Source organism: Nomascus leucogenys, chromosome 11 (genome assembly GCF_006542625.1).
Source record: "Nomascus leucogenys isolate Asia chromosome 11, Asia_NLE_v1, whole genome shotgun sequence".
Lineage (NCBI taxonomy): Eukaryota > Metazoa > Chordata > Mammalia > Primates > Hylobatidae > Nomascus > Nomascus leucogenys.
The window spans coordinates 116857016-116928948 of record NC_044391.1 but is presented as its reverse complement, the minus strand read 5'-3'; the positions used below and the strand labels follow the sequence as shown (position 1 = coordinate 116928948).

Below are 71933 nucleotides of genomic sequence, written 5' to 3'. Positions count from 1 at the left end.
TAGGGAGAAAGTCTTTCACTACTAAGTATGTTAGCTGTAGGTTTTTTTGTATGTGCCCTTTATTGGATTGAGGGACTTCCTTTTAGTTTGTTGAGCGTTTTTGTTGTTTTAATGTTAATTTTTGTATTAGAGGCAGTGTCTTGCTATATTGTCTAGGCTGGACTTGAACTCATAGGCTCAAGTGATCCTCCTGCCTCAGCCTTGAAAAGTGCTGGGATTATAGGTGTGAGCCACTGTCATTATGAATTCAATCTCTTTACTTGCTGTAGGTCTATAGGTCTATTTAGCTATTCTACTTCTTCTTCTGTCTGTTTCAGAAGTTTGTGTCTTTCAAGCAGTGTGTCCATTTTATTTTCTCTAAGTTATCTAATTTGTTGGCATATGGTTATTCATAGTATTCTTTTATAATCTATTTTTATTTATTTATTTTTTGAGACAGGGTCTCACTTTGTCACCCAGGCTGCAGTGCAGGGCACCATCAGGGTTCACTGCAGCCTCAACCTCCAGTGCTCAAGCCATCCTCTTGCCTCAGCTTCCCTGAGTAGCTGGGACTACAGGCCTGTGCCATCACACCTGCCTAATTTTTGTATCTTTTGTAGAGATGGGGTTCTGTCATGTTGTCCAGGCTGATCTCAGACTCCTGGGCTCAAGCAATCTGCCTGCCTCAGCCTCCCAAAGTGCTGGGACTACAGGCATGAGCTACTGTACCTGGCAACCTTTTTTTTTTTTTTCTGTAAGGTATATAGTGATGTCCTCTCTTTCATTCTTGATTTTCATATATTGAACTTTTTCTCTTTTTATGAGACAGCATCTTGCCCTGTCGCTAGGCTGGAGTGCAGTGGTGTGATCTCGGCTCACTGCAACCTCCACCTCCTGGGTTCAAGTGATTGTCCTGCCTCAGCCTCCCGAGTAGCTGGGACTACAGGCGCATGCCACCGTGCCAGGCTCATTTTTTGTATTTTTAGTACAAATGGGGTTTCGCTGTGTTAGCCAGGATGGTCTCAATCTCCTGACCTCGTGATCCGCCCACCTCAGCCTCCCAAAGTGCTGGGACTACAGGCGCCCGCCACCATGCCCAGCTTCCCCTTCAATACCCAGCACTTCCCTTCCATCCCCTTCAATGCCCAGCACTTCCCTTCCACCCCCTTCAATACCCAGCACTTCCCTTCCTCCCCTTCAATCCCCCCCCCCCCCCCCCCCCCCCCCCCCCCCCCCCCCCCCCCCCCCCCCAGCACTTCCCTTCCATCCCCTTCAATGCCCAGCACTTCCCTTCCATCCCCTTCAATGCCCAGCACTTCCCTTCCTCCCCTTCAATGCCCAGCACTTCCCTTCCTTCCCCTTCAATGCCCAGCACTTCCCTTCCTTCCCCTTCAATCCCAGCACTTCCCTTCCTCCCCTTCAATGCCCAGCACTTCCCTTCCTTCCCCTTCAATACCCAGCACTTCCCTTCCTCCCCTTCGATGCCCAGCACTTCCCTTCCTTCCCCTTCAATACCCAGCACTTCCCTTCCTCCCCTTTGATGCCCAGCACTTCCCTTCCATCCCCTTCAATACCCAGCACTTTCCTTCCTTCCCCTTCAATGCCCAGCACTTCCCTTCTTCCCCTTCAATACCCAGCACTTTCCTTCCTTCCCCTTCAATGCCCAGCACTTCCCTTCCTTCCCCTTCAATACCCAGCACTTCCCTTCCTTCCCCTTCGATGCCCAACACTTCCCTTCCTTCCCCTTGGATGTTAGGTCATGTTTGTAGCATGGTGAGATTCTTTATAACAGTCTGCATTCCATCCTGGGAACCCTCCCACTCCCGCTTTAACATTTGCATATATTAAGGTTGAAATTTGTGCTATAGAGAAATTTGTGCTCTGTGGGTTTTTTTGTTTGTTTTGTTTTGTTTTAGAGACAGGGTTTTGTTCTGTCACAGAGGCTGGAGTGCCGTGGGATGATCATAGCTCATGAACTCCCGGACTCAAGGGATCTTCCTGCTTCACCTTCCTGAGTAGCTGCGACTACAGGCACATGCCACTCAGCCAGCTAAAGTTTTTATTTTATTTTATTTATTATTTATTTATTTTTTTGAGATGGTGTCTCACTCTGTCGCCTAGGCTGGAGTGCAGTGGCGCCATCCTGGCTCACTGCAACTTCCGCCTCCTGGGTTCAAGTGATTCTCCTGCCTCAGCCTACTGAGTAGCTGGGATTATAGGCACCCACCACCACGCCCGGCTATTTTTTGTATTTTCAGTAGAGATGGGGTTTCACCATGTTGGCCAGGCTGGTCTCGAACTCCTGACCTCAAGTGATCCGCTCGCCTTGGCCTCGCGAAGTGCTGGGATTACAGGCGTGAGCCACAGCGCCCGGTCAGTTCTATGGGTTTTGACAAATGCACAGTCTCATGTACCATACAGAAGAGTTTCACTGCTCCAAAATATCATATATGGTTTACCTATTCAGCCTATACTTCATTCTCCAAGCCTCTGGCAACCACTGATGTATTTTAGGTCTCTATAATTTCACCTTTTCTAGACTGTCATAGAAATAGAATCATTATCGTATACAGTCTTTTAAGACTGGTTTCTGGCTGGGCACGATGGTTCACGCCTGTAACCCCAGCACTTTGGGAGACCAAGGTGGGAGGATCACTGGAGCCCAGGAGTTTGAGACCAGCCCTAGCAACAAAGAAAGATCCCATCTCTACAAAAAGTACAAAACAACTAGCCAGGGGTGGGGGCATGCTCTTATAGTTCCAGCTGCAAGCTGAGGTAGGAGGATGGCTGGAGCCTTGGATGTAGAGGCTGCAGTGAGCCATGGCCACTCCACTGCACTCCAGCCTGGGTGACAGAGTGAGACCCTATCTCAAAAAAAGAGAAAAGAACAAAAAGACCTATCAGGCAAAATGGCCCAGAATCTAAATTTATGGCCCTCTACTAATCCTGCTGTTTCTTGCTCTAATGGATTTATGGCCATGAGAAACTGTAGCAAAGTAAAGGTGTGCCTGGAAGGGACAGATGGACTCTGATTAATTTTATCAGTCTCCTGGCAATAGCTAACCTTATATACATAAGCATTAAAACCAAATCCAAGGACATCCTGTTTTACTAACATTAAAGTGCTGTTGTCACAGAAAGGAAGGAGTCCTTCCTCTCTAAATTTATAATCTCAATCATTCGAGAGTTTTCGCTGGCCCTATATATTTTGCACCTGTTCCCAATAATCCAGATGGTACTGTGGAGGCCAAGGTCTTTGGCTCCCTGAAGTTTCACTAAAAAATCAATTCACAGCCTGACGCGGTGGCTCATCTCTGTAATCCCAGCACTTTGGGAGGCCGAGGGGGGTGGATCACTCGAAGTCAGGAGTTTGAGACTAGCCTGACCAACATGGTGAAACCCCATCTCCACTAAAATTACAAAAATTAGCCAGGTGTGGTGGCGCATGCCTGTAATCCCAGCTGCTCGGGAGGCTGAGGCAGAAGAATCACTTTAACCCGGGAGGTGGAGGTTGCGGTGAGCCACGATCATGCACTTCATCCTGGGCAACAAGAGCGAAACTCCGTCTCAAAAGAAAAGGAAAAAGAAAACTCCTGTTCTTCTCGAGCCCAGGCCCAGTCTGCAGGAGAGGTTTCAGGGCAGGGTTTGTGTGGACAGGCTGTTGGGCTGGGTCTTCCCAGGGGTTCAGGGGAGGGTTCGTGTGCACTGGCTGTTGGGCTGGGTCTTCCCCGGGGTTCAGGGGAGGGTTCGTGTGGACTGGCTGTTGGGCTGGGTCTTCCCAGGGGTTCAGGGGAGGGTTCGTGTGCACTGGCTGTTGGGCTGGGTCTTCCCAGGGGTTCAGGGGTGTCCACCACAGCTGTAGACTGTTCTTCCGGCTCACGGTTTCAGAAACTGTTTGGTCAGTTCACCAGAGTCATCAGGTAATTCGCTACCCAAGAGCACAAAACCCCGATTCACGAGGCCTATTTGTTAATTCGTGTGGGGTAAGAGAACTGCTGTGCAGGCCAAGTCTTCCTGCTGAGGTCTGGTGTCTTCTCAGGAGGGAAAATGGTTTCAAGATTAGGATGAGTGGATTGTTTGGCAGTTGTGCAGTTGCAGCAAAGTAGCTGAATAGTCTTAAGGACTGTCACCGAAGCTGGGACAGCCCCAGGAATCGCCCTGGTCCACTGAAAAGCTTAGAATGCAAAAAATAGAATGCATTACAGCTACATAAAAATAGCTGCCAAGCAGAAACCACTTTCATGCCAGCTGGCCACACAGTGTGCCCTTTCTGTGGGGAGTGTTGTAGAAACAGCTAATAAAACTTCTCCTTCCTCTAAAGTCTACTCAAGGGTTGGTCTAAGACCAGCAGCAGCCTGGGCGTCAGTTAGGAGCTTGTTAGAAACACAGAGGCGTGGACCCCCACCAGACCTTCTGAATCAGAATCTGCATTTTAACACAGCCCCTCCATGTGACTTATCTGCACATTAAAGTTTCTTTAAAAAAATATTTTCAAAGGCTGGGCATGGTGGCTCACACCTGTAATCCCCGCACTTTGGGAGGTTGAGGCAGGTGGATCACTTGAGGTAAGGAGTTAGAGATCAGCCTGGCCAACGTGGTGAAACCCCTTCTTTACAAAAAACACAAAAATTAGCCAGGTGTGGTGGCACGTGCCTGTAATCCCAGCTACTCGGGAGGCTGAGGCAGGAGAATCGCTTGAACCTGGGAGGCAGAGGTTGCAGTGGGCTGAGATTGCACCACTGCACTCCAGCCTGGGCAACAAGCGTGAAGCTCTGTCTCTCTCTCTCAAAAATAAACAAATAAAAATAAATAATATATATGTATATGAATATATATATATATTTTTTTAAGAAACAAGGTCTCACTCTGTAGTCAAGGCTTGACTGCAGCGGCACAATCATAGCTCAGTGTAGTCTTAGACTCCTGGGCTCAAGCGATGCTCCTGCCTTGGCCTCCAAAGTGCTGGGATTATAGATGTGACACTGCATGGGGCACACATGAATGTTTAAGAAGCACTAGGCTACGCTGGGTGCGGTGGCTCATGCCTGTAATCCTAGCACTTTGGGAGGCTGAGGTGGGTGGATCACGAGGTCAGAAGTTCGAGACCAGCCTGACCAACATGGTGAAACCCTGTCTCTACTAAAAATGCAAACATTAACCGGGCGTGCGCCTGTAATCCCAGCTATTCGGGAGGCTGGGGCAGGAGAATTGTGTGAACCCAGGAGGCAGAGGTTGCAGTGAGTGGAGATCACGCCATTGCACTCCAGCCTGGGTGACATGGCAAGACTCCGTCTCAAAAAAAAAAAAAAAAAAAAAAAAAAAAAAGAAGCACTAGGCTAGAGTCTAGCCTCTATCTGGATCTCAAAACCAACCTAACGTTTATTTATCTTACTACCTGCAGGAAAACCTGCCTGTACCTTAATAAAGTCAAGGCTAGAGCCAGGCGTGGTGGCTCTCACCTGTAATCCCAGCACTTTGGGAGGCCGAGGAGGCTGGAAGATCCTTTGAGCTCAGGAGTTCAAGAATAGCCTGGACAATATAGTGAGACTTTGTCTCTACAAAAATTTTAAAAATTAGCCCAGAGCGGTGGCTCACGCTTGTAATCCCAGCACTTTGGGAGGCCGAGGTTGGAGGATCCCTTGATCTCAGGGGTTCAGAAATAGCCGGGGCAACACAGTGAGATTCCATCTCTACAAAAAAAAATTAAAATTTGACAGGTGTGACTGCGCATGCCTGTAGTTCCAGCTACTTGGGAGGCTGAGGCAGGAGGATCGCTTGAGGTTACAGTGAGCTATGGTCATGTCACTTCATTCTGGCCTGTACAGCAGAGCTTTCTCAAAAAATACATAAATAAAATAAAGTCAAGGCTGGATTTCAGACCTTGACACAGAAGTGGTCTGCCTGGAATAGGGGGTTGGAGGGGACCTGGCTAGCAGGATTGACTCACGTGCCCAGAACTGTCTCTCCCTTTGGAATTCTCTGCTGTTATTGCCTACTTGGGCTCGACCTTATCAGAGAAGTCTGCTCCCCTTCCTAGCATGTCTCTCAGGCTGGCCTCTGACTCCTGGGCTCAAATGATCCTCCTGCCTCAGCACCTCCAAGTAGCTGAGATTATAAACACGTGCCAGGATGCCCAGCTATGTTACTTCTGGGAAGCATTCTGGAAGATAATTGTACCAGGCACACTCTACCTTATAACCTTGTCTCTATATGGGGTCTTTTGTTCTGTGCTCCTGGCATCAAATTCAGCTATAAAGTGGACTCAAACCTTCCAAGGATGGGTATTGTCGTAAGGTCCTAGTCGGAGCCTGGCAGTACGTCAGTCTACCCCGAGTGCAGAGCTTCAACTACCCGCCTGCTACGACAGTATTTTCATATTTCCATACCTGAGATATAGTAAAAAGTGGTTTTAATACAGAAACCTGGCCAGGTGTGGTGGCTCACACCTGTAATCCCAGTACTTTGGGAGGCTAAGGAGGGAGGATTGCTTGAGCCCAGGAGTTTGAGACCAGCCTGGACAACACGGTGAGATCCCCATCGCTATATCTCTTAACATTTATTTAAAAAACAAAACAAAACAAAAAAGAAACAGAAATCGCAGAGATCTGAAGTTAGGGTCTTGCTATTTAAAAGCTGTGCCACTTTCAGCCAATCCTTTTGTATTCTTCACACTTACTTATTCATCTATAAAATAGGTATGATACCTATTTCACAGAATTGTTGGGGGCCAAAGTAAGATGATACAAATATAAGTTCCTAGCTCAGTACCTGGACACCATAGGCGCTCAGCGAATGTTAGCGCACTCTGACACCTGGGCACCCTAGCCCTGGGATATGGGTCTTCCTACCATTTAGGGGATTGTGTGCGATGAACCAAGGGAAGCCAGTCCAGCTCTCACAAATGTAACCACCGTACAGCTGCCTCCTTGACCACATTTCCACGTATAAGAAATACAAGTTTTGGCAGGAACATTTTCCAAACCAAAGGAAAATCTGTCTACTGTGTATATTAAGCTGAAGAAACCAAAAAGTTTCTGCCGATTTGGTATTTTTCCTGAATACTAGATTTGCTGACTTGGGATTTAGATGTAGACGTCTGTTTGCAAATGTTTTCTTCACACATTTGTTCATTTTTCCCATTTACATCATCAGTCACCCCCACTTCACAATGCTCTTTTCAAAGGCCTCTTTCTTAGTCATTTTTTTTAGGCAATGTTTGGCCATCTGGCACACAGTTTATCAGAGGTATTATTGCTTAAGGTCCCAGCCATAGACGAAGGGAAACTCAGACATAAGTGAGAGTTGCAAGCTCAGATGTCAAAAGAAGATACAAATAAGAGGCGGGGTACAGTGGCTGATGCCTGCAGTCCCAGCACTTTGGGAGGCCAAGGCGGGAGGACTGCCTGAGGCCAGGAGTTCAAGACCAGCCTGGTCAACATAGCAAGGCCCTGTCTCTATAAAAAAAGAAAGATAAAGATGCAAATAAGAAAAACCAAACTGACTAATGTATATTTTGTAAACGAAGTTTTTTTTTTTTTTTGAAGTATTTATTTATTTATTTTTGAGACAGACTCTCACTCCATTGCCCAGTGTAGTGTAGTGGCATGATTATGGTTCACTGCAGCCTCAAACTCTTGGGCTCAAGGGATCCTCCCGCCTCGGCCTCCCAAGTAGCTGGGACTTCAGGAGTGTACCACCATGCCTGGCTAATTTTTTTTTTTTTGTATTTTTTTTTGTAGAGACAGGGTTTTGCCATGTGGCCCAGAAACAACATTTAATATATATACATTCACATGATAATATTATCAATTCAATAACTCTCCTTATTAAAGGTAGTTACGCATTCTGGAAATTTAAGCAAATCAGCTAGCTTGCAGGGGCAATATGAATGCACTGCATTTCTGTCAAATGGTACCCAGATTTCTGGAGCATCATTTGTACTACAAACTCTTATTTTTAGAAATATCTGGGATTCTAGCCAGGCGCTGTGGCTCACGACTATAATCCCAGCACTTTGGGAGGCCGAGGCGGGTGGATCAGGTCAGGAGTTCAAGACCAGCCTGACCAACATGGCAAACCTCGTCTCTACTAAAAATACAAAAATTAGCTGGGTGTGGTCGCACGTGCCTGTAATCCCAGCTACTCGGGAGGCTGAGGCAGGAGAATTCCTTGAACTCAGGAGGTGGAGGTTGCAGTGATCTTAGATGGAGCCATTGCACTCCATCCAGGGCAAGAAGAGTGAAACTCCGTCTCAGAAAAAAAAAAACAACAACAAAAAAGAAATATCTGAGATTCCCCACATAGGAATATGAATCCAAATTTTGAAATTAACTTAAATCTGAAGTGAAAAAAAATAGATCCCTCAGATACTAGATCTTCTCAAATTGTTCCATCTAGATGGTCCCTGTACCTCTTGAATAGAAATTCTGCCCTGGGGAGGTGTCTGCAGAGCCGTGCGGGTGGTGCAGTCCGTCTGTGTCATGCGTGGGTTTGTAAGGAGGCAGGGTAGTGGAATTGTTTAGGGCCAGGTTAGAAGCAAGATGACCTAGGCTTGAATTCTGGTTGTCACCATTTATTAGCCATGTGACCTGGGGCAAGTTACTTTACTTCTGTATAAAGCTAGTTTCCACACCTGAAAATGGAATTGCCTTTTTATTTTTAAGAATTTTTAATTTTTTTAAGAATTTATTTTTAAGAATTGTTCTGAGGATTGCATGAGCTCATATGTTTAAAGGTGCTAGAATGGAGCACCTGGTAGATAAATCTTGGCTATTTTTATTCAGCTTCAAGGCAAGGATGTTCCTAGCCAAATAGATAAGACTCTTTTCCACCTCTAGCTGAATTAGACTGGTGATAAGCGGGGACAGATACTCTACATACGCCATAGTAGACTGTAACAGTACCTGGATATCACATTCTCCATGATAAAAGGAGAAGAGGGGGCACTAGTACACGGCAAAACCAGATTTGGGGCCCAGGTCTTTCTGCTCCAAAGATTGATCTATTCCCTTGAACCCTGCTGAAAACTCAACAGAAGTTAACAATAGACAGTGGCTATTAAGGTAGTGAATATGGTGGCAGACAGATGGCCACCAAAAGCTGTAGCATCTACAACAGGGGAATGATGTTCCTGCCCCCTCTGGATTGGCCAAACTATACTTCCAAAAGTGACCAGTGGGGCCTGGCACGGTGGCTCATGCCTGTAATCCTAGCACTTTGGGAGGCCAAGGCGGGCAGATCACCTGAGGTCAAGAGTTCAAGACCAGCAAACTTCCATCTGTACTAACAAAAAATTAGCCCGGCATGGTAGAAGGCGCCTGTAATCCCAGCTACTCAGGAGGCTGAGGCTGGAGAATTGCTTGAACCTGGGAGGCGGAGGTTGCAGTGAGCCGAGATCACGCCACTGCACTCCAGCCTGGGCGACAAAAGCGAAACTCCATCTCAAAACAAAAAAATAAAAAAACAAAACAAAAAACCACAAAGTGACCAGTGGGTGGGGAGACATGGAATCACGCCCTGTGGTACCATTAGAAGGGATTTGGATATTTAGCTGGAGAAGACAGCTGTGGACAGGAGAGCAGTCTTCAAACAATAATTTACAGGATGGGCATGTTGGCTCACACCTGTAATCCCAACACTTTGGGGGGCTGAGGTGGGAGGACTGCTTGATCCCAGGAGTTTGAGACCAGCCTGAGCAACATAGCAAGACTCCAAATCTATTAAAAAATATATATATATAATAATTAATGTATAGAAGACGGAGAGAGAATTTAGTTTAGTAGATCAAACTTTTGTTTTTCTTTTGAGACGGTCTCATGCTGTCGCCCAGGCTGGAGTGTAGTGGTGCGATCTCAGCTCACTGCAACATCCGCTTCCCGGGTTCAAGTAATTGTCCTGCCTCAGTCTCCTGAGTAGCTGGGATTACAGGCGTGTGCCACCATGCCCGACTAATGTTTGTAGTTTTAGTAAAGATGGGGTTTCACCCTGTTGGCCAGGCTGGTCTTGAACTCCTGACCTCAGGTGATCTGACCACCTTGGCCTCCCACAGTGCTGATATTTATAGACATGAGCCACCACACCTGGCCCAGATAAAAACTTTCTGACAGTTCGAACTGCCCAGGTCTTTCTGCTTTGGGAAATTATAGATTTGCTCCCATGGGAGAGGTAAAGGCGACACTAGATAACCACCTAATGGGGTGAAGTAGAGGAATTTTTGTTTAATTAATTCAACATACATTTTTTGAGCACCTATTATAGGTCAGAGACAGTACATTAGTTATAGTTCCTTCTAAACTTGAAACTCTATTATGCAGTGAGTTCTATTTTGCCTCCAAATGGGACTAAATAGAACTTTATATCCTACTCAAAACTTCAACTTAGACCACTGTACTGGTTGGCATAAATGTCCTTGTAATCAATTTAAAAATTAATTGTCTTTGGCTGGGCACGGTGGCTCACGCCTGTAATCCCAACACTTTGGAAGGCCAAGGTGGGTGGATCACTTGAGGTCAGGAGTTCGAGACCAGCCTGGCCAACATGGTGAAACCCCATCTCTACTAAAAATACAAAAATTAGCTGGGTATGGTGGTGAGCATCTGTAATCTCAGCTACTCAGGAAGCTGAGGCAGGAGAATCGCTTGAACCCGGAAGATGGAGATTGCAGTGAGCTGAGATTGTGCCACTGCACTCCAGCCTAGGTGACAGAGTGTGACCCCATCTCAAAAAAAAAAAAAAAAAACCAAAATTAATTATCTTCCACTATCCTAAGTAACCTTTGCCATTTGCTATACAGTGGGAGCAAACTCCTCCATATTAATCTGAATCTTGCCCCTATTCCATGTTCTCATGGGTGACCTTCCTTTTAGGAATGGAGAAACAAAAAGTAATTGAGTCAGCAGGAGAAGGACAGGAAACTGAGGGTGGAGAAAAAGAAATGCAAAATAAAATGGAAAATAGTGTCAACCTCAGATCTATGAGTTGACAGCCCACCAGCCTTTTTTCTAGGTTGCATCCTGTTCCAAAGTGGCAGAGCTCCACATTTTTATTTTATGACTCTGGTCCTAAAGTGATTGCCCGAGGCTTAGGATTCCAAGGAAAATAAAATGGATCTGGCATGTTAAATAGGAGCTGTGGTCAGAGCTGAAGGTAGGTTAGAGTGATTTCTGTAGAAGCTGCTGTGAAGACCAGCCGTGTGACAGGCAGAGTTCTGCCCTCACTGACCGGAGTGTGTGCAGCTGTTTGAAAGCATTTGAAAAGACTTCAGGCCGGGCATGGTGGCTCACGCCTGTAATCCTAGCACCTTGGGAGGCCGAGGCAGAAGGATCCCTTGGGCCCAGGAGTTTGAGACCAGCCTGGGCAACATAGGGAGACCCTCGTTCTAGGTATTTTATTTTAAGAAATTTTAAAAAGTAAAAATAGTGAAAACACTGGGCGTGGTGTCTCACGCCTGTAATCCCAGCACTTTGGGAGGCCGAGGTGGGTGGATCACTGGGGTCAGGAGTTTGAGACCAGCCAACATGGTGAAACCCCATCTCTAATATAAATGCAAAAATTATCCAGGCATGGTGGTGCGCCTGTAGTCCCAGCTACTCGGGAGGCTGAGGCAGGAGAATCACTTGAACCCAGGTGGCAGAGGTTGTGGTGAGCTGAGATTGCATCACTGCACTCCAGCCTGGGTGACAGAGTGAGACTCCGTCTCAAAAAAAAAAAAGATTGAAAAGACTTTCTCTCTGCTTTCTAACTCAGCCTCCCAACTCATTAAAAACAAACAAACAAACAAACCGTAACCAATATTTGCTGAAATGTAGGGTGGTAGAAAGTCGAAACAGTGACAAGCAAAAAGAACAGGGAGAAACCTTGGGAACTGAAATTTAACTTTGAGCAAGTCATTTATCCTGTTCACTAAAAAGTCTTGTGCTCTGAGAAAGGAAATGGCCTAGGACTATGGTTTTCAAAAATAGGTTACGGCCCATTGGGAAATCAATTGAATGGGTTAAAAATTAGCATTTTTACTATTAAATAGAATAGAAAATTCTGGAGGGCTTTCCACACCTCAAGGGTATTATATCATGAAACTTTTACTTTGGATTTCAAGGAAATATACCCATATATACACATGCATACACATGGGTGTACTGAAGGAAATATACACGTGCACACACATGCATACACGTGGGTGTACTGAAGGAAATATACACGTGCACACACATGCATACACGTGGGTGTGCTGAAGGAAATATACACGTGCACACACATGCATACACGTGGGTGTGCTGAAGCAAATATACACGTGCACACACACACATACACGTGGGTGTGCTGAAGGAAATATACACGTGCACACACATGCATACACGTGGGTGTGCTGAAGGAAATATACACGTGCACACACACACATACACGTGGGTGTGCTGAAGGAAATATACACGTGCACACACATGCATACACGTGGGTGTGCTGAAGGAAATATACACGTGCACACACATGCATACACGTGGGTGTGCTGAAGGAAATATACACGTGCATACACACACGGGTGTGCTGAAGGAAATATACACGTGCACACACATGCATACACGTGGGTGTGCTGAAGCAAATATACACGTGCACACACACACATACACGTGGGTGTGCTGAAGCAAATATACACGTGCACACACACACATACACGTGGGTGTGCTGAAGGAAATATACACGTGCACACACACACGGGTGTGCTGAAGGAACTATACACGTGCACACACGCATACACGTGGGTGTGCTGAAGGAACTATACACGTGCACACACATGCATACACGTGGGTGTGCTGAAGGAAATATACACGTGCACACACATGCATACACGTGGGTGTGCTGAAGGAAATATACACGTGCATACACACACGGGTGTGCTGAAGGAAATATACACGTGCACACACATGCATACACGTGGGTGTGCTGAAGGAAATATACACGTGCACACACATGCATACACATGGGTGTGCTGAAGGAAATATACACGTGCACACACACGCATACACATGGGTGTGCTGAAGGAAATATACACGTGCACACACACGCATACACATGGGTGTGCTGAAGGAAATATACACGTGCACACACATGCATACACGTGGGTGTGCTGAAGGAAATATACACGTGCACACACATGCATACACATGGGTGTGCTGAAGGAAATATACACGTGCACACACAAGCATACACGTGGGTGTGCTGAAGGAAATATACACGTGCACACACATGCATACACATGGGTGTACTGAAGGAAATATACACGTGCACACACACACATACACGTGGGTGTGCTGAAGGAAATATACACGTGCACACACACGCATACACGTGGGTGTACTGAAGGAAATATACATGTGCACACACGCATACACATGGGTGTACTGAGTTGTGAAGTAAGATGGACATTTGTCCATGAAATGCAGTAAAAAACGTTTGAGAAATGCTGACCTAAGAGACTTCATCTGCTGTTTGGGCCACAGGTAGGACCCCAGAAAGAGCAAGTGGCTTTAGGTCCTCTACTACAAAGTTGGCAAATTAATGGTATTTTTGTGGGTTTTTTTTGAGACAGGCTCTCACTCTGTTGCCCAGGCTGGGTGCAGTGATGCAATCTCAGCTCACTACAGCCTCAGCCTCCCAAGCTCAAGCCATTCTGTCACCTCAGCCTCCGGATACCCAGCTAATTTTTTGTATTTTTGGTAGAGATGGGGTTTCACCATGTTGTCCAGGCTGGTCTCAAACTCCTGCACTCAGGCCACCCACCTGCCTCGGCCTCCCAAAGTACTGGGATTACAGACATGAGCCATGATGACTGGCATTATATATTTATTATTATTATTATTATTATTATTATTTGAGACAGGGTCTTGCTCTGTTGTCCAGGCTGGGTGCAGTGGTGCAATCACAGTTTATTGCAACCCTGAACTCCTGGGCTCCAGCCATCCTCCCACTTCAGCCCCCAGAGTAGCTGGGACTACAGGCAGCACCACCACACCTGGCAATTTTTAAATTTTTTTGTAGAGATGGGGGGGGTCTCATGATGTTGCACAGGCGGGTCTTGAACTCCTGGCCTCAAGCAATCGATCCTCCTGCCTTGGCCTCTTGAGTGCTGGGATTATAGGCATGAGCCACTGCACCAGGCCTGGCCTTTAAATATAAATTCTTATAAATATACATTATGCTTCCCCAGCTACATTATTTGCCTTTTCAGGGGTGCAGACTTGCTTCTTACCTCTTTACACGTCCTTTCCCAGCACAGAACAGTACTCAATAAATAATGATGGTGTTACCTTTTTGTATCCACTAGTATCAATGACTAAGTCACTTGTTCTGGAATAGGTGCATTCAAAAGCCCTTGAAGGGCCGGGCGCGGTGACTCACACCTGTAATCCCAGCACTTCGGGAGGCTGAGGCAGGCAGATCACGAGGTCAGGAGATCGAGACCACCCTGGCCAACATAGTGAAACCCCATCTCTACTAAAAATATAAAAATTAGCTGGGTGTGGTGGCGGGCACCTGTAATCCCAGCTACTTGGGAGGCTGAGGCAGGAGAATCACTTGAACCTGGGAGGCGGGTTTGCAGTGAGCCGAGACTGTACCTTTGTACTCCAGCCTGGGTGACAGAGCGAGAAAAAAAAAATTACCTTTTCTTTTTTTCTTTTTTTTTTTTTAAAAGCTTTGACCCGTCACCACCACATTTACTCACTTAGACTGGGCTCTGCACTAATAACACCTTAAATTTGTATAAACATGTAGTTTAGGAGTTTTCTTACTTTTTATTTCACTGGTAAATGAATGAAGGCAATAAAGGGATGTTATTTCCACGTGGCAGACAGGGAAAATGAAGTACAGAGCCGTGACTGATGCCCATGGTTCTGCAGCACAGTGGGTGACAGGCCCACTGGGACCAGTTGCTAATTTCTATGCTGGGGCTTTTTATTTTTGAGGCGGACTCACTTTGTCACCCAGACTGGAGTGCAGTGGCCCAGCCTCAGCTTACTGCAACCTCCGCCTCCCAGGTTCAAACGATTCTTCTGCCTCAGCCTCCTGAGTAGCTGGGATTATGGGCACACACAACCACGCCTGGCTAATTTTCGTATTTTTAGTAGAGACAGTGTCTCGTCATGTTGGCCAGGCTGGTCTCGAACTCCTGACCTCAAGTGATCCTCCCGCCTCTGCCTCCCAAAGTGCTGGGATTACAGGCGTGAGCCTCCGTGCCCTGCCAGCTGGGGCTCTTTCACTAGGTAAGTGGCTTATCTGGTTTGCTTTTCCTGCCAGTTCTCTCTCACCAAAAAGCAAGACTCCTGCTTTCATCTCTTGGTGAAGAAAAAAGAGAGGGAGGCAGAATTTTGCTGTTAATCATCCTGCACTGTTGTTTCCAGCAGTAATTCCCCTGAATTAGCTGTCAGATATCTCCTTAGGAATTTTAACACACACCACAGGCTCCTCACTGCAGAGCCTTCAGGTGGCCAGTTCTCCTCTGCTGAAATGCCTTCATTCTTCCTCTTCACGGGGCCCACATCCATCCCAGTCTGCAGACATCTTCCACGTCACATTCCTACCTGACCCCACTCTGCCCCACGAGGACTCTGATTCAACCATGCTGACCAAGAGTCTATGATAGGGCCAGTCATTGCTTTTAGGGTCTTCCAGACCCTAAAAGAGGTATTTTTGGAATGAGGTATTTTTATTCCCATTTTATTTTTTGAGAAGGAGTCTTGCTGTGTCACTCAGGCTGGAGTGCAGTGGCACAATCTGAGCTCACTGCAACCTCCACCTCCCGGGTTCAAGCGATTCTCCTGCCTCAGCCTCCTGAGTAGCTGGGATTACAGGTTCCTGCCACCACACCCGGCTAATTTTCATATTTTTAGTAGAGACAGGGTTTCACCACGTTGGTCAGGCTGGTTTCGAACTCTTGACCTCAAATGATAAGCCCGCCTCAGCCTCCAGAAGTGCTGGGATTAGAAGTGTGACCCGCCGCACCCGGCCTTTACTCACATTTCAGAGCTGATACAACCCAGGCTCAGGGAAGTGGAGAACTCAGCCTCTCGGCCTCCGGGCTCTGTGCTCTTTTCTTTTCCCCAAAGCTCGTGGTATTTTTTTCCTCGCCAACCTCCTTCCCTTTATGAAAATTCTAGTATTTCCGTGTACGATTCAGAAGAACTGCAAGAGTTTTAGTGCCAGGGTTAGGTAAGCCTCATGGAATAGTTTGTGGAGGGTTGGAAATTAAATAATTTCCAATAATAATTTCGAATAATTAGGCCAGGCGTGGTGGCTCACGCCTGTAATCCCAGCACTTTGGGAGGCCGAGGCGGGCGGATCATGACGGCAGGAGTTCAAGACCAGCCTGGCCAACATGTAGAAACCCCGTCTCTATTAAACATACAAAAAATTAGCTGGGTGTGGTGGTGAGTGCCTGTAATCCCAGCTACTCAGGAGGCTGAGGCAGGAGAATCACTTGAACCCAGGAGGTGGAGGTTGCATTGAGCCGAGATGGTGCCATTGTACTCCAGCCTGGGTGACAGAGTAAGACTGTTTAAAAATAAATAAATAAATAGTAAAAGTGTTAATAAGTGGACTTTAATTGCAGTGTCTATTAATACTAATAACAGCATAAAAATAAAAATATAATTGATAGCTTCTTTAGTGTCACGTTTATGGTTTTATTTTAGCGAATATAAATTTTTGAGATTTGAATTTTCATGTCCAAATGGTCCTGGCCTCTAAATGTCTCCTAAACATATCTCTCTCTCTCTCTCTTTCTTTCCTTCTCTTTCTTTCTTTCTTTCTTTCTTTCTTTCTTTCTTTCTTTCTTTCTTCTTTCCTTCTTTCCTTCTTTCTTTCTTTTTTTTTTTGAGACAGTCTTGCTCTGTCGCCCAGGTTGGAGGGCAGTGGTGCGATCTCGGCTCACTGCAACCTCCCCCTCCCGGATTCAAGCGATTCTCCTGCCTTAGCCTCCCGAGTAGCTGGGACTACAGGTGCACGCCACCACGCCAGGCTAAGTTTTGTATTTTTAGTTGTGATGGGGTTTTATCATGCTGGCCAGGCTGGTCTTGAACTCCTGACCTCAGAAGATCCACCTGCCTCAGTCTCCCAAAGTGTTGGGATTACAGGGATTAGCCATCGCATCTGGCCGCCTAAACCTATGTCCTCCATGAGGGTATAAGATTTTCACCTGCAAATACCAGCATTGTTTGTTTCTTTTTAAAAGATACTTCAGTCAAGGAAAGGCAGAAAGCCAGGCATGGTGGCTCATGCCTGTAATCCCAGCGCTTTGGGAGGCCGGAGGCAGGAGGATTGTTTGAGCCCAGGAGTTCAAGACCAGTCTGGGCTACATAGCAAACCCTGCGTCAAATTAAAAATAAAAAATAAATAGGCTGGGCATGGTGGCTCACGCCTGTTATCCCAACACTTTGGGAGGCCAAGGTGGGCAGATCACCTCAGGTCAGGAATTTGAGACAAGCCTGGCCAACATGATAAAATCCCATCACTCCTCAAAATATAAAAATTAGCCTGGCGTAGTGGCACACGTCTGTAGTCCCAGCTACTTGGGAGGCTGAGGCAGGAGAATCGCTTGAATCCAGAGGCAGAGGTTGCAGTGAGCCCGAGATCATGCCACTGTACTCCAGCCTGGGTGACAGAGCAAGACACTGTCTTAAAAATAATAACAATAAAAATAAATAAAATTAATAATTAAAAAAAATAAAGAAGGAACACCACAGGGGAGCAGGCCTGGTGTCTGAATGCCCTCTGTGGATATGCATCCTTAACCTGTTCCTGATTAGATCATTTAAGGTGCAGCAATGCTCCTGCTCATATGACCTTTTTTTTTTTTTTTTTTTTTTTTTTTTTTTTTGAGACGGAATCTTGCTCTGTCGCCCAGGTTGGAGTGCAATGGCGTGATCTTGGCTCACTGCAACCTCCGCCTCTTCGGTTCAAGCGATTCTTCTGCCTCAGCTTCCTGAGTAGCTGGGATTACAGGCGCGTGCCACTATGCCTGGCTAATTTTTTTTTTAATTTTTTCTTAGTAGAGATGGGGTTTCACCATATTGGTCAGGCTGGTCTCGAACTCCAGACCTCGTGATCCGCTCGCCTCGGCCTCCCAAAGTGCTAGGATTGCAGGCGTGAGCCACCGCGCCTGGCAACCCATATGACTTTTAAACACTTCTCTCTGGGGAGAGAGATTTTAGAGAATGGGAGTAAAGAGAAAGGCGTTGAAAATCCCAAGTACTTTCTCTATCTTAGAGCAGAAAAAATAAAGGGAAGAGTAAAAGCCCAAGGCCCAGAAACGGATTTGCTTCTTAAACGGCTGTTCTGTGTCCCTAAGGGCCTGAAGGTTAGTTTATGTGCAATGCTTTTTAAGGTATGGATTGTTTTCTGGCATTGTAGCTACTACCTCCCTGGCCTGCTGGTTACTGACCAGAGGGAGGGAAAGGGTGTGATTGTTTGCAAAGAGTTTAAACAGTGACAAGAATTGAATTTTATTTATTTGTTATTCATTGCACAATCCAATAACAGCGATGGCAATGAAAACGAAAGTTAATCTACAATCCTATCACCCTATTAAGTCACTTGTTTCTATTTTCCCTTTTATTCCCTCATGCATTAAACATTATGCAAAGCACTCCGCTAGTCTTGGTTAAAGTGCAGCTTGTATACATTCTGAATAAAAATTTGCATTTTGCTTTTCTTTTCCTTTTTGTGTTTCTGAGGCTGCAAAATACATCTTCACAAGAGTGGCTTTAATAGTTACCTAACATTCCATCCTTCACGTACATTTTAATGCACTGCTGCAGTGCAAGTATCCAACATTTAAACTTCAACGCCAACAGATTTGACCTAGCACTGCAGGGACTGGAGGTTGGTCAAGGTCAGGCGGAGGCTGCCAGGCTACCAGGGTGGAGGAAGGCGCCGAGGCAGAGGCCAGTGCGCCCATCCCGCGGCTCCTCGGGGCACCTGCTGCCTTGGCGCCTTTTCACTTCGCCTTCGCCTTCGCCTCGCCCGCAGCGCCCTCCGCAGAGGGCCCCGCCCCCCGGGCGATCTGTCAGAGCAACTCGCGGAGCGTACGTGCCTCAGGAAGTGACGCACAGCCCCCCGGGGGGCCGGGGGCGGGGCCAGGCTATAAACCGCCGGTTCGGGGCCGCCATCCCCTCAGAGCGTCGGGATATCGGGTGGCGGCTCGGGACGGAGGACTCGCTAGTGTGAGTGACTGCGGGCTTCTAGAAGTACGCCGACCCTCGTGTCCCCCCTTCATCCTGCGGGGCTGGCTGGAGCGGCCGTTCCGGTGGTGCTGTCCAGCAGCCATAGGGGGCCGCACGGGGAGCGGGAAAGCGGTCGCGGCCCCAGGCGGGGCGGCCGGGATGGAGCGGGGCCGCGAGCCTGTGGGGAAGGGGCTGTGGCGGCGCCTCGAGCGGCTGCAGGTGCACGGGGTCGGGCGGCTGTGCGCAGAGGCGTCCCTGCGCCTCGCGTCCCTACGCCTCTCGTCCCCCTTCCCTTCTCTCTGCCTTCTTGCCCGCCTCCTCGGTCACAGAGCGACGAATGACTTCTCTTATTACTCCGAGGACGAGACCAGGCGTACCCCACTGTCGCTCTCAGCCCCGCGGACTTCGGGTCCTCGCCCTTGAAGGCTGCAGGCCCTAGTGCGCCGGCTCCGGGCTGCGGGTCCGGGAGCGCGGGCGCAGCCAGGGTGCAGCTGCGCGGCATGCGGCGCCGGGGGAGCACGTGGCTGCTCCAGGAAGTCGCCCCAGGGAACGGCTGGGATTCGTGGGTGACCTTGGGCTCCTAAACCTTCGGTTCCCCGGGCTCCGGGCGGGCCCCGCTCTCACTGCGGAAAGGGACAAAGCTGTCCCCGATTCGGTTACTAGCGTGTTACAGGCATTAATTAGATACGGGTTTCTGTAAACTTATCCTTCGGCTCTGGTACAACCTGATCTTGCCATGCTCTGCCTGTTCGCCTTGCGTGTGGATTCTGTTTTCTCAAGGCAGAATCCGACTGAACGCCGCAGGTGTTCACATTGAGAATATTGCTAGCAGTTCTCACGACAAGACGGGAGCCATAGGAGTGACTTATTTGTGAAAGATACTTGGAGATAGATTAGTGGTGTGGTGAGAGGGCTGTGCTGGATTGATGGGCGCCGGAGAGGCCCATTGTGTCATATTCTGCTGGACAGTTCTTTAAGGTTGGGAGAGTGGGTAAGAAAATATATTCTGATTCGGCTCTTTTCGGATAATGCTTTCCCTCTGCTCACTGCTTGTAGAGACCGGGGGACTGGGTTCTGCAGCTTTTTCCATTTTCTTCCCCATTGATAAGAGGATTAAAGTAGGAAACTGTATTTGGCTACCCCATACTTACATGCTAAGCTTACTGTGAAAATTAAGGTTAGGCTCTCTAGAGTACTTGTGGACCCTGCTGGTTCCCCCCGCCCCCCGGCCCTGAATTGTGGGTTACAATATGCTTCTCAAGAAAATCCAGAGTTAAGATAAGTTTTGTCATCGATATTGCAAGGTTAAATATAGCATAGCATCCTTCAATTTCCTTTGGATGTTCTTATCAAGTAATGGTGGCTGTAAACCTAGCCCGTGTTGAAGATTGTTGGATAGACAGCAGTTTGGCTAACCCCTCCCTAAGGCGAGGCAGTTACTTGCCTCTGATAATGTATTTAAATGTCATGGAGCAAGGTTCCCAGCTAAACCTGAACCGGATCACAATGCTAGTTAAAAATGACCCTCGGCTGGGCGCAGTGGCTCCCGCCTGTAATCCCAGCACTTTGAGAGGCCAAGGCAGGTGGATCACCTAAGGTCAGGAGTTCGAGACCAGTCTGACTAACATGGTGAAACCCTATCTCTACTAAAAACACAAAAATTAGCCAGGCATGGTGGCTCACGTCTTTATTCCCAGCACTTTGGGAGGCCGAGGCAGGTGGATCACTTGAGGTGAGGAGTTCGAGACCAGCCTGGCCAACATGGTGAAACCCCGTCTCTCTGAAAAATACAAAAATTAGCTGGGCGTTGTGGTGCACACCTGTAATCCCAGCCACTCAGGAGGCTGAGGCTCGAGAGTCGCTTTAACCTGGGAGGCAGAGGTTGTAGTGAGCTGAGATCGTGCTACTGTACTCCAGCCTGGGCAACAGAGCGAGATGCCATCACAAAAAACAGCAACAAAATAACTCCCTATTAAACCAGAAGAGTGACGGGGACGGGAAAAGATTCCTGGTCCCACGTTTTCATTATATTTTTCATGTCATTTGGAATCTCATGCATCAGGCATGCCCCAGTACTGTTCAATATTTTTACTCATTATCAGGTAGTTCAATACCAGTTATTACAGGATAGGGAGGTCAGTCAGAGAAGGCTTCATAGAGATGAAGCCGTGAGCTGAGCCTGGAAGAAATGAGGAGGACCTCAAGGAACAGAGAAGAATGTTGGTGGGTAAAAACATGGGCTGGATTCTGTCTGATTTTGGAGACAATAGAGGGAGTGAAGTTGTTAGGCAGTGAATGTGTTCCATTTCATGGTTCAAAACGTGGGGCTACGTTTTGCCTACCTGAACTTCATTATTAATGTGAGAAATTGAATTGTTTTCGGTCACCATTGAGAACACCAAAGACACACAGGTAGCTTAGATTATTATTTATTTATTTATTTTTGACAGAGTTTCACGCTTGTTGCCCAGGCCAGAGTGCAATGGCGCAATCTCGGCTCTCCGCAACCTCCACCTCCCCCAGGTTCAAGTGATTCTCCTGCCTCAGCCTCCCCGTAGCTGGGATTACAGGCATGCACCACCATGCCCGGCTAATTTTGTATTTTTTTTAGTAGAGGTGGGGTTTCTCCATGTTGGTCGGGCTAGTCTCAAACTCTCAACCTCAGGTGATCTGCTCGCCTCGGCCTCCCAAAGTGTTGCTGGGATTACAGGCGTGAGCCACCATGCCCAGCCATCGCTTTGTGTTCTTAAAATTAATTTAAAACTAGAAAACTTGAGGAATGATGGTTCAGATGAGTGTTAAAACTTGCAAGATGTTTTTTCCTAGAAAAGGGTGATTAAAATTGGTTCAGGGTGGGGCCTTCCAGTTCTGGCTCTAATGATTGGGTCCTTACTGTTCTGGTGCAGTGGTAGTGATAAGCTTTTTGTAACAGAAGGGGCAAAAGATTGTGCTTCTGGCTGGGCGCCGTGGCTCACGCCTTCAATTTCCTTGGGATGTTCTTATCAAGTAACTAATCTTAGCACTTTGGGAGGCCGGGTGGGTGGATCACCTTAGGTCAGAAGTTCTAGACCAACCTGGCCAACATGGTGAAATCCCATCTCTACTAAAAATACAAAAATTAGCTGGGCATGGTGGCGGACACCTATAATCCCAGCTACTCGGAGTCTGGGGTGGAAAAATAGCTTGAACCCGGGAGGCAGAGGTTGCAGTGAGCCGAGATCCTGCCATTGCACTCCAGCCTAGGCAACAAGACCGAAACTCTGTCTCAAAAAAAAAAAAAAAAAAAGATTATGCTTCCAAGAATGTGGTCTATTGCATATGGACACTGTTTTTAAAGCTTGAATTAAAAAAATTTTTTGTAATAGGTTTTAGAGCTTTTTCTTTTTCTTATTTTTTTTTGAGATGGAGTCTCTCTCTGTCGCCCAGGCTGGAGTGCAGTGGTGCCATCTTGGCTCACTGCAACCTCCACCTCCCGTGTTCAAGCAATTCTCCTGCCTCAGCCTCCCCAGTAGCTGGGATTACAGGTGCCCACCACCATGCCCATCTAATTTTTGTATTTTTAGTAGAGATGGGGTTTCACCACCTTGGCCAGGCTGGTCTCAAACTCCTGACCTCGTGATCCACCTGCCTCGGCCTCCCAAAGTGTTGGGATAACAGGCATGAGCCACCGTGCCTGGCCAGAAAGCTTTTTCTTAATGCCAGTTATAATACCCTTTGCTTTACAATTTGCATATACCTCACAGCTTGCTTTGTGCCATGTGCGTGTTTAATATGCCCTAAGTGTACTTGTATACAGGAAAAGCTTTAAAATGGTATCCAATAAATGTCCATTTTGCAAATCTCGGGATAATGTCACTTCCAAGTATCTGGATGCCCTCAAACCAAATTAACTAGAAAATTCAGATTTCAGTTAAGGCCTTTAACTTAACTTAGGACTTTGATTACAGAGACGTATTTTGCTTTGACAAAAGTTAAGGTTAATGTCTTAAATTTCCAGAGATGACAACACAATTTCTATAACCCAGTAACCCATTTAGCTTCGATTAGATTATCAATTTTCAGCCTTGAACAGGCCACTTAGTTTCTCTGATAACTGGCCTCTTCATCTGTAAAACAGCGTGATCTGTGTTTCATGTTTCTTTTTGTGTCAAAGATTGAATCACTTGTAGGAACTATTCATTCAGTCAGGATCAGGATTTCTTCCCCTTTCCATTGGAGATGGTTTGTGGTATTTGTAGCATAACTGGTCTTGTCTGCTTTAGTCTTAATTTTGTCTTTGTATGTGTCACCTTTTTTTTTTCTTTTTTTGAGACAGTTTTGCTCTTGTTGTCCAGGCCGGAGTGCAGTGGCGCTATCTTGGCTCACTGCAAGCTCCACCTCCTGGGTTCACGCCATTCTCCTGCCTCAGGCTCCCGAGTGGCTGGGATTATAGGCGCCCACCACCACGTCTAGCTAGTTTTTGTATTTTTAGTAGAGACGGTTTCTCCATGTTGGCCAGGCTGGTCTTGAACTCCTGACCTCAGGTGATCCACCCATCTCAGCCTCCCAAAGTGCTGGGATTACAGGTGTGAGCCACCCCACCCGGCAGTATGTGTCACTTTTGTCTACTCAGAACATAGTGGTTCGTACCTGTAATTGCAGCATTTTGGGAGGCCAGGGTGGGAGGATTGTTTGAGGCCACGAGTTCAAGACCAGCCTGGGCAACATAGGGTGACCTTGTCTCTACAAAAAGAAAAAAAAAGAATTACATATATAACAAACTTTAAAAAGGATCCCACTTAATTTAGTTGTCATGTAAACTATGGTTAAATACCTTTTCTAGAAAAGCGATAATGTATTTTAAAAATTTGATATATCATTTAGCCTGGTAATAGAAAGCTCACTAATCTGATACAGTAGTGTCTTTCTCAATAATTCTCTATTCTGATACCTAGGTTCTTCTGTGTGGCAGTTCAGAATGATGGATCAAGCTAGATCAGCGTTCTCTAACTTGGTAAGATATTTTCAGTTGTATTTCTGCATCTGCAAGAATGTGAAATATACAAGCATGACTTTAACTGAGTAAGTATGAAATAATAACCCCAATCTATTATCAGGTATTCATTTACATTTGAATTGGTGGTCTTGAGGCATAACTGATCTCACAAAGAGTTCAGCCTTCAGTAGGGTTAATTATGGAAAGTCTTGGAAGAATTCTCAGAGTGGTTCTGGGTGTGGTAGAGGGGTACAGCTTAGTAGATAAGATGAATTAAAGAAAGCCCTGATCAAAATATTTTAGTAGGAGAGGTAAAAAGCAAAGGCTTGCCTGGCGCTGTGGCTCACGCCTGTAATCCCAGCACTTTGGGAGGCTGAGGTGGGTGGATCACCTGTGGTCAGGAGTTCAAGACCAGCCTGACCAACATGGTGAAACTCCGTCTCTACTAAAGATTAAAAAAAAAAAAAAAATTAGCTGAATGTCATGGCACATGCCTGTAGTCCCAGCTACTCGCGAGGCTGAGGCAGGAGAATTGCTGGAACCCGGGAGGTGGAGGTTGCAATGAGCTGAGATCACGGCATTGCACTCCAGCCTGGGCAACAGAGTGAGACTCCGTCTCAAAAAAAAAAAAGCAAAGGCTGAATGAGGCCAAGCATGGTGGCTCACTCCTGTAATCCCAGCAGTTTGGGAGGTGAGGCAGGAGGATCACTTGAGCAGCTTGAGACTTGCCTGGGCAACATAGCAAGCCTATCTCCATAAAAAAAAAAAAAATGAAATTTTAAGAAACATTGAGTAGACAGTATGAACGAAAGCTGAAAGAACATACAGAAAAGACAGCCATCCAGGCCATGACGAGAAGGAGCCTAACTCTTAACACACTGTCTAGACCTCGATTCTCTCTTATTTATATATATATATATATATTTATTTATTTATTTATTTATTTATTTATTTATTTATTTTTATTTTATTTTTTGAGATGGAGTCTCAGCCTGGGCTCTGTTGCCCAGGTTGGAATGCAGTGTGCAATCTTAGCTCACTGCAACCTCCGCCTCCTGAGTTCAAGCGATTCTCCTGCCTCAGCCTCCTGGATAGCTGAGATTACAGGCGTGCGACACCATGCCCAGCTAGTGGGTTTTTTTATTTTTGGATTTTTAGTGAGACCATGTTGGTCAGGCTTGTCTCAAACTCCTGACCTTAAATGATCTGTCTGCCTCAGCCCCCTAGGGTGTTGGGATTACAGGCGTGAGCCACCGCATCTGGCCTATTCTCTCTTTTCTGTCTTCTCTCTTAATGCTTAGTCAGAATTTCTGCTTATTTATAACTTTGTTTTATTCTTGCTCCCTTGCTCCCACCAGCATCATGGTCTGGGTTACTGCATAGTATCCTGAACTGATTTGTGCCCCTAGTCCCAGCTACTCAGGAGGCTGAGGTGGGCGAATCAGTAGAGCCCAGGATTTTGAGGCTGCAGTGTGCTATGATGACACCACTGTACTCCATCCTGGGAGAGGGAGGGAGACTTTGTCTCAAAAAAAAAAAAAAAAATTTACAAAAAAGGAGAGGCCGACTGAGAAGGCCAGTGTGAACTAGCCCTTGACTGGGCCCGGGGAAGAATGTTGGTTTGAAAGGAGAACACCCTGAGGAATATATAGCGAGTCATAGTAATGGCCCAATAACAAGCATATACCTAAACGAGCTTTTCCTAAACATTCCTGTGCCTGTTCTTCATCATGCCTTCTTCCCCAAAACAGTTTGGTGGAGAGCCATTGTCATATACCCGGTTCAGCCTGGCTCGGCAAGTAGATGGCGATAACAGTCATGTGGAGATGAAACTTGCCGTAGATGAAGAAGAAAATGCTGACAATAATACAAAGGCCAATGTCACAAAACCGAAAAGGTGTAGTGGAAATATCTGCTATGGGGCTATTGCTGTGATCGTCTTTTTCTTGATTGGTAAGAATGACCATTCCAAACTTCAATGTTTTCCATAACCAACTCTGGGAAGTCTGTTATTTCAGCTCAGCATATAGTTATTTTGTGCCTTTTTTTTTTTGGAGACAGAGTCTTACTCTATTTCCTAGGCTAGAGTGCAGTGGCACCATCTTGGCTCACTGCAACCTTGGCCTCCCAGGTTTAAGCGATTCTCTGCCTTAGTCTCCTGAGTAGCTGGGACTATAGGCGCCCACGACCACACCTGGCTAGTTTTTTTTTTTTTTTTTGAGATGGAGTCTCACTCTGTGGCCCAGGCTGGAGTGCAGTGGCGTGATCTCGGCTCACTGCAACCTCCGTCTCCCGGGTTCAAGCGATTCTTCTGCCTCAGCCTCCTAAGTAGCTGGGACTACAGGTGTGCACCACCACAGCTGGCTAATTTTTGTATTTTTAGTAGAGACAGGGTTTCACCATGTTGGTCAGGCTGGTCTCTAACTCCTGACCTCGTGATCTGCCCGTCTCAGCCTCCCAAAGTGCTGGGATTACAGGCATGAGCCACTTTCCCGTCCACTTTATGCCTTTTTAAGTGCCACTAGGAAGACAATCATGAGTAGATTCTATGCCTGTCATTGAATTTAATCTGTTGGAAAGAGAGACCCATGAGTTATTTCAATACGATGTGCAAGTGTTTTCTTTTTATTTATGTATTTTTTTGTTTGCTCCCACTCCACCAGGAAGCAAATGTTATGCTAAAAATTATATGCAGGATACTGGTGGTGTAGAAGCTCAGTCTAACGTTTCAAGGAGGTCTTTTGGAAAAAACTACCTATGTTTTGAATAGGTAACTATTTGAAATAAAGTTAGTATATAATTTATTAAGTGGTTTAAAGTATACAAAACTGAGATGCATTATATACTTTACAACTACTTAGAATTTGATGAAAACCAGTATTTTTAAGGCTTACCTGAAAATATTAACAGATTAACAGGGATAGATTACAAATGAAATTCTGAGTTCAGCTCTGGAACTTTGTCTCTTTAGGATTTATGATTGGCTACTTGGGCTATTGTAAAGGGGTAGAACCAAAAACCGAGTGTGAGAGACTGGCAGGAACCGAGTCTCCAGTGAGGGAGGAACCAGGAGAGGACTTCCGTGCAGCACCTCGCTTATATTGGGATGACCTGAAGAAAAAGTTGTCAGAGAAGCTGGACACCACAGACTTCACCAGCACCATCAAGTGAGTGTGAGCTACTTTGCAAGTATCTAGACAAGTAATTCAGGAATTATGATAGGCCACAGGGAAACAATAACGGTGACACTGTGGGGAACGGCTTTTTAGAGAAGACAAGACTTGTCATGTTTAGCTAAAGAGGGGAAGGGGCCTGTAAAAAACTGAAACTATACTGGTAAGGAAAAAGGTAGGACTTCTCTGGGGAGTCTCCTTTTTCTTAAAAAATTCATAGGCCCTTGATGTTTTCCCCATCTTTGTAGCTTATTGCTTGCTGTCATTCTCTGGCTCTGATTTTTCTTCTTAACCTCTTGTAACGTTGTACTAAGCTCTGTTTTGCTAACAAGGACATCAGTAGCTTTTCTCTTTTTTAGGAAGCAACACATGCCAGAAGTAGCCTTTTTCATCTCCTAGATCATGGGTAACTGCCTGACTTAAGTCTCTAGTGCTTCTTAATTTCTGTGATACTCACCCATTAACCCCTAGGCCAGTCAGTATCCAGAGACAATGTCTCCCTCTGGTGGAGGCTGGAATACGGTGGCACGCTCTCATCTCACCGCAGCTTCATTCCCCCACCATAGCCTCCTGAGTAGCTGGGACTATAAGCACGCAGCACCACACCTAGCTAATTTTTTTTTTTTTTTTTTTTTAAATAGACAGAGTCTCACCATGTCTCCCAGGCCGGTCTGTTCTTAGATTTTTATTTATTTACTTGTTTATTTTGAGATGGAGTCTTATGTGCTGCCCAGGCTGGAGTGCAGTGGCATGATTTCAGCTCAGTGCAACCTCTGTCTCCCAGGTTCAAGCAATTCTCCTACCTCAGTCTCCTGAGTAGCTGAGATCACAGGCTTGTGCCACCACGCTCTGCTAATTTTTGTGAGGTTTTTTTTTTTTTTTTTTTTTGTAGAAACGGGATTTCACCATGTTGGCCAGGCTGGTGTCGAACTCCTGACCTCAGATGATCCTCCTGTCTTGGCTCCGAAAGTGCTGGAATTATAGGCGTGAGCCACTGCACCTGGCCAAATTTTTAATTTTCTATTTATTTATTTATTTATTTTATTTTTAATGGGCTTTCTGGCAAAAACGAGAAAGCATGCTAGACAAATTCTAAAAGAGCTGTAACACTTGTCCATAGAGTTTTACTGTCTTTGCACATACATGCCTCTGTGCAAAGAATACATTTATCTTTTCCTACAGTTACAGTGGTACCATAATTCTTTAGTCTTAAGTTATGGCATTTTCTACTTCATCTAGTTGATGGTTTTGTGTTTATTTACTATACACCAGACCTTATGGATAAAGTGAGAGTATAGTCCACTGCACAAAAATGTAAGAACTAATATGCTGAGTAAAGAGAACTGTGGGAGATGGGACCAAGGAGCAGTTCTGCTTCAGGGTATTCAGATGCTTCACAAGTAGGTGAGAGCTGAAGCTACGCACTCTGTTCAGCACAGTATTACTATCTTAGATTTTATAGTAGATCTCCTGGAAGCTGCTCATTTCCCCTACAACTACCCTAAGCAGATACGTTGTGTTATGATGAGGCTCTTGAAGGAGTGCTTTGTAGTGAGTAAAGAAGCTTTGAAGTTATAAGATTTGGGGCACAGTTTTTTTTCTTTTGTGTTATTCTGATCAGTCTGGAAGTTTTGGGTCACAGTTCATTTATCTGAACTATGAGGGATAGTATTTTGCTTTCAAAACAATTTGTTTAATCCTTGAGTTACATGTTTATTTTAAATTAAACTTAAGTTCATTTAAAAGATATTTTCTCCTCCAGGCTGCTGAATGAAAATTCATATGTCCCTCGTGAGGCTGGATCTCAAAAAGATGAAAATCTTGCATTGTATGTTGAAAATCAGTTTCGTGAATTTAAACTCAGCAAAGTCTGGCGTGATCAACATTTTGTTAAGATTCAGGTCAAAGACAGGTATGTTGAAAGATGGTAAACTTATTTTTATACAAGTAGCTATTTTCAGGTGTGCTAAGTATAGCAAAGAGTTTTTGTTATTGTTTTTTTTTGAAACGGGGTCTCGCTCTGTTGCCCAGGCTGGAGTGCAGTGGCACAATCTCTGCTCACTGCAGCCTCTGCCTTCTGGGTTCAAGTGATTCTCCTGCTTTAGCCTCCAGAGCAGCTGGGATTACAGGCGCACGCCACCACGCCCAGCTAATTTTTGTATTTTTAGTAGAGGTGGAGTGGTCTCGAACTTTTGACCTCAGGTGATCCGCCTGCCTCCGGAAGTGCTGGGATTACAGGCGTGAGCCACCGCATGTGGCCCAAAGGCTTTTAAAGTAAAAATCAAGCTTAAGATTTAGAGGTAAATTTCCTCAAGCCAAATAATGCTAGACATACTAAATGTAAGCTATTGTGTTTTTTGGAAGATGACCTTAGGCTTATTTTAACTTAATCTTTTTAACAGCGCTCAAAACTCGGTGATCATAGTTGATAAGAACGGTAGACTTGTTTACCTGGTGGAGAATCCTGGGGGTTATGTGGCATATAGTAAGGCTGCAACAGTTACTGTAAGTAAGACAAAGCAGTGCTTGAGACTCTTCTCTATTGAATCATTCAAAACTCATCTTTTCTGTTCTTAGGAATTATAAATTTCCTTGTAAAATGTAAATGATCATGAGATATTTTGGTTTTCAACCCTCTAATGACACAGTCAACATGCATTGTCTTCTCTCTCTAATCACTTTCCCCATGTCCTGCTTATTTTTTCTTCATAGTACTGCTGGCAGCTGACATTATGTATGCCTTTGTTTCCATTAGAATGTGAGCCAGATGAAGAACCATGGGTTAGTTCTATTTACTGCCATGTCGCAGAGCTTTGGAGAATGGCTGACATACATAGTAGTATTTGCTAAACAAATGCACATCCTCCCTGTGGGGGCAGATGTAAATATCCATCTTGGCTGGGGCCTAGTCTTAGCTTGATTCGTTAATGCTTGATCTTTTTCTGTTTTTGTTTTGAGACAGGGTGTCACTCTGTTGCCCTAGCTGGAGTGCAGTGGCGTGAGCTTGGCTCACTGCAACCTCCACCACCACCCAGGCTCAAGTGAGCCTCCCGAGTAGCTGAGACGTCCAGCTAATTTTTATTTTTTATTTTTATTTTTTGGTAGAGACAGGGTTTTGCCATGTTGGCCAGGCTGGTCTTGAATTGAAACTCCTGGGCTCAAGCGATTCACCACCCTCGGCCTCCCAAAGTGCTGGGATTACAGGAGTAAGCTGCTGCGCTTAGCCCTTGATCTTTTTAAATTTAGGCAAATACAGTCAAATTAACACAGAAATAGAGAACAGATAGATGGAATAATTTTCAGCTTAAAAATTACATTTGTGGCTGGGCGTGGTGGCTCACGCCCATAATCCCAGCACTTTGGGAGTCCAAGGTGGGCAGAACACCTGAGGTCAGAGACCAGCCTGGCCAACATGGTGAACTCTACTAAAAATACAAAAATTAGCCAGGTGTGGTGGTGGGTGCCTGTAATCCCAGCTACTTGGGAGGCTGGGGCAGGAGAATCGCTTGAAGCCAGGAGGTGGAGGTTGCAGTGAGCGGAGATTGCGCCATTGCACTCCAGCCTGAGCAACAAGAGCGAAATTCCATCTCAAAAAAAAAAAAAAAAAAAAAAAAAAATCGCGTTCGTAAGTCAGGTGTATCTAGTGGATGCCTTTTGGGGCAGGTGCCGTTCTATGTTGATTCCTTGCCTTTCTGGATACTTGTGCTTTATCCCTTTGCCTGGCTACCTATAAGCCAGGAGTTTAGAGATGGGTAGATTGTTCTGTTAAAGAACATTGAAGATTTTTGTTCAACTTCAAGCTTTCTGTAGTGAGGTGCTTGGTTGTTAGTGTCAGTTTATAGCTGTTCATCTGGATTCTTACTAGCTTAGGAACATAATGACACATCTAAAGTTGGTGTGTGCAAGTCACTTTGTTGTAATAGATGGTGTTTTAATTTTGGGACAGATTTATTATCAGACCTTTCAGTTAAAACCTATTTCTATGATGTCCTCAAGGCTAAGATTGTTCCAGGCCTCCAGTCCCATGACCAGCCTGCATAGGCCTCCTTAATCTAAATGCCCTTCAGATGAAAGGCAGCATGGGATGAAAGCATGAAAGACATAGGAGGCCAAAAATCTTGATTTTATTCCAATAGCTCTGACCTAAAAGTTGTAAAGTTTTTTAGAACTCATGTCTTTTTTAGGCCTTGGCCTCCTTTTATTACTTACTTGGGTTGCCTGTCTTAGGTTTGATCTATAAAACTCTTCTGTCTCAAGATTTTGGAGCTGTTCCGATACCATAATGCTCATTAAATCTAATGTCTTTGTTCTAGGGTAAACTGGTCCATGCTAATTTTGGTACTAAAGAAGATTTTGAGGATTTAGACACTCCTGTGAATGGATCTCTAGTGATTGTCAGAGCAGGGAAAATCACCTTTGCAGAAAAGGTGAGTATGAGTTATTATAATATTAAATACAGTACTTTGGTATCTTACTCTTCAGGTAAGTGATATTTCTTATTAATATTCTTATATTCTGAAAACCAACAATCTTAAACTCTCATACCAGATAATACAATTTATTAAAATGCTCAACAAATGAAGTTAAGTTCCACTTACCCAATCAGAAGTGCTTAAGTGAAAGCTATTTCTCTGTATAACTCAGTTTTATGCATATACAGAATTCATCTAAAAGCATGTTTTATAAAAAGGAAAATTAATAGCCAAACATACACAAGGAACTAGAGTGGAACATATCAAAAGACAGTGGTGATTTCTGCATTTTTAAAAAAGTGGCAGGGCTCACACCTGTAATCCCAACACTTTGGGAGGCTGAGGTGGGAGGACTGCTTGAGCCCTGGAGATTGTGAGATGTGACTTATGCCACTCCAGCCTGAGTGACAGAGTGAGACTCAAGAAAGTGGTTGTCTTAGATGGGGTTTTTGTTATTTTTCTTTTCTTTTTTTTTTTTGAGACGGAGTCTCTGTCACCCTGGCTGGAGTGCAGTGGCGTGATCTCAGCTCACTGCAACCTCCGCCTCCCGGGTTCAAGTGATGCTCCTGCCTCAGCCTTCCGAGTAGCTGGGATTATAGGTGCCCACCATCATGCTTGGCTAATTTTTGCATTTTTAGTAGAGACAGGGTTTCACCATGTTGGCCTGGCTGGTCTTGAACTCCTGACCTCAGGTGATCCACCTGACTCGGCCTCCCAAATTGCTGGGATTACAGGCGTGAGCCACCACTCCTGGCCTTTGTTATTCTTTTTTTTTTTTTTTTTTTTTTTTGAGAGGGAGTTTTGCTCTTTCATCCAGGCTGGAGTGCAGTGGCGCAATTTCGGCTCACTGTAACCTCTGCCTTATGGTTTCAAGCGATTCTCCTGCCTCAGCCTCCCCAATAGCTGGGAATACAGGCGCCAGCCACTGCGCCCAGCTAATTTTTGTATTTTTAGTAGAGACAGGGTTTCACCATGTTGGCCAGGCTGGTCTCGAACTCCTGACCTCGTGATCCCCCTGCCTCAGCCTTGCAAGGTGTTGGGATTACAGGCGTGAGCCACCACTCCCGGCCCATTGTTATTCTTATTTTGCAAACAAGTGAGTTAATTTTTCAGGAAACAATTAACAAATTACCAGATAAACAATTTGAAATATTTGGAAGTATTAAAAGTTTAGTCCTCTGTAACCATTTGGCCATTAGCATAATGTCCAGGATGTATTCTCATTTCGTATAATTAGATCTTCATTTTCTGAGCTTTGTATGTTTTCTTTTAGGTTGCAAATGCTGAAAGCTTAAATGCAATTGGTGTCTTGATATACATGGACCAGACTAAATTTCCCATTGTTAACGCAGAACTTTCATTCTTTGGACATGTGAGTTATTTCTTGAGTAAATCACCGTTTTGAGTTCTTTGAATTGTTCTTGGATTCCTGTATTAGCAGAAATAGCACTGTGTCTTCCTTAAATGCTCTTTTTTCTGGGAGGGTGTTAGCAGTAAGCAAGAAGATAGATTATGTTGACTTTGAGGCTTTATTATTTGTTGCTAAAAGTACTTTGTCAATAGTGCCTTGAATTGAGAATTTCCATGTGCCATGAAAACAGGATTCACATTGCAGAGCCACTCAGATTTTTGAGGCTTCAAGTAAGGCTGGGCTGCAGCCTTATACCAAATCTGAATCTTACAGAGAACTTTTGAGGAAGTCTGTGATGGGGTGAATTGCTCTTTTGTTTTCCTAGGCTCATCTGGGGACAGGTGACCCTTACACACCTGGATTCCCTTCCTTCAATCACACCCAGTTTCCACCATCTCGGTCATCAGGATTGCCTAATATACCCGTCCAGACAATCTCCAGAGCTGCTGCAGAAAAGCTGTTTGGGTAAGTTTTTATTTGAAAGCGGTCTTGCATAGTGAGGTTTTATGATTAGGGAAGAATGGTAATATGTTGATTAAAATGTGAAACATGATTATAATTTTCCACATTTGGGAATTTGGAGGATGGTTAGCTGTTACCTTGGTACAGATAAAAATGAATTTTTCTCTATAAAGAGATCTTAATAATGGACTTTGGACTTATAAACGCAGGAGAATAAGGAGACTTATAAACCTAGTGAATTCCTTGTGCAAGATTCCTGGCATAGCTTCTGCTCAACTACTTCTGTGCTGAAGCACGATGCCTATGGCAACCCATTCAGTTAGTGGAGAGAATCTGTTAGAATTCATATTGGGATAAAATCCTATTCCCTGAAACATCCATTTGTCTGGATTTTTCTCCTAAGCAATACGGTGTGATTCCAGTTACCTTGTCTACAGATTGAGAAGCCTCGCTTCTCATGATGGTCTCCAGAGAAACCATTTGTGGTCATGGCCCGCTCCTCTCGATATCCTCCCTGTAGTTAGTGTCTCTTTTTAAAAACAGAGCCCAGTTCCATTAGAGTCCGTAGCATTAATTTTGATTTGGATGTGGATATATTTATCATTTCCTGTTATTATAGGATGGAGATCTAGTTTCAGACCTTTATGAAAGCATTTATCTCCTGTATGACATAGGCTCTCTGATCCTGTTTCTTTAACATAATTGGATAGTGAAAATATATTCTACTTGATAGTCTCAAATGAAGAACATCAGTATATAAGGAGTATATGAAATACCATGACTGTTGATCATGCTGAGAGGCCTTTAGCGTAGGAGAGTGTGTAACATACCATGACTATTGATCATGCTAAGAGGCATTAAACATGGGAAGGAGTGCGTAACGTACCATGACTATTGGTCATGCTAAGAGGCATTTAGCATGGGAAGGAGTGTGTAACATACCATGACTATTGATCATGCTAAGAGGCATTTAACGTGGGAAGGAGTGTGTAACATACTATGACTATTGATAACGCTAAGAGGCATTTAGCATAGGTGATTTTTGTTGACTCATTCTACCTACCACCTGCAAGTCGTAACCAACCTGTGAAGCCAGCGTCCCATCTTATCCTTATGTAGTAGGGGAGTAATAATGTTTCAACCTATATTTATGTAAGTAAGCCCCCTTAGGAGCAGCTATTACTTGGGTAACACAGAGGAATTAGATAGGGGAAGCACAGGATTTTTTTTTTTTTTTTTTTTTTTTGACAGTCTCACTCTGTTGCCCAGGCTGGAGTGTAGTGGCGCGATCCTGGCTCACTGCAACCTTCACCTTCTGGGTTCAACGAATTCTGCCTCAGCCTTCCAAAGTGCTGGGATGACAGGCATGAGCCACCACACCCAGCTGAGGAATATTTTTTATAACTGAGCTAAGAATGTGTACTATCCTTGTTAGTGGTGACAGTTGGGAAACATAAAAATGTATTAATATTCTTTTATATATTAGAAGAACTTCATTTTGAGTCCATCTTGGTGTGTATTCCAAATATAAACTACGTAACTATGTCTGGCAGAAAGGCATAGTTAGAGAAGTGTTTTAAAATATTGCTTAATTAATGGTTTTCAATTGGCTGCCTACAGATCAAAGTAAGACGCAAATGGTTCACCACTAGAGAGGAAGTTTTTTTGTTTTCGTTTTGTTTTGTTTTGTTTTTTTGAAACAGGAATTGTGCTCTGCCACCCAGGCTGGAGTGCAGTGGCATGATCTCGGCTCACTGCAGCCTCCGCCTCCCAGGTTCAAGCGATTCTCCTCCTCATCCTCCTTAGTAGCTGGGATTACAGGCGCACGCCACCATGCCCAGTTAATTTTTGTATTTTTAGTAGAGTCGGGGTTTCACCATGTTGGTCAGGCTGGTCTTGAACTCCTGACCTTGTGATCCACCTGCCTCGGCCTCCCAAAGTGCTGGGATTACAGGGGTGAGCCACTGCACTGGGCCGAGAGTAAGTTTTGTTTATATGTCCTCTTAATCTAGAACTTCACTGGACAGAAGTAAACCTTGGGCAAGGAACAATAACTCAGAACTTACGCCTGCTTTCTGATTCTAGGAATATGGAAGGAGACTGTCCCTCTGACTGGAAAACAGACTCTACATGTAGGATGGTAACCTCAGAAAGCAAGAATGTGAAGCTCACTGTGAGCAATGTGCTGAAAGAGATAAAAATTCTTAACATCTTTGGAGTTATTAAAGGATTTGTAGAACCAGGTAAAGACCCCCCCCTGCCCCGCCCCTGCTTTTTTTTGTTTTCTTTGCTGTTCTGAAGGATGTGGCTAGAGAAGGAGGGAGGGTAGGAATGCTGGCGTGGCTTGGTTTTATGAAGTGCTCAATCTTGTCTGTCCTAAAGTGAATTGTTTATGTGTCAGTTTCTTTTTTTTTTTTTTTTTTTTTTTTTTGAGAAGGAGTTTCACTCTTGTTGCCCAGGCTGGAGTGCAGTGGCGTGATCTCGGCTCACTGCAACTTCTGCCTTCCAGGTTCAAGCCATTCTGCCTCAGCCTCCCCAGTAGCTGGGATTATAGGCATGTGCCACCACGCCTGGCTAATTTTGTATTTTTAGTAGAGACAGGATTTCTCCATGTTGGTCAGGCTCCATGAGGTCAGAGCTTCTGACTTCAGGTGATCTGCCTGCCTCAGCCTCCCAAAGTACTGGGATTACAGGCGTGAGCCACCGCGCCCAGCCTATGTGTCAGTTTTATTGGGAGGTAATAAGGCCCTAGGAAATTCTTGTTAAAAATTGACCATTATGACTAGAAAATCTATTCTAAGTTATTGACTAGACCAGTGATAAGCAAATTTCTTAAGGGGGCAGATAATAAACCTTTTGCAGGCTATCCAGTCTCTCTTTTAGCTGTTCAACTCTGTGGGAGCAAGAAAACAGGCAGACTGTACGTAGTGAATGGGCACGCGGGCTGTAGTTTGCCGGTCCCTGGAGTTAACTTTAAATGCAATAAAATAGCCAACACTTACTAAGAAATAAGTCCTTAGACTTAAGTAGTCAGTAAATATTAATTAGTAGTATAGGAAAAAAGTAGCTCTACTAGTAAGGTAAAATTAATATTCTCATGTGAATTTTTAATTCCCAGAGTTTTTAGTCAGATTTGAAGTAAGGCTCTTTTATCCTTAATACATATACTGCATTTTTACCTTTCTACTGATGTGCTAATTCTAGAAAAGTTTAGAAGCTGATTATGTAAGTTCTTTCTTCCTCTTTTTTCTTTTTTAAAGATCACTATGTTGTAATTGGGGCCCAGAGAGATGCATGGGGCCCTGGAGCTGCAAAATCCGGTGTAGGCACAGCTCTCCTATTGAAACTTGCCCAGGTGTTCTCAGATATGGTCTTAAAAGGTGCAGTACAAATTTTGATTCCTTTGAATATTGGCGCACTACATACAGTTCTAGATGTTATACTGTGCTTTGCTCACTTTGCCTACATTCCTGTGGTTCTCTCATGCTAGACTCTAGTTCTTAAATACAAGGCAGATTGTCTTTTGTTGTAGCTGCCTTTTCCTTTGAAAGAGCTTTCCATAAAGTGTCTTAACTGTGCTAGAAATCACCAGTTTATTTGAGACAGTGGAGTTATTGAGCCCTAGTGCTTAGTTTGGTGGATCCAGAGTGATAAGGCGGATCATAGTCCCTAAGCAATCTATTTGAAAGCAGTAGCATACCTCTCTACTCATGTACTGAGGCCTAACAGCTATTGAAATTTTGTTCTGTTTATTCATTTATTTATTTTTTGAGACAGAGTTTCACTCCGTTGCCCAGGCTGGAGTGCAGTGGTGTGATCTCAGCTCACTGCAACCTCTGCCTCCCGACTTAAAGCAATTCTCCTGCCTCAGCCTCCTGGGTAGCTGGGATTACAGGCACCCACCACCATGCCCGGCTAATTTTTGTATTTTTACTAGAGACGGGGTTTCGTCATGTTGGCCAGGCTGGTCTGACCTCAAGTGGTTCACCCACCTCAGCCTCCCAAAATGCTGCTAGTGAGCCACCGTACCCCGCCTCTTTTATTTTTGAGGCTTTCTGTCCTACTTGCCACTCTTTCACACTCCTACCCACCCACACATTCAAAATCACGTCACATTCTTGAATCTTTGGGTCATAGGGCAAACTGCAATGCTTAACTTTAATACAGAGTACATTAATGGAGAAAAAGATACACTGAGGGAAGTGGGCAGGGTGGAGGGCAGTGTGATACATGTAACCCCAAAAGGTGTTGTCACAAATGTAGTTTCTCTGCAGACTCTTCCTGTAACTTAAATTTGTGAATTTTTATTTTATTTTAGAATTATTTTTTAAAAATCCAGTGTTTGGATTTACCTCTGAAGATTTTTCTCAAGATGTGCATCATCATGCTTACACTGTTTTCAGTGATCTCTGGGTCCAGAAGTTAAGGAACTCCAAGAATGAGATTGTAAAAGGGTGACTACTGGCCCCTGCTATGTACTCGAAATCTTATTTGCAGATCTGCTGTCTTGCTCTTTATAGGTTACTTTAAAAAAATTATTCCTATTCTTTTATTCTTTTACCTGGGGTCTCAAAAAAAGATTTTGTTACTCTTTTTTTTTCTTTTTTGGCTCAGAAAAAAAAGATTTTGGAATCTGCTATCTTGGAATTAGACCTTCTGATTCATCTTAAGTGGGATACCTTCTATCCTTGTCTGTGTATAACCTTTCCTAAGGTAAAGCTAACTTTCTTCTCTTTCAGATGGGTTTCAGCCCAGCAGAAGCATTATCTTTGCCAGTTGGAGTGCTGGAGACTTTGGATCGGTTGGTGCCACTGAATGGCTAGAGGTATTCTTTATCATCCATTCCCCTATTGGACACCTGAGCTTGTGGGCTTAGGCTGTCATCCAGAAATGATGTTTTTATAGGTTTGATTTTTACCATTTTTGCCTTTGCGTTTAGTCTCAATAGAGTCCAGAATTGAAAATGAATCCCTAATGCTACTGTATGTGATAAATAAACAGATTTATACTTATTAGTGTTTTCCCTTCTCTTCTAGGGATACCTTTCGTCCTTGCATTTAAAGGCTTTCACTTATATTAATCTGGATAAAGCAGTTCTTGGTAAGTATCCCTTTCATTAGCTGTTTATGAATTCAGGTAAACTTTTTTTTTTTTTTTTTTTTTTTTTTTTTTTTTTTGAGATAGAGTTTTGCTCTTGTCGCCTAGGCTGGAGTGCAATGGCACGATCTCGGCTCACTGCAACCTCTGTCTCCCAGATTCAAGCGATTCTCCTGCCTTAGCCTCCTGAGTAGCTGGGATTACAGGTGCTCACTACCATGCCCAGCTAATTTTTTGTATTTTTAGTAGAGACAGGGCTTCACTATGTTGGCCAGGATGGTCTTGAACTCCTGACCTCAGGCGATCCACCTGCCTCGGCCTGGGATTACAGACATGGGCCACCGTGCCTGGCCAGGTAAACTACTTTGAAGTGGAAGAAAGCTTTTTTTTTTTTTTTTTTTGAGACAGGGTCTCACTCTATTGCCCAGGCTGGAGTGCAGTGGCACAATCTTGGCTCACTGCAGCCTTGACCTCCTGAGCTCAGGTGATCCTCCCACTTCAGCCACCTGGCTAACTTTTTTTGTAGAGATGGGGTTTTGCCATGTTGCCCAGGCTGGTCTCAAACTCCTGAGTTCAAGCATTCTACTTCAGCTGCCCAAAATGCTGTGGTTACAGGCATGAGCCATTGCCCTCAGCCTGTATCTTAACCTTCCTTTAAATAGCCGGTCAAGTTACACAGTGAGCATGATTGCCTTGTCTAGAGCAGTGGGTAGTTCTCAATGTGGCCCCCAGATCAGTAGCATCAGGAACTGTTACAAATGCAAACTTTCAGGTCCACCTCAGACCTTTGAGTCAGAAATGGGAGTGTTGGTCTAAAAACTGGGCTTTTTGGGCTGGGCGCGGTAGTGCACGCCTGTAATCTCAGCACTTGGGAGGCCAAGGCAGGCGGATCACCCGAGGTCAGGAGTTCAAGACCAGCCTGGCCAACATGGTGAAACCCTGTCTCTACTAAAAATACAAAAATTAGCCGGGCGTGGTGGCAAGCACCTGTAATCCCAGCTACTCAGGAGGCTGAGGCAGGAGAATTACTTGAACCCGGGAGGCAGAGGTTGCGGTGAGCCAAGATGGTGCCATTGCACTCCAGCCTGGGTGGCAGAGCAAGACTCTATCTCAAAAAAAAAACAAACAAAAAAACTGGGCTTTTTTTTTGGCAACCCTTGGGGAATAAAAACCTATTCTTTTCTTAAGGACAAAGTATCCTGAAGCAAAAAAACCCAAACAAATAAACAAAAAACTTTAACAAGCATTCCAGGTAATTCTGATGCACTAAAGTTGTAGGACCATAAGTCTGGACTATATTGAGGTGAGAAGAAACTAAATCATGCCATATAGAATGGTACTTAGAGAGTAATTCACATCCTGTTACGTTGTGGCATCACTGATAGAAATATTGGATAATGAAACTTCTAGAAGAGTTTGAATTTTCACTGGCAGCAGAAAATTGACAAAAATTTTGAATGTTATTTAAAGTGCAGCTGTACATTCAACAGGAATGGGTTAAAAAAGAAGGTGCAGATGTAGCTGATGAACTGAGAATAGTGAAATGTCTACATAGGGGAAAAAAGGGAAGAGTTACAATTAAACCTCTTTAGGTTAGTTATTTCCCTGTTGTGTGTTTGCCGCAGAATGTGCTGAGTATAGCAAGCATACTATATATAGCTCTAACCTGGGTGAACCGGAAAGTTAAACATGAAATTGCTAATGGGGGAGGCTGCACATGTTTGGGGGCAGTGGATTTGTCGGACCTCTAGGTACCTTTCTCTTAATTTTGCTGCTGAACCTAAAACTGCTCTGATTTTTTTTTTTTTTTTTTTTTTTTTTTTTTTTTTTGAGACGGAATCTCGCTCTGTCGCCCAGGCTGGAGTGCAGTGGTGTGGTCCCGGCTCACTGCAAGCTCCGCCTCCCGGGTTCACGCCATTCTCCTGCCTCAGCCTCCCGAGTAGCTGGGACTACAGGTGCCCGCCACTATGCCCGGCTAATTTTTTGTATTTTTAGTAGAGATGGGGTTTCACCATGTTAGCTAGGATGATCCACCCGCCTGGGCCTCCCAAAGTGCTGGGATTGCAGGCGTGAGCCACCATGCCTGGCCTAACTGCTCTGATGTTTTTTAAAAATATCACTTGGATTAAAGTATGCAAACTCAAGGAGTAGTAAGAGCCTCACTTGAGTCAAGTTAGCATAGTTGCTAAAGAGCTTGATACCAAGATTACTTTTGTCTGCTTGATGAATGGGATAGTTGTCGCATAGGGCCACTGATATAGATTACTGTCTTATTTGTCAAGTACTTATAGTTGTAGAAGTAGCAGCGTGAAAATTACTGGAATGGAGAAGGGGCAATGATAAAATACTTTCTTTTCAGGTACCAGCAACTTCAAGGTTTCTGCCAGCCCATTGTTGTACACACTTATTGAGAAAACAATGCAAAATGTGAGTATATACCTCATTACAAAAATGTATGGCTTAATTTTTCGTTGAATCGACCTGAGATAAAAAACACTGATATGTAAACCGTAGTCAGTAACAAAACATAGGAATTGAGAATAAATTCTATGCAGCATTATTTACGGGATACTTGCCTATTGAACCATATGAGATGAGGGCCCCAATCTCAAAGAATATGTTGTCTATTTAGGAATAGAGAGCAAAACGCCATGAGGCCTGAGCTGTAGTGCAGGTGCCCACAGGGGGTTGTCTGTAGAGTCACAGTCTAAGGAAGGCTTAAATCAACTTGAACTATACTTTGAGAAGGCTGGACGAAATATTCATTGAATAAAGAATTACCATAGTTTTGAATGAGGGAGAGCATATGAAAGAAAATATTTGCCTAATGGGATTAGAGGCTGTATATTGGAGTGAGTAAAGTTAGAAACAGGTCAGATAGCAGACACTGGCCTTGATCCCAAGAGATGCTAGGGATTATAGGATCTCAAGCAAGGTGATAATGAATTTGCCAGTTAGGTTGGTGGCATAAGATGCACTAGAAGGAAGAAACCAGAAACAAGATAGGCATAGTATGAAGCCCAGAGAGGGCTTTTACAGTTGTGGGTAAGCCACCGTGGTTTTGTTTGTTTTTTTGAGATGGAGTCTTCCTCTGTCGCCAGGCTGGAGTGTAATGGTGCGATTTTGGCTCACTGCAACCTCCACCTCCTGGGTTCAAGCGATTCTCCTGCCTCAGCCTCCTAAGGAGCTGGAGCTACAGGCACACACCACCACACCTGGCTAATTTTTGTATTTTTAGTAGAGACGGGGTTTCACCATGTTGGCCAGGATGGTCTCGATCCCGTGACCTCATGATCTCTTGACCTCGGCCTCCCAAAGTGCTGGGATTACAGGTATGAGCCACCGCACCTGGCTTTTGTGTTTTTTTTGTTTTTTTTTTAAGAGACAAAGTCTTGCTGTGCTGCCCAGGCTAGTCTCAAACTTCTGGGCTCAAGTGATCCTCCCACCTCGGCCTCCCAAAGTGTTGGGATTGCAGATGTGAACTACCCCACCCGGCCTAGGCCCACTTTTAAAATGTTAATTAGGAAGAAAACATTTTTTCCTCACCATAACTAAAGGAACTGACAACATGAGCCTAGTTAGTAATAACTTAGAGATTGTTTTAACTATCATAATTTCTTTTCAAGAAGATATAATACAAGTTTTCTATTTATAAATTTTTATAAAGTAACATGTTAGTGACTAGCCTGAATAAATAAGTTCCAAAAGGTTAGTTTTAATGATAATTTCTTATCTTACAGGTGAAACATCCGGTTACTGGGCAATCTCTATATCAGGACAGCAACTGGGCCAGCAAAGTGTAAGTTGAGAAAAGTGAATGAACAAATTAATAGAAAAGCAGAGATTCTACCTACTACATTAGGTAGAATCTAAATCTGTCCTTGCATTGAACTTACACCTAAAGATATTCAACTAAAGAATTTATTTTGGATGGGAGGACTAGCATGATAGAACAGTCTATTCTTTAGAACACTTTCTAAGGCACATTCTTTCTCTTTGCAGTGAGAAACTCACTTTAGACAATGCTGCTTTCCCTTTCCTTGCATATTCTGGAATCCCAGCAGTTTCTTTCTGTTTTTGTGAGGTAAGTCTGTTCATTTAAATGACAAATGGAGAGAGGCTCTCTAAAAGGAAATGATCTTTATTTGGGAATAGGGCATTGCAGTAGGAATGCTTGTGCTATAGTCAACTATGCACATATTCAGAGAGGTAAAGGAAAACAAGTTTTTGAAGGACAAATGACGAGGATTACAAAATTGAGGTAATTATTCTTGGCTGCCAAGATCAATAACAAGGGTGACACCAGTCCAAGTTTGACAGGCAGTTGCTAGGCAGATTTTCTCACAAGAGAATTTTTTTGGTGCAAGGTTGCAGTAGCCTTTGTGTAAGGTTGTAGTTTTTGTAAAAGGAAAAAATAAACCCTTAGTCCTTGTTATCAGACATACAAGGGTGAGACCCTTCTCTTCAGGGTTGCATTTTTGTTAACACTAGTGACTCCATTTTGATTTTGACAACTTGCACATATCTTAGTTGTTGGGTTTTGTTTTTTTTTTTTTGATGATGGTGACTTGCTCTGTCACCCAGGCTGGGGTGCAGTGGCCCAATCATGGCTCACTGCAGCCTCAAGCAGTCCTCCCCTTTCAGCCTCCAAACTGTTTGAATTATAGGCAAGAGCTACTTACTACACCTGGCCATGGATCTTCTTGTATCAACTTTGAGACCAAGTTTACTGGAGTGCTTAAAATGTCTTAAGTTATACACATGTGCTGGACGTGGTAGCTCACTCCTGTAATCCTGTAGCAGGACAAGCCGCAGATGAATCCCCTCAGACACCGAGTTAAAGAAGGAAGGGCCTTATTTGGCCGGGAGCTTTGGCAAGACTGACGTCTCCAAAAACTGAGCTCCCCGCGTGAGCAATTCCTGACCCTTTTAAGGGCTTACCACTAAGGGGGTCTGCGTGAGAGGGTTGTGATCGATTGAGCAAGCAGAGGGTACGTGACTGGGGGCTGCATGCACCGGTAATTAGAACAGAACAGAACAGGACAGGGATTTTCACAGTGCTTTTCCATACAATGTCTGGAATCTATAGATAACTGGTTAGGTCAGGGGTCGATCTTTAACCAGGCCCATGGTGCGGCGCTGAGCTGTCTGCCTCTGCCTTTTAGTTTTTACTTCTTCTTTCTTTGGAGGCAGAAATTGGGCATAAGACAATATGAGGGGTGGTCTCCTCCCTTAATCCCAGCACTTTGGGAGGCCAAGGAAGGCAGATTACGAAGTCAGGAGTTTGAGACCAGCCTGACCAAAATGGTGAAACCCCGTCTCTGCTAAAAATACAAAAATTAGTCGGACGTGGTAGCGCGTGCCTGTAACCCCAGCTACTCAGGAGGCTGAGGCAGGAGAATCGCTTGAACCTGGGAGGCAGAGATTGCAGTGAGCTGAGATGTAGCCACTGCATTCCAGCTTGGGTGACAGAGCAAGACCCTGTCTCAGAAAAAAAAAAAAAGAAGTTATACAAATGTAATTATTGCATGTTCCTTCATTATCATTTTTAACATAGACGTGTTAATCTCAATTAGCTTAATTAGCATTTGAGTTTATTGCTAAAACTTCTTTATGAGTTTTAATAATGAGGCTTGGCTGAGTGTGGTGGGTCATACCTGTAATCTCAGCATTTGGGAGGCCAAGGCGGCTGGATCACTTGAGGTCAGGAGTTCAAGACCACCCTGGCCAACATGGTTAAACCCCATCTCTACTAAAAATACAAAAAAATTAGCTGGGCATCGTGGCACATGCCTATAATCCCAGCTGCTCAGGAGGCTGAGGTGGAAGAATTGCTTGAACCCGGGGGGGCAGAGGTTGCAGTGAGCCGAGATCGCGCCATTGCACTCTAGCCTGGGCAACAGAGCAAGACTGTCTAACAACAACAAAAAAACTGAGGCTGAATTTCTTGAGCGAGTGAGCAGTGGCTATCTATTGGACAGTCCAGCTGAACTATATTTTCATCAGACTGGGTGCAGTAACTCACATCTATAATTCTGGCACATTGGGTGGCTGAGGTGGGCGGATCACTTGAGGCCAGGAGTGACACCAGCCTGAGTAACGTGCCTAGACTATATCTCTACAAAAAATGTTTTAAATTAAGCTGGCCCAGTGGCATGCATCTGTAGTCCCAGCTCCTTGGGAGGCTGAGGCAGGGGGTCACTTGAGCCAGGAGCTCAAGGCTGCTGGGAGTCATGATTACATCACCACACTATAGCCTGGGTGACAGAGTGACCTCGTCTCAAGGCTGCTGGGAGCCGTGATTGCATCACCGCACTCTAGCCTGGGTGACAGAGTGAGGCCTCGTCTCAAGGCTGCAGGGAGTCTTGATTGCATCACCACACTCTAGCCTGGGTGACAGAGTGACCTCGTCTCAAGGCTGCTGGGAGCCGTGATTGCATCACCACACTCTAGCCTGGGTGACAGAGTGACCTCGTCTCAAGGCTGCTGGGAGCCGTGATTGCATCACCACACTCTAGCCTGGGTGACAGAGTGAGGCCTTGTCTCAAGGCTGCAGGGAGCCGTGATTGCATCACTGCACTCTAGCCTGGGTGACAGAGTGACCTCGTCTCAAGGCTGCTGGGAGCCGTGATTGCATCACCGCACTCTAGCCTGGGTGACAGAGTGAGGCCTCGTCTCAAGGCCGCAGGGAGTCTTGATTGCATCACCACACTCTAGCCTGGGTGACAGAGTGACCTCGTCTCAAGGCTGCTGGGAGCCGTGATTGCATCACCACACTCCAGCCTGGGTGACAGAGTGACCTCGTCTCAAGGCTGCAGGGAGCCGTGATTGCATCACCACTCAGCCTGGGTGACAGAGAGCCTCGTCTCAAGGCTGCAGGGAGCCATGATTGCATCACCACACTCTAGCCTGGGTGACAGAGAGACCTTCGTCTCTCAAGGCTGCAGGGAGTCGTGATTGCATCACCGCACTCCAGCCTGGGTGACAGAGAGACCTCGTCTCAAGGCTGCAGGGAGTCGTGATTGCATCACCGCACTCCAGCCTGGGTGACAGAGTGAGACCTTGTCTCAAGGTATGTTTCATGTATGTTCTCTTTTTTCATTGATAAAGGCCCACACTTCCCAGAGAGAAAAACATACAGCCTTAAGGAATTTGGCTAGAAGTCTATTCAGGGCATATGATACGATAGAACAGGGATTCTGTAGAACGTGGAAGAAACTAGTCACTCTAGGAGTAGGTTAGATTCAGAGAAGTAGCAAGAATGTACTTAAAGCAGCAGATAACGAGATAAAATTGGGGTAAATCGGGGTAGGAATATGTTAGAAGCAAGGCGGGAACTGTAGTCACTGTTACCTCGATGGCGAAGCCAGAATGTGAGGCTCTTGCTCTTAGAATTCACGTGAGTACCAGAGCCTTGCGTTTTCTTGCAGGACACAGATTATCCTTATTTGGGTACCACCATGGACACCTATAAGGAACTGATTGAGAGGATTCCTGAGTTGAACAAAGTGGCACGAGCAGCTGCAGAGGTCGCTGGTCAGTTGGTGATTAAACTAACCCATGATGTGGAATTGAACCTGGACTACGAGAGGTACAACAGCCAACTACTTTCCTTTGTGAGGGATCTGAACCAATACAGAGCAGACATAAAGGTGAGCACTGATTCCAATTATGTTTTCATTGCTGAATGTCAAGTATTTTGAAGTGTGATGTGTTCCTTGTGTTCCTGCTGGAAGGGTGATTGTAGCCGTAGTACATTTTAAAGTGAATTGAGGTAGAATTGTATATAGAATTGGTAACTTGTTTGAGAGAAGTTGGGAGGCTGTGGATTAGGAACCTAGGACAGAGCTCAGCAAGTGTTTCAGAATCCAGAGCAGTGTCGGGTTTTCTGTCACTCATGTCTCCCAGGCAGCCCGTCAGTAGGACATGGAATATGAAGATCTCAGCAAGGAGTTGGGCTGTGTGCCTCTCGGATGTGACACAGATGGAAAGACAGCACAGCTAGCAGGATTCTATCTCGTATTGATCTGCGCATCTAAAATTCAAATAGTCCATTAAATGAAGATAAACAGAGTGAGGTGGTGCATACCCGTAGCACCAACTATTTCTGCTGAGGCAGGAGGATTGCTGGAGCCCAGCCCAGGCAACATAGCAAAATCCCATCTCTAAATAAATTAATAAAACTGATATTAAGTAGCTTCCAGATGGTTTTATGGTACTAGGAGTTGATTTTTAACAGATCTCTTAATTGAAGTAAATCACTGATAACCAAATCTTTTTATATCTTTTTTATTTTTATTTTATTTTTTTGAGAGACGAAGTCTCGCTCTTGTCCCCCAGGCTGGCGTGTGATGACATGATCTCGGCTCACTGCAACCTCCACCTCCCGGGTTCAAGCGATTCTCCTGTCTCAGCTCCCCAGGTGGCTGGGATTACAGGCGTGTGCCACCATGCCCAGATAGTTATTGTGTTTTTAGTAGAGCCGGGATTTTACCACGTTGGCCAGGCTGAAGTGCAGTGGCGAGATCTCAGCTCACTGCAAGCTGTGCCTCCTGGGTTCACGCCATTCTCCTGCCTAAGCCTCCCGAGTAGCTGGGACCACAGGCGCCCACCACCACGCCCAGTTAATTTTTTGTATTTTTAGTAGAGCCGGGGTTTTACCATGTTGGCCAGGCTGGTCTTGAACTCCTGACCTCAGGTGATCCACCCACCTCGGCCTCCCAAAGTGCTGGGATTACAGGCATGAGCTACCGCGCCCGGCCTCTTATGTCTTTCTTGAAACTAATTGTAACTGTTGAAAATGGAACTTACCAGATGGAAATAACTGGATCCTGAAGTACATTGAACCAAAATGTTCTCCCCTATAGGGACGTTTTCCCCCAAAAGGAGAACTGAGCGGGAAACAATATAGCACATAGGATTATATAATTATGTTCAATTTCTTAATGAGAATGGTTTTCTTACATGCTGGGCTCAAATATGAGCGTATGTCACAGTCCATAGAGCTTGGAACCCCTGTGCAAGGTGCTTTCGGAGTCTTGAGCTTATCTGCGAGTTCCTTTTATCAGAATCTTACTTAACACATGTTAAATTAGAAAGGCATACAAAAGAATGTCCTTAGAAATAAAACTTCTCATAGTGAATAATGTCTGTTTCAGGAAATGGGCCTGAGTTTACAGTGGCTGTATTCTGCTCGTGGAGACTTTTTCCGTGCTACTTCCAGACTAACAACAGATTTCGGGAATGCTGAGAAAACAGACAGATTTGTCATGAAGAAACTCAATGATCGTGTCATGAGAGTAAGTGAACTTTTGGGAAAGGGGGAACTAAAGTATGTGTAAAATAATTGATAAATCTTACACTTCTGCAAAGTGGACAAACTCTAGGAGTCTAGAATTCCTTTAAGAAGGGAGCATTAATGGTTTAGCTGTCATTTTCTGTTTTCTGCTGTCTAATTCAGACCTTAGTCAAACCTAGTCTTTTTGGAAGAGACTTGCTGTAAACCTTCCATGTATGCTCCAATGGGGAAAAGAATCTGAACACATTTAAAGTTTTCATTTGTAAAATGAATCAGTTTCCTTTAAAAATTTTTTTTTTTTTTTTTGAGACAGAATTTCACTGTTGTTGCCCAAGCTGGAGTGCAGTGGCACAATCTCAGCTCACCGCACCCTCCGCCTCCCGGGTTCAAGTGATTCTCCTGCCTCAGCCTCCTGAGTAGCTGTGATTACAGGTGCCCACCACCACGCCCGGCTCATTTTTTGTATTTTTAGTAGAAACGGAGTTTCACCATGTTAGCCAGGCCGGTCTCGAACTCCCAACCTCAGGTGATCCACCTGCCTCAGCCTTCCAAAGTGCTGGTATTACAGGCGTGAACCACTGTGCCCAGCCTCCTTTAGAATTTTAACCTTAGAAGATTAGCATCAGCCTGGTTCTCAGCATTCTTTTTTCCTTACTCTGCTATAGAAAGTCTGATCAGTTGGCTGGGTACAGTGGCTCATGCCTGTAATTCCAGTACTTTGGGAGGCCGAGGTGAGCGGATCACCTGAGGTCGGGAGTTCAAGACCAGCCTGACCAACATGGAGAAACCCCATCTCTACTAAAAATACAAAATTAGCTGGGCGTGGTGGTGCATGCCTGTAATTCCAGCTGCTCAGGAGGCTGAGGCAGGAGAGGAGGTTACGGTAAGCTGAGATCGCGCCATTGTACTCCAGCCTGGGCAACAAGAGCGAAACTCTGTCTCAAAAAAAAAAAAAAAAAAAGCTGGGCACAGTGGCTCACGCCTGTAATCCCAGCATGAATCGCTTGAACTCGGGAGGTGGAGGGTACCGGTGAGCCGAGATCGCGCCGTTGCACTCCAGTCTGGGCAACAAGAGCGAAACTCTGTCTCAAAAAAAAATAAAAGTCTGATCAGCATTCTTAAATTTGGGACATTTTACATTTGAAGTGAACAGTTGTTTTACTACAAAAGTCACAGGGCTGTGTAAATTGCCTTGTGTGTTGTTTTCGTAGGTGGAGTATCACTTCCTCTCTCCCTACGTATCTCCAAAAGAGTCTCCTTTCCGCCATGTCTTCTGGGGCTCCGGCTCTCACACGCTGTCAGCTTTACTGGAGAACTTGAAACTGCGTAAACAAAATAACGGTGCTTTTAATGAAACGCTGTTCAGAAACCAGTTGGCTCTAGCTACTTGGACTATTCAGGGAGCTGCAAATGCCCTCTCTGGTGACGTTTGGGACATTGACAATGAGTTTTAAATGTGATACCCATAGCTTCCATCAGAACAGCAGGGTAGTCTGGTTTCTAGACTTGTGCTGATTGTGCTAAATGTTCAGTAGGGCTACAAAACCTGATGTTAGAATTCCATCCCATCATCTTGGTACTACTAGATGTCTTTAGGCAGCAGCTTTTAATACAGGGTAGATAACCTGTACTTCAAGTTAAAGTGAATAACCACTTAAAAAATGTCCATGATGGAATATTCCCCTATCTCTAGAATTTTAAGTGCTTTGTAATGGGAACTGCCTCTTTCCTGTTGTTGTTAACGAAAATGTCAGAAACCAGTATGTGCATGATCTCTCTGACTCCTAAGGGCTGGTCTCTGCTGAAGGTTGTAAGTGGTTGCTTACTTCGAGTGATCCTCCAACTTCATTTGATGCTAAATAGGAGATACTGGGTTGAAAGACCTTCTCCAAATGAGATGTAAGCCTTTCCATAAGGAATGTAGCTGGTGTCCTTATTCCTGAAAGAAACAGTGAACTTTCAGAAGAGATGGGCTTGTTTTCTTGCCAATGAGGTCTGAAATGGAGGTCCTTCTGCTGGATAAAATGAGGTTCAACTGTTGACTGCAGGAATAAGGCCTTAATATGTTAACCTCAATGTCATTTATGAAAAGAGGGGACCAGAAGCCAAAGACTTAGTATATTTTCTTTTCCTCTGTCCCTTCCCCATAAGCCTCCATTTAGTTCTTTGTTATTTTTGTTTCTTCCAAAGCACATTGAAAGAGAACCAGTTTCAGGTGTTTAGTTGCAGACTCAGTTTGTCAGACTTTAAAGAATAATATGCTGCCAAATTTTGGCCAAAGTGTTAATCTTAGGGGAGAGCTTTCTGTCCTTTTGGCACTGAGATATTTATTGTTTATTTATCAGTGACAGAGTTCACTATAAATGGTGTTTTTTTTATAGAATATAATTATCGGAAGCAGTGCCTTCCATAATTATGACAGTTATACTGTCGGTTTTTTTTTAAATAAAAGCAGCATCTGCTAATAAAACCCAACAGATACTGGAAGTTTTGCATTTATGGTCAACACTTAAGGGTTTTAGAAAACAGCCGCCAGCCAAATGTAATTGAATAAAGTTGAAGCTAAGATTTAGAGATGAATTAAATTTAATTAGGGGTTGCTAAGAAGCGAGCGCTGACCAGATAAGAATGCTAGTTTTCCTAAATGCAATGAATTGTGACCAAGTTATAACTAAATGTCACTTAAAGGCTGTGGTAGTACTCCTGCAAAATTTTATAGCTCAGTTTATCCAAGGTATAACTCTAATTCCCATTTTGCAAAATTTCCAGTACCTTTGTCACAATCCTAACACATTATCGGGAGCAGTGTCTTCCATAATGTATAAAGAACAAGGTAGTTTTTACCTACCACAGTGTCTGTATCGGAGACAGTGATCTCCATATGTTACACTAAGGGTGTAAGTAATTATCGGGAACAGTGTTTCCCATAATTTTCTTCATGCAATGACATCTTCAAAGCTTGAAGATCGTTAGTATCTAACATGTATCCCAACTCCTATAATTCCCTATCTTTTAGTTTTAGTTGAAGAAACATTTTGTGGTCATTAAGCATTTGGTGGGTAAATTCAACCACTGTAAAATGAAATTACTACAAAATTTGAAGTTTAGCGTGGGTTTTTGCTATCTTTATGGTTTCTCCAGGTCCTCTACTTAATGAGATAGTAGCATACATTTATAATGTTTGCTATTGACAAGTCATTTTAACCTTATCACCTTATTTGCATGTTACCTCCTATAAACTTAGTGCGGACAAGTTTTAATCCAGAATTGACCTTTTGACTTAAAGCAAGGGGACTCTGTATAGAAGGTTTGGGGGGTGTGGGGAGTGAAGGGTGTGGGGAGGGAGAGTCCCCCGAAGGTCTTTGACACGTCTGCCTACCCATTCGTGGTTATAAATTAAATGTAGGTATGAATAAGTTCGAAGCTACATGAGTGAACCATCATTATAAACGTGATAATCAGCTGTTTGTCATAGGGCAGTTTGAAACTGCCTCCTAGGAAAAAGTTCGTAGGATATCTTAAGCTTCTTAGTGTCACTTACCTAGATTGACAGCCTCACTCGAATGTTTCACTACTCACAGTCTCTTTAATCTTCAGTTTTATCTTTAATCTCCTCTTTTATCTTGGACTGACATTTAGTGTAGCTAAGTGAAAAGGTCATAGCTGAGATTCCTGGTTTGGGTATTACGCATACATACTTAAATGAAAGCATGTGACATACTCATAGTCGAACACGATATGAATAAAGGGCATCCATCTTGCAGCAGTAAGTCTCTTCAGAAAACCCTTTCTATAGTTAGGGTTGAGTTACTTCTGATCAAGCCAGTACGTGGTGACAGGCTCAATATTCCTGAATGAAATACCAGACTAGTGACAAGCTCGTGGGCTTGAGCTGTCTTCTCGTTAAGGAGTTGGGCCTTTTGGAGGTGACGGATAAAATGAATGAGTTCTGTCATGATTCACTCTTCTAGAACTTGCATGACCTTTACTGTGTTAGCTCTTTGAATGTTCTTGAAATTTTAGACTTTCTTTGTAAACAAATGATATGTCCTTAGCATTGTATAAAAGCTGTTATGTGCAACAATGTGGAGATTCCTTATCTGATTTAATAAAATACTTAAACACTGAGTTGTCATTTTTTAGATAAATTTTTTAAAGAGAGCAGTTTTAGGCTCATAGCAAAATTAAACAGAATTCCCACACATCCACTGTTTCTGCCACTTACACATCCTCCATGACTGTCCACAGCTTGCGCCAGAGCGGCACATTTGTCACGATGGGCAGCCTGCACGGGTGCACCATTAGCACCGTCAGCCTCATTAGTCTACTGTTTACATTAGGGTTTGTTCTACGGTTTTCGACAAATGTGTAATATTCTAGTAGCTTACAGAATCGTTTTTATTGCCGTAAATCTTGTGCTCTGCCTATTCATCCATCTCTTCTGTAAGGCCCTGGCAACCACAGATCCTACTATATCCATAATTTTACCTTTTCCAGAATGTCATACAGTTGGAATCAGAAAATAGCCTTTTCAGATTGGCCTCTTTCACTAAGCAGTAGCATTTGTTTCCTCCATGTCTTCATGACGTGATATCTCATTTCTTTCTAGCACAGAACAATGTTCTGTTGTCTGCAGTTACCATAGTTTATCTAGCTCACCTACTTACTAAGTAATCTTGCTTCTAAGTTTTGGCAGTTATGAATAAACTGATAAGCACCTGTGTGTATATTTTTTCTGCGAACATAGGTCTAAAGCTCTTTAGGTAAATACCAAGGTACATGATTGCTGCTGTCTTCTAAGTGGGCAATCTCAGCCCACTGCAGCCTCCACCTCAAGCAATTCTCCTACCTCAGCCTCCGAGTAGCTTGGATTACAGGTGCCTGCCACCACACCTGGCTAATTTTCATATTTCTAGTAGACATGGGGTTTCGCCATGTTGGCCGGGCTGGTCTTGAACTCCTGATCTCGGGTGATCTACCTGCCTCAGCCTCCCAAAGTGTTGGGATTACAGCCATGAGCCACCATGCCCGGCCTCTATTGGCAATTTCTAAATATACAATATATTGTCACCATGTACCACATACGTAATTTTATTTATTTTTGAGACAGAATCTTTGCTGTCGTCCAGGCTGGAGTGCAGTGGCGCTATCTCGGCTCCCTGCAACCCCCACCTCCTGGGTTCAAGTGATTCTCCTGCCTCAGCCTCCTGAGCAGCTGGGATTACAAGTGTGGGCCACCATGCCTGGTTAGTTTTTGTATTTTTAGTAGAGATGGGTTTTCACCATGTTGGCCAGGCTGGTCTCGAACTCCTGACTTCAAGTGATCTGCCCGCCTCGGCCTCCCAAAGTGCTGGGATGACAGGTGTGAGCCACCACCATGCCCTGCCTTTTTTTGTTTTTATTTTTTATTTTTTGAGACAGTCTCACTCCATCGCCTAGGCTGGAGTGTAGTGGCGCGATCTCAACTCACTGCAACCCTCACCTCCCAAGTTGAAGCAATTCTTGTGCCTCAGCCTCCTGAGAGGCTGGGATTACAGGCGCGCTCCATACCACGTCTTCAAATTCCCTTGTACCTCAAGCAGCGCACATCTCAGTTTTGGCCACGTTGCAGGGACTCAGCAGCCACATGGTTAGTGGACACCAGCTCTATAGCAAAAGGCATCATTGTTCAGAGTTTTCTTATTTTGGCCTTCTACCGTGTGGTTACCAAAAAATCCATTACACAATTGCATCCCATTGCTACAAGTGCCAGCCAGGATTCTTAAGTATGGCCACAAAAATTGTGGCCCCTAGAATTGGGAAGCCTTCTAATTGCCTCACCTATGCCCCAGCTTTCCCCAGTCCAAATTAGCCACATGCATGCCCTTGAGAAGCAAGATGATTATTAAACTGCTGTATTCTACAGGAGAAACTGCCTATGTGAAAGAAGGTCATGGGCTAGGAAGCTGCCCTAAACAAATATTTGTAAAACACCTGGTTATCTGCAAGACAGCTTTGCCTAGAATTCAGTATCAGATACCAATGTCTTCCTTGTGGCTGTCAACAGATTTAGGTGCTGAGTTAGATAAAGCCTTTGTAGTTTGCTGCATTTGCCCTTTAAGCTGCCTCATGCTTAATCCACCCCAAATGGACAGCTTTGTATAATTTTCTTTTCTTTTTTTTTTTCTGAAATGGAGTTTCATTCTTGTTGCCCAGGCTGGAGTGCAGTGGCATGATCTCAGCTCACTGCAACCTCTGCCTTCCAGGTTCAAGCGATTCTCCTGCCTCAGCCTGCCCAGTAGCTGAGATTACAGGGGCGTGCCATCACGCCCGGCTAATTTTTGTATTTTTAGTAGAGATGGGGTTTCACCATGTTGGCCAGGCTGGTCTCAAACTCCTGATCTCAGGTGATCCGCCCGCCTTGGCCTCCCAAAGTGCTGGGATTAAAGGCATGAGCCACCGCACCTGGCCAGCTTTGTATAATTTTTAATGCCTTTTTTGAAAATATTCACATATGGTCAAAGTGCAGAAAAGTCTGTATTAAAAAGTATTTTCCTCTTGGTCTCCAGAGTTGTCATCCCTCTAAATCTCCACAGTTACCAATTTTTCTTTTTTTATTTTGAGATGGTCTCGCTGTGTCACCCAGGCTGGATTGCAGTGGCATGATTTCAGCTTGCTGCAGCCTCCACCTCCTGGGTTCCAGCTATCCTACCTAAGCCTCCTGAGAGCAGCTGGGACTACAGACAGGCTCCACCATGCCCAGCTAATTTTTGTATTTTTTGAGAGATGGGGTTTTGCCTTGTTACCCAGGCTGGTCTTAAACTCTTGGACTGAAGTAATACACCTGCCTCAGCCTCCCAAAGTGCTGGGATTACAGGTGTGAGCCACTGGGCCTGGCCATTTACCAATTTCTTACGTACACTTTCAAAGTTGTCTGTGCATAAAAGAATTATATACCAGATCTTCCTAAAAGCATATATAGGGGCTCTGGTTCCACGGTCACCACATAAGCCTCCTACAACCTATCCCTCCTGCTGTTTACAGCCATAAGCTCAGTAAGACAGGGCGAAAACTCTCCCAAACCTGAGACGTAAACAAAGGTAGGCAAACTGTGGAGGGGAGTAAAACTTGGAGAAGTGACCTCAAAAGGGAAAGAATTGGCAGGAACCAAAAGAGGAACAAACAAAAAAACTGGTAAAGTGGCATGCATCCAGCCATATCAATAATTATATTATTGACATGTTAACATTCTAATAAAGACTGACAATTAAAAAGCAATCAAGGCCCATTTATGTGCTGCCTATAGGAAACTTTAAAGACAGATGATTTGAAAGGGGAAAAAATACAACATGTACACTAGCATAGTATGATTGGAATGGTTATATAAATGTCAGATTAAATAGACTTTGAACAGATAGTACCATAAAGGTAGGAACATTTTATAACTGTAAAGAGAGCCATTCAGGAAGATAGCACACATAAATACGTTTGCACCTTAAAATACATGAAAAAGAAATGAAAATTCTGCCATTAAAATAGATTTTAACACCCATTTCTTAGCAGTAAATAGAGAAACTAGACAAAAAAAAATCAGGGCAAATTATTTGAACCACTGTGTCAGCCACCTCAATCTAATTGACATTTGTAGAACACCACATCCAACAACTGCAAAATATACTTTTTTTAGGTGTACGTGGTATATTCAGCAAGATAGACCATATACTGGGTGATACGGTTTGGATTTGTGTCCCTGCCCAAATCTCACGTCGTAATCCCCAATGTTGGAGGAGGGGGCCTGGTGGGAGGTGGCTGGACCATGGGGGCGGAATCCCCCTTGCTGTTGTCATGACACATCCCACAAGATCGGGTAGTTTGAAAGTGTGTAGCGCCTTTGCTGTCTTCCTCCTGCCCCAGCCATGTGGGATGCGTCTGCTTCCCCTTTGCCTTCTGCCATGATGGTGCATTTCCTGAGGTCTCCCCAGTCATGCTTCCCGTGTAGCCAGCGGAACCATGAGCCAATTAAACCTCTTTTCTTTATAAATTACCCAGTCTCAGGTAGTTCTTTAAAGCAATGTGAGAATGGACTAATAAATTGGGTGGTAAAACAAGTCTCAATATTTTTTTTTTTTTTGTGATGGAGTTTTGCTCTTGTTGAAGATTATGTAGCTTGTTTCGGGAAGCTTCTATCTTCTTACGATCTGCAGCATCTATACTGTAAACAATAGCCTTGACTCGTTGCTGTCGCCCGGGCTGGAGAGCAGTGGCGCGATCTTGGCTCACTGCAAGCTCCGCCCCCCGGGTTCAAGCGATTCTCCTCCCTCAGCCTCCCCAGTAGCTGGAATTACAGGCACCCGCTACCACGCCCAGCTAATTTTTTGTATTTTTAGTAGAGATGGGGTTTCGCCCTGTTGCCCAGGCTGGTCTCGAACTCCTGACCTCAGGCGATCCACCTGCCTCGGCCTCCCAAAGTGCTGGGATTACAAGCATGAGCCACCGCCTGGCCGGTCCTGGATCTTTACTGTGACGTGATGTTTAGTTACTTTCCTCGGGCTAAAGCCTACTGTGGCCGTCGTATCTCCGCTGAATTCACCTGACATGATGGAAGTGACGAAGGTGGCCTTGCCCGAGTACTGCAGCCCACGAGCGTCAGCTCCATCTCCTCCTCCCGGACGAGCGAAGGGGACCGTTCGGCAGGTGGCAGATGAGCGCCAGCATGATGGCGGCTGTGAGCCAGGACGACCCTCCACAGGCGCGGCCTCTGCCTGGAGCCCACGACGGCCCCTCCAGGCCAGCGCCACACAGGCGGGCACAGGCCGGCGGTAGCAGCCTTAATTTTTTTTTTTTTTTTTTTTTAAAGACAGGCTCTTGCTATGTTGCCCAAGCTGGTCTTGAACTCCTGGCCTCAAGTGACCCTCCCATCTCAGCCTGGAGTTGCTGGGATTCCAGGTGCGAGTCACTGCGTCTGGCTCTCTGAACAACTTTATGTCCCCAAATTTGACAAATATAAGTAGACAAATTTATTGATATATTCAAATTACCAAAGTTAACGTAAAATCAGGACATCTGAGTATGGACCATATATACAATTATTATTATTTTTAAATCTGCCTGTCTATTTTATTTCCATCACAAAAATATTACCTATTTAAAATTGTGGTCCACTTTCTTCTCCTTGACCTCAAATTTAACACTTTTTTTTCCTTTTTTTTTTTTTGGAGACAGCATCTCACTCCCTCACCCAGGCTGGAGTACAGACGTGGCTCACTTTCTGAAATGGAGTTTCAGAATAATAACCTCCACCTCCTGGGCTCAACTTCCTGCCTCAGCCTCCTGAGTAGCTGGGATTACAGGCACCCACCACCTTTCCTGGCTAATTTTTGTATTTTTACTAGAGACGGGGTTTCACCATATTGGCCAGGCTGGTCTTGAACTCCCAGCCTCAGGTGATCCGCCTGCCTCAGCCTCCCAAAGTGCTGGTATTACAGGCATGAGCCACCGCACCCGGCCAATTTCCACACTTTAATTTCACTCTAGTAAAAGCAGGATCACATTCCTGACATGAGAACTAATATTTCACATCGTTAGTTTGGATTCGATATGTTCCTGATTAATTGTTTCTGGGGAATAATAACTCATCTTTCCTACCTGTTATTTCTCTTTTATTGATTGAGGAAATAAATGTAATGACCATCATAGATTTGTGATGAATATCTCTTTTCTGTGTTCAGTAAGACAGGTGTACATAGGTGTAATTTAAAACCATAACTGGATGCTGGGCACAGCAGCTCACGCCGGTAATCCTAACAGTTTGGGAGGCCAAGGTGGGTGGATCACTTGAGGTCAGGAGTTCGAGACCAGCCTGGCCAACATGGTGAAGCCGCATCTGTACTAAAAATACAAAAATTACCTGGGCGTGGTGGGGCGCGCCTGTTATCCCAGCTACTTGAGAGGCTGAGGCAGGAGAATTGCTTGAACCTGGGAGACAGAGGTTGTGGTGAGCTGAGACTACGCCACTGCATTCCAGCCTGGGCAACAAGCGCGAAACCCCATCTCACAACTCAGTTACACAAACTTTTTTAGAACACAGAGGAGGAACAATTGTCCAACATGTTATGAGGCCAACATAACACGCCCAAAACTAACAAAGATAGTATAAAAACAAAAATTACAGACCAACATTTTCATGAATATATATGCAAAAATCCTTCACAAAATACGAGCAAATTGAATCCGATATATCATGACTAAGTAGGGTTTATTACGGGAGTGCAAGTGTAGTTTAACATTAAAAAAATCAGTATATCTGGCAATTCCATGCCTATGTATATATCCAAGATAAATGAAAACATGTCCACATAAAAATGTATACAGGAATGTTCATAGCAGCATTATTTATAATAGCCTCAAATTGGAAACAGCCCAAAAGTCTATCACCAGATGAACAAATAAACAAAATAGGATGTAAGCACACAAGGGAATATGATGTAAGCACACAAGGGAATATGATGTAAGCACACAAGGGAATATGATGTAAGTGCACAAGGGAATATGCTTTGGCAGTGAAAAGAAATGGAGTGATGTCATAGATGATGGTATATTAGGAAGTGCCAGGAAGCCATCTTTCCACTCAACGACCATTGAGTTGTCAGGAACTGTTTCGAGTCATTATTCTGGAACTCGAGTCTAGTTGAACATGTGCAGCATCCAGGGGAGAACTCAATTTTTGGCTTTGTTGGTAGTGCCTCAAATCCCCACTTCCCAGCCCCACAGCAGGCAGCCGAGAGAAGGGTGGTCTCCATTCCTGGGGTGGCTTCTGAAGCCAGGGTAGGCAATAAGAACCTTGTCTTCCAAATCTCAGGATTCTGTATTTTGATGGCTGATTGCTGCTTTTGATTGGGGAAGGTGACTGCTGAGATAATAGAACAAAAACCTTAGTGACCACACATAACAAGGCATGCTTCGCAAAAAATAGTTCGGAAAAGTCACAATGGATGGCTCCAACACTCAATAAACAAGATTCTGCAACCCCTGAGGATTGAGAGAATTAGATCTCCAGAGTTACTGCAACATAGTGTTCAAATATTTCCAGTTCTCTATGAAGAAATTACAAAACAGAGAAACAAGAATGTGTAGCCTACTCACGGAGAGGGGGAGAAACCAATTTGACAGAAATTAGCCCCTGAGGAAGCCCAGACACTGGAATTATTAGTCCAAGATGTTAAATCAACTGTGTTAAATATGTCAATGAGCAAAAGGAAATTATGGAAAAAAATAAAGGAAATCAAGAAAACTATACATGAACCAATGAGAATATCAATAAAGAGACAGAAATTATTACAAGGAACCAAATAGAAAATCTGGAGCTGAAAATAACTGAAATAAAAAAGTTGCTATAGGGTGGGGCATGGTGGCTCATGCCTATAATCTCAGCACTTTGGGAGGCTGAGGCAGGTGGATCATTTCAGCTCGGGAATTTGAGACCAGCCTGGGCAACACGGCAATAGCCCAGCTCTACAAAAAAACACAAAAATTAGCTGGGTGTGGTGGCACGTACCTATAGTCCCAGCTACTCAGGGGGCTGAGGAGGTGGGAGGATCGCTTGAGCCTGTGAAGTCAAGGCTACAGTGAGCCATGTTTGTGCCACTGCACTCCAGCCTGAGTGACGAATGAGACTGTCTCAAAAAAAAAAAAAAAAAAAAAAGGAAAAAGTCACTCTAGGGGTTCACATTTGAGCAGGCAGAAGAAAGGATCAGTAAACTGTAATATAAGAAAATTAAAACTCCCCAGTCTGGCAGGTGCAGTGGTTTACACCTGTGATCTCTGTTCTTTGGGAGGTTGGGGCAGGAGGATCAATTGAGACCCAGGCAAGATGGCAAGGTCCCATCTGTAAAAAAAAAAAAAAGAAAAATAATTCTTCTTTTAAATTAGCCAGGTGTAATGGCAGGTACCGTAGTCCCAGCTACTTGGGATGTGAAGGTGGGAGGATTGCTTGAGCCAGGAGTTGGGGATTAGAGTGAGCTATGATCACGCCAATGTCCTCTAGCCTGGGCAACAGGGTGAGACTCTGTCTCTAAAACAACAAACTATCCAATCTGAAGAGCAGAGTGAAAAAAGAATGAAGAAAAATAAACAACAGAGCCTGAGGTCCCTGTGGGATACCATCAAACATGCCAACATGCATATTATAAAAGTCCCAGAAGAAGGAATCTCAGTAGAAGGCAGAGATAAATGGGAAGAAAAAACATTTGAAGAAATGATGGTTAAAACTTTCCAAATCTGAGGAAAACCATAAATACACACATCTAAGAAGCTCAGTGAACTTCAAGTTGGATATACTCAAAGAAATCCACACTGAGACACATGTAATCAAGTTATCAAAACCCAAAGGAAGAATAGGAGAATTTTGAAAGCAGCAAAAGAAAACTGACGTCACATCACATAGAGGAGGAGTCTTGGTAAGATGATTACCAGCCGTATTCAAGAGAGCCTGGGGAAGATCACCAGCTGCTTCTCTTGGGAAACCATGGAGGCCAGAGGCAATGGGGGTGACATGAAGTTCTGAAAGAAAAAAAACCGGCAACCAAGAATTCTATATCTGCCACAGCTGTTCTTCAACAATGAAGGAGAAAATAAAGACATTTCCAGATGAACAACAGCTCAGGGAGCTCATTACCAGTGTAACTGATCTGCAAGAAATGCTAAGTGGTGTAAGGCTGAAATGAAAGGACACTGGACAGTAACTCAAGCCATGAGGCCAAAATAAAGAGCAGTGGTAAAGGGAACTATGTAGATAAATATAAAAGCCAGTATTATTGGACTTTCGGTATGGCTTGTGGCTTTTCGCTTTTTCTTATATAATAGGCAAATGCGCAAAACGATAATTACAAATCTATGTTAATCAGTATACAATGTATAAAGAAGTAATCTGTGACAATAACATATAAAGAGGGAAAGACAGATTTATAGGAGCATAGTATATACTATTGGATCTAAGCTGGTATTATTCAAACTAGTTTGTTATAAATTTAAGGCTGGACATGGTGGCTCATGCCTGTAATCCCAGCACTTTGGGAGGCCAAGGCAGGTGGATCACTTGAGGCCAGTATTTGAGACCAGCCTGGCTAACATGGTGAAACCCTGTCTTTACTAGAAATACAAAAATTAGCTGGGTGTTGTGGTGGATTCCTGTAATCCCAGCTACTTGGGAGGCTGAGGCAGGAGAATCACTTGAACCCAGGAGGCGGAGGCTGCAGTGAGCCGAGATTGCTCCACTGCACTCCAGCCTGGGTGACAGAGTGAGACCCTGTCTCAAAATGAAACAAAACAAAACTAGGTTGTTATACATTTAAGATGTGAATTGTAGCCCCCATGTTAACCGTTAAGAAAATAATTTAAAAATCTACAGAAATGGAATGAAGAAAGGAGTTTAAAAAGTACACTAAAAAAAAAATACAAAAAGGCAGTAATGAAGGTATTGAGGAATTTTTAAAATGTAAGACATACAAAAACAAATGCATAAATGGCAGAAGAAAATATTGTTTTATCACTAATGTTAAATGTAACTGAATTAAACTCTCCTATGAAAAGGCTGGGATTGGCAGATTGGATTTAAAAAAAAAAGATTCATCTATATGTCATCAGCAAGAGATTCACTCTAGATGTAAGGACACAGTCTTGAAAGTAAAATGGTGAAAAAAGGTATTTTACCAAATAGTAATTAAAAGAGAGCTGAGTGGCTGTATTATTATCAGATAAAATAGACTTTAAAATGATTACAAAATACAAAAAAGGGCATTATATAGTGATAAAAGATTTGACACAAACTTGTTTTGGCACCTGGACAAAAACAAGTTTTAATACATTTTAACAGACTGAAATCAGACAGAGCATTTTTTCCAATCACAATGGAATGAAACTAGAAATGAATAACAATGAAAACTTGGAAATTCACACATATATGGAAATTGACACTTTTTATTTTTTTTTTGAGATGGAATCTCACTCTGTTGCCCAGGCTGGAGCACAGTGGCACATCTCGGCTCACTGCAACCTCTGCCTCCCGGGTTCAAGCGATTCTCCTGCCTCAGCCTCCTGAGTAGCTGGGATTACAGACGTGTACCACCACGCCCAGCTAATTTTTGTATTTTTAGTAGAGACGGGGTTTCACCATGTTGGCCAGGCTGATCTTGAACTCCTGACCTTGTGATCCGCCCGCCTCAACTGCCCAAAGCACTAGGATTACAGGCGTGAGCTACTGCACCCGGCCAGAAATTAACACTCTTAAATACAAATGAGCTAACAAAGAATCACAAGAGAAATTAGATAATACCTTAAGATAAGTAAATGAAAAAGAAAATACACCTACCAAAACTTACGAGATGCAGCAAAAGCAGCATTAAGAGGGAAATTTATAGTTGTAAATCTATACATGAAAGAAAAATACTGCAAACAGTGGATTAGTGTCCCCTACGATTGCAGACTTGTATATTACTTCTTCTACTTTTTTTTTTTTTTTGAGATGGAGTCTCACTGTCACCAGGCTGGAGTGCAGTGGCGTGATCTCAGCTCACTGCAACCTCTGCCTCCTGGGTTCAAGCGATTCTCCTGCCTCAACTTCCCGAGTATCTGGGACCACAGACACACACCACCACACCCAGCCAATTTTTGTATTTTTTAGTAGACACGGGGTTTCACTGTGTTAGCCAGGATGGTCTTGATCTGTTGACCTCATGATCCACCCACCTCGGCCTCCCAAAGTGCTGGGATTACAGGCATGAGCCACTGCGCCTGGCCAGACTTGTATCTTACCTCTATAGTTATAAACTATAAACCATAGTTTATAGTTCTATAAACTTCACATAACTGAAATTTATGCTATTAGGTATTTACAAATTTATGAGCTTCCTATGGAATTGGTCTTTTTATTACTTTGAAATGTGTATCTTTATATCTTGTAATTCTACTTTAGATCTACTTTGTCTGATATTAATATAGCCATATAATTTTTCCCTTGGCTAATATTTGCATGATCTATTTTCATCCTTTCACTTTTAGACTATGTATGTCTACATACTTAAAATGTTTCTTTTGTAAATAAAATATGGCTGTGTTTTATTTTTTATGTAGCTGACAAATTCTGTATTATTTTATTTTTTACTCAGAATTATTTTCTTATGAGGCATAATTGACAATAATTATATTAAAAAGAGAAGAAAGATCTAAAATCGACAACCTAACTGTACACCTCAAAGAACTAGAAAGAGAAGAGCAATTTAAACTCAAAGCTAGAAGAAAGGAAATAATAAAGAATCAGAGCTGAGATAAATGTAGGTAATAGAAAAACAGAGAAAATCAATGAAACCAAAGTTTTTCTTTGAAAACATCAACAAAATTGACAAACTTTTAACTAGGTGGATTCAGAAAAAAAGATTCAGTTTACTAAAATCAGAAATGAAATGAGACATTCTTACCAATTTAACAGAAAGTAAAAAGGTTTATAAAAGAATAGCATATACAGTTGTATACTAACAAATTGGATAACCTAGATTAGATGAACATATTCCTAGAAATACACAATATACCAAAAATGACTCATAAAGCAGTAGAAAATCTGAATAGACTCTGAACTACTAAGGTTGAATCAGTAAGACCTGGCCTTTTCTTCACCAGATGGTTTCATTGGTGAATTCTTCTTCTTCTTTTCTGAGACAGTCTCGCTCTGTTGCCCAGGCTGGTGTGCAGTGGCATGATCTCGGCTCACTGCAACCTCTGCCTGCCGGGTTCAAGTAATTCTCCTGCCTCACCCTCCCCAGTAGCTGGGATTACAGGTATGCACCACCATAGCCAGCTAATTTTTGTATTTTTAGTAGAGACGGGGTTTCACCATGTTAGCCAGGCTGGTCTCGAACTCCTGACGTCGTGACCCACCCGCCTCGGACTCCCAAAGTGCTGGGATTACAGGCGTGAGCCACCGTGCCCGTCCGCCATTATGAATATTGATGCAAAAAGTTTAATACTAGGAAACCAAATTTAACAGCTTATCAGAATAATTATATACTGTGACTAAGTGAGGTTTATTCTGTAAATGCAAGGACGGTTCAACATAGGAAAATCAACCAAGGTAATACACCACATTAATAGAATGAAGGGGAAAACCCCAAATGATCATCTCAATTGATACAGAAAGAGTATTTGACAAAATCCAACACACTTTCATCAGAAAGCAGTCAATAAACTAGGAATGGAAGGGAATTCCTTAAAAATAATAAAGATTATATCTGAAAAACCCACAGCTAATATCATACACAATGGTGAATTTCTTAAAACTGTACCCCAAACATCAGAAAGAAGATAAGGCCTTCTTTCTATTCAACACAGTAGTAGCCTTTGTAGTCACAGCAACTCAGCCAAAAATAAATCGCATCTGAATTGGAAAGGAAGAAGTAAAATCACCTCTGTTCACAGAAGACATGCTGTTACATGTAGCAAATTCTAAAGAATCCACAATAAAATGGTTACATCTCACTCCAGAATTCAGAGACATGGCAAGATACAAAATCAACACACGAAAATCGGCTGCATTGTTATCCACTAGCAATGAACATTCTGAAAGCATATTAAGAAAACAATTCTGGCCGGGAGCAGTGGCTCATGCCTATCATCCCAGCACTTTGGGAGGCTGAGGTGGGCGGATCACCTGAGGTCAGGAGTTCGAGACCAGCCTGGCCAACATGGTGAAACCCTGTCTCTACTAAAAATACAAAAATCAGCCGGGTGTGGTGGCACGCAGCTGTAATCCCAGCTACTTGGGAGGCTGAGGCAGGAGAATCTTTTGAACCTGGGAGGCGGAGGTTGCAGTGAGATCGTGCCACTGCACTGCACTCCAGCCTGGGTGACAGAATGAGATTCCGTCTCAAAAAAAAAAAGCATCAAAAAGAATAAAAAAATACACAGGAATAAATTTAACGAAGGAGGCACAAGACTTAGACTTACATATTGAAAACTGTAAAACATTGCCAAAAGAATTAAAGAAGACATAAATAAATGGAAGGATATTCCATGTTGGGGATTGGGAGGCATAGTTGTAGTTATTAAGATGACAATACTGCCCAGCCTATCTACAGAGTTAATGCAAAATCCCTTTCAAAATCCCAGGGAAGTTTTTTGCAGAAATAGAAAAACCTAATTTGAAATTCAGGCCCCGCACGGTGGCTCAGGCCTGTAATCCCAGCACTGTGGGAGGCTGAAGCAGACGGATCACCTGAGGCCAGGAGTTCAGGACCAGCCTGGCTAGCATAGCAAAACCCCGTCTGTACCAAAAAATACAAAAATTATCCGGGTCGGGGGTTACGTGCACCTGTAGTCCCAGCTACTCGGGAGGCTGAGGTGGGAAAATCACCCAAGTCCAGGGAAGTCGAGGCTGCAGTGAGCCTTGATCGCGCCAATGCACTCCAGCCTGGGTGACAGAATGAGACCCTGTCTCAAAAAAAAAGTAAGTAAATAAATTAATTAATTAAATTAATGTGGGACCTCTCCTGTTGGCTCTGGGAAGCTTGCGGCTTGAGATGCGGCCCCGCAGAGGAACGCGCATGCGCTGATTCGTCCAACGACTTGGGTTGGTGGAAAAGTAACGGCGGTTTTTGCCTTTTTTGTTTGTTTTTTTTGTTTGTTTTTTTTGAGATGGAGTCTCGCTCTGTTGCCCAGGCTGGAGCTCACTGCAGCCTCGACCTCCCCGGACTTAGGTGATTTTCCAGGGCTCTCTGCCCATCCGTCCTTTCCTCTCCCCAACCCCTGTCAACCACTGATTATTTTACTATCTATGTAATTTTCCCTTTTCCAAAATGTCACGTAATTGGAATCATACAGTATGGGGCCTTTTTGGCTTCTTTCACTTAGTAATGTGCATTTTGGGTCCCTGTATGCCTTTTCATGACTTGATAGCTCATTTCTTTTCTCACTGAATGATATTCCGTTGTCTGCAGGTACCAGAATGTATTTCTCCAGTCACCTGCTGAAGGACATGTCGGTCACCTCCAGTTTATGGTAATTCTAATGAAGCTTCTATGTAGGTGCCAGCCCCACAGGGTTGTGGGTTTCTTCTCCCTGTGTTCGGAGACGAGAGACTGTAGAAAAAAAGACACAAGACAGAGATAAAAGAAAAGACAGCTGGACCCGGGGGACCACTGCCACCAAGACGCGGAGACCAGTAGTGGTCCCGAATGCCAGGCTGCGCTGTTATTTATTGGATACAAAGCAAAAGGGGCAGGGTAAGGAGTGTGAGTCATCTTCACTGATTGATAAGGTCAAGTGAGTCACGTGTCCACCGGACAGGGGGCCCTTCCCTGTTAGGGGGCCGAGGCGGACAGAGATAGAGGGCAGCTTACACCATTATTTTTTCTATGCTCTTTTCAGAAAGATCAAAGACTTTAATACTTTCACTAATTTGCTACTGCTTTCTAGAGGGCGGAGCCAGGTGTACAGGATGGAACATGAAGGTGGACTAGGAGCGTGACCACTGAAGCACAGCATCACAGGGAGACGGTCAGGCCTCCGGATAACTGAGAGAAAGCCTGACTGGTGTCAGGCCCTCCACAAGAGGTGGAGGAGCAGAGTCTTCTCTAAACTCCCCCGGGGAAAAGGAGACTCCCTTTCCCGGTCTGCTAAGTAGCGGATGCTTTTCCTTGGCACTGATGCTACCACTAGACACGGGCGTCTCCCCAGACGCTGGCATCACCGCTAGACCAAGGAGCCCTCTGGTAGCCCTGTCTGGGCATAACAGAAGGCTCGCACTCCTGTCTTCTGGTCACTCCTCACTATGTCCCCTCAGCTCCTATCTCTGTGTGGCCTGGTTTTTCCTAGGTTATGATTATAGAGCAAAGATTATTATAATATTGGGATAAAGAGTAATTACTACCAACTAATGATGAATGATATTCATATATAATCATATCTAAGATCTACATCTAGTATAACTCTTGTTATCTTATATATTTTATTACACTGGAACAGCTCGTGCCCTCAGTCTCTTACCTCGGCACCTGGGTGGCTTGCCGCCCACATTTCTATAAACATTTGTGTGCAAGTTTGTGTGTGGACATAACTCTTCAACTCCATTGGGTAAATAATGAGGAGCACAACTGCTAAATCTTATGACAAGACTATGTGAGCTTTGTAAAAAACTGCCACACTGTCTTCCAAAGTGGCTGTGCCATTTCGCATTCCCACAGCAATGAATGAGAGTTCCTGTTGTTTCACATCCTCACCAGCATTTGGTGCTTTCATTCTTGTGGATTTTGGCCATTCTGATAGGTGTGCAGTGGTATCTCATTGCTGTCTTAATTGGCAATTCCTAATAACATATTATGCAGAGCATCTTTTCATATACTTAGTTCCATCTGCAGATCTGTTCAGCTTTTGCCCAGTTTTGAGTTGTTTGTTTTCTTATTGCTGAGTTTTAAGAGTTCTTTGCGTATTTCAGATATGAATCCTTAGATATATTTTGCAAATATTTTCTCACAGTCTGTGATTTGTCTTTTGATTCTCTTAACAGTATCTTTTGCAAAACAAATTTTTTCATGTTAATGAAATTAAACTTTCCAATTTTTTTCTTTGTGGATCATGCTTTTGGTGTTGTATCTAAAAAAAAAAATCACCAAATCCAAGGTTATCTAGATTTTTTCCTTATGTTATCTTCTAGAATTTTGAAACTTTTACATTTCATATATTGGTCTAATATCTACTTTGCATTAACTTTTGTAAAAAGTATAAAGTCTGTTTACATATTTTTTTTTTGCATGTGGATGCCCACTTGTTCCAGAACCATCCGTTAAAAAGACTCTCCTTTCTCCATTGAATCGTTTTTGTTTTTTTTTTTTGAGACAGAGTCTCGCTGTGTCCCCCAGGCTGGAGTGCAGTGGCGCAATCTCGGCTCACTGCAAGCTCCGCCTCCCGGGTTCACGCCATTCTCCTGCCTCAGCCTCCCGAGTAGCTGGGACTACAGGGTTTTTGCTCCTTTGTCAGAAATCAGTTGGCTGCATTTCAGTCTGTTTCTGGGCTCTGTGTTCTGTTTCACTGTTGGGTGTGTATGTGTCTTCTGTTTTGCCTTCAATTTAAAAAAAATCTAAATATCTACTCGCTGCCTCAATTTGCTTATGAATTCTCATTTGTAAACAGAAAAGCGTAAATTAATGCCTGAGTATCTTTTGGGGTAGATGTTGCATTGAATACAATGAGCAGAATGAGTTATAACCTTAAAGTGAACATAAAAATTTGACCATAGTGGTAACAGATTTGCGCACTAGTGACGTCAATGACAGAGTCCATTGCAATATTGCTTCCTCCTTCGGCTCAGCTCTGCTTCACACCAGGCAACGACCAATCCCTTCTGTGCTTCATTCAAGGATTTCTGTGGGGTGGAAAGCAGAAATATCATGAGCTCAGTGGAGGGAGAGAAGGCAGTTTCCCAGGCTGGGAGCAGTCAGATCTCTGGCGGGTCCCAACACTGCTCTGTAGCAATGCCTAGAGGGCGATGGAAACGGTGAAAATGAGGTGGGTGCTGGCCCCAGGGTTCCCAGTGTTACCAGGTCCCCGTGGTCTATAAGATGCCCGGAAATGAGATCTTCTGGGCTTTGGGGGCCCCTGTGGAGTTGGAAAATAAGAAAGTGAGCAGTGACAATCCAGACTGGTTATTAGAGGTACATCTCCCATTTTTCAGAAACCAAGGAGCCTTTGATCAGTAGTGAAATTGTGGCACCGCAGCAGTGGTGGTGTGGAATGTCCTGCCATTCTGGATGGGTGATGGCTCGGGGTCAAGACTGAATTCATTAGAAAAAAAAAGAAGTTTTTTTTTTTTTTTTTTTTTTTTTTTTCCTGCCTGAGTTTGTGAATGAAGAGCTCCACTGCTGTGAAATGTGCAAATCATTGGCTGTTGTTTCTCATGTGCATTCCAGGAGTATCAAGTCCAAAACGAAGCTCTTCAAACTGTCTGGGAAGAGAAAACAGCATGACAAGGAAAGGTGTATTTGTCTGATCCCAGGAATCAATATAAACATCCATGATAACCCCACCTATTTTTTTAATGTATGATTTGGACGAAACAAGAGAAAGAGACTGATTACTGCTGAGTCCCTGCTGCGGTCCCGACACCGCCGGAGACGCCCTGCTCTCCTTATTCTGTTGATGCTCATGAGAAAGACACTGCTTGTTGCTGAGTCCCTGCTGTGGTCCCGACACCGCTGGAGACGCCCTGCTCTCCTTATTCTGTTGATGCTCATGAGAAAGACACTGATGTCTGAGGAAGAAGGTTCTCGTCCACCTCTGCCCCTGGCGTGTCACGTGCCGGCCTTGTCAACGCACACGAGAACCTGACAGGGTGAGTGTTATAACCCCAGTTACAGAAAAGGAAACTGGCTCTAAAGTGTTTAGCATCTTGCCCAAGTTCTGACACTTAGCAGAGGCCTAAGTTTAAATGCAGCCCCGTCTTGCTCTTTGACAGCCTCAGCGCCACACGCCCTGGGTGGCCCATGCAGTGAGTCACTGACAGCCCTCGTGGTGGGCCCGTGGCACAGCATGCAGTGAAATGGTCCACTGACCTTTTCAGACACCCAGGCAATTCGTGATACAGTGTATGCAGTCACTCCCGGTGAGTCCTATTGTTCAGTTTAATAGAATACCTAATTCTATGTTTAGTATGAATAAAGGGAGAGTTCTTGTGGTTTTTAAGAATGTGAAGCTTATCTATTTTGCCTGCAAGTTGGCAAGTTGGAAGTTCCGATACTATAGGAAGCATAAGTGCAGGTTATAATGATGGGTTTTTTGTAAGACTGAATTCACATCAAACTGAATCAGTAACTCCAGCTGTATGAACAGGGTGAGACATTAAACATTTAATGAAAACAATTCCTTTCTTAGGTCACAGCAAGGACTAAATATGTCCAATTATCTTGCCCATTAAGATGTATTGTAATATTTGCAGTTAATCGCTCATTCAGTTCAAAGGGTATTCATTAATTGTCTGCTCTGGGCATAACATTAATTGGAAGCAGTGTGTTCACATGAAAAAAAACTTACCTGAGACTCTAAGTCACAACTTTCCATGACCAGCACACGTTTCTAATCTGAAATACATATCTAAAGCTTCAAATGCATAAATAGATATCCCAATCTAGAACTAAGTTAATAGTTTCTTTGAATTAATTGTTTAAATTATCCTGGGAATAGGAAAGATATGTTTACATGTAACAATAAAGGCTATATTAGAATTAGTAAACTTTAAAAGACCCCTTTAATCTTAATATATAAACATACCACCTAGGCACACGTTTAAATACATCTGCAACCTACTATTTTTAGATTTAAGTAAATCATTAAACCTTAAATTGGGAAAAGATTTCAGTGTTAAGAGCTCTAGACTGTGAAACTTGAATGTTTTTCTAAACTTTTTGAGTCTTATCCAGAAATACAAATTTTCCTGGCACTGAGAACTGCAAGAAATTTCACTTGGAGTCTCCACATAGTCAACCATGTGATGGCAACATCAGTGTAATAGATACTGTCATAAACATCCTGTGACTTTTATTTTTTTTTATACTTTAAGATCTGGGATACGTGTGCAGAACGTGCAGGTTTGTTACATAGGTATACACATGCCATGGTAGTTTGCTGCACCCATCAACCCATCATCTACATTAGGTGTTTCTCCTAATGCTCTCCCTCCCCTTGCCCCCCACACCCTGACAGGCCCCAGTGTGTGATGTTCCCTTCCCTGTGTCCATGTGTTCTCATTGTTCAATTCCCACTTATGAGTGAGAACATGAGGTGTCTGGTTTTCTGTTCCTGTGTTAGTTTGCTGAGAATGATGGTTTCCAGTTTCATCCATGTCCCTGCAAAGGACATGAACTTATCCTTTTTATGGCTGCATACTATTCCATGGTGTATATGTGCCACATTTCTTTATCTAGTCTATCATTGATGGGCATTTGGGTTGGTTGCAATTCTTTGCTATTGTGAATAGTGCTGCAGTAAACATACATGTGCATGTGTCTTTATAGCAGAATGATTTATAATCCTTTGGGTATATACTCAGTAATGGGATTGCTGGGTCAAATGGTATTTCTGGTTCTAGATCCTTGAAGAATCGCCACACTGTCTTCCACAATGGTTGAACTCATTTACACTCCCACCAACAGTGTAAAATCGTTCCTGTTTCTCCACATCCTCTCCAGCATCTGTTGTTTCCTGACTTTTTAATGATTGCCATTCTAACTGGTGTGAGATGGTATCTCATTAAGGGTTTGATTTGCATTTCTCTAGTGACCAGTGATGATGAGCTTGTGTTCATGTATTTTTCAGCCGCATAAATGTCTTCTTCTGAGAAGTGTCTGTTCATATCCTTCGCCCACTTTTTGATGGGGTTGTTTGTTTTTTTCTTGTAAATTTGTTTAAGTTCCTTGTAGATTCTGGATATTAGTCCTTTATCAGATGGGTAGATTGCAAAAATTTTCTCCCTTTCTGTAGGTTTCCTGTTCACTCTAATGGTGGTTTCTTTTTTTTTTTTTTTTTTTTTGAGACAGAGTCTCACTCTGTCACCCAGGCTGGAGTGCAGTGGCACAATCTTGGCTCACTGCAAGCTCCGCCTCCCGGGTTCACACCATTCTCCTGCCTCAGCCTCTCCGAGTAGCTGGGACTACAGGCGCCCGCCACCATGCCTGGCTAATTTTTTGTATTTTTAGTAGAGACGGGGTTTCACCGTGGTCTCAATCTCCTGATCTCGTGATCCACGTGCCTCGGCCTCCCAAAGTGCTGGGATTACAAGCGTGAGCCACTGCGCCGGGCCTATGGTAGTTTCTTTTGCTGTGCAGAAGCTCTTTAGTTTAATT

General features: G+C 44.0%; 1 protein-coding gene and 1 non-coding gene across 2 annotated transcripts; one reads left to right on the top strand and one right to left on the bottom strand.

Moving 5' to 3' along the window:
• The first annotated feature begins 24124 nt into the window (after nucleotides 1-24124).
• TFRC (transferrin receptor) lies at nucleotides 24125-49837 on the top strand. The gene is made up of 18 exons (XM_030823010.1): nucleotides 24125-24183; nucleotides 25917-26118; nucleotides 27137-27332; nucleotides 29101-29250; nucleotides 29741-29843; nucleotides 31652-31765; nucleotides 33084-33182; nucleotides 33547-33686; nucleotides 35769-35926; nucleotides 36944-37063; nucleotides 38423-38508; nucleotides 38720-38783; nucleotides 41140-41207; nucleotides 42521-42579; nucleotides 42783-42864; nucleotides 46211-46432; nucleotides 47939-48079; nucleotides 49290-49837. Exons 1-18 carry the CDS (start codon nucleotides 24148-24150, stop codon nucleotides 49530-49532), a joined length of 2283 nt encoding a protein of 760 aa, XP_030678870.1. The 5' UTR covers nucleotides 24125-24147; the 3' UTR covers nucleotides 49533-49837.
• Nucleotides 28389-28450, bottom strand: LOC115837395. The gene has a single exon (XR_004032440.1). It is a non-coding gene; the product is annotated as a U7 small nuclear RNA (small nuclear RNA).
• Nucleotides 49838-71933: the final 22096 nt, after the last annotated feature.

Coding starts and splice junctions, on each gene's coding strand:
- TFRC (XM_030823010.1), top strand. CDS start 24,148: ATGATGGATCAAGCTAGATCAGCGTTCTCTAACTTG. Junction 37,064..38,422: donor CTCAGATATGGTCTTAAAAG/GTGCAGTACAAA, acceptor CTTCTCTTTCAG/ATGGGTTTCAGCCCAGCAGA. Junction 38,784..41,139: donor TCTGGATAAAGCAGTTCTTG/GTAAGTATCCCT, acceptor CTTTCTTTTCAG/GTACCAGCAACTTCAAGGTT.